Source organism: Castor canadensis, chromosome 8 (genome assembly GCF_047511655.1).
Source record: "Castor canadensis chromosome 8, mCasCan1.hap1v2, whole genome shotgun sequence".
NCBI lineage: Eukaryota > Metazoa > Chordata > Mammalia > Rodentia > Castoridae > Castor > Castor canadensis.
The window spans coordinates 15,633,669-15,705,757 of NC_133393.1; the positions used below are offsets into that span (position 1 = coordinate 15,633,669).

The following is a 72,089-nucleotide window of genomic DNA, read 5'->3' on the forward strand; positions in this document are numbered from 1 at the left end:
TGAGCTACTCCACTACGATATATTAAAAGTAACAGGTCTGAGTAATGAATGAACAGAGGCTCCTTAGAGACAAGAGAGGCATTTGACTAATCTCAATGGACAGATGGTAGCAATGTGGTTGATTAACACCTAGTCCAACCATAATAAAAGATAAGGTGATGAATGTGTTGACACTGGCTGGAAGGAGGTCTCTAGTGGCATTCCACAGGGATCTGTCTTAACCCTGTCCCAGTCAATGCTGTCTTCAGTGACTTGGAGGAGGCATGGAAAGTGTGCTCGTTGACACAATGGAGAACACAAAGCCGGCAAATGTTGGGTCACAGAATCAGTCTTCTAGGTGATCCCAATATTCTGGAAAATTAGGATGAAATAATACCTAAAGAAATGTTTCAGTTCTGCAGTAAGCTAGGAAAAAGGCAGAAATTCCCTAAGGATAGGCTTAACAACAGTGAGTGCAGAAGAGTCTTTGGAAGGAGGCAGTGTCTGTCTTTATATTTCTATATACCACTTATTCCATGATGGATTTTAGGGAGCTTATACAATACATGAAATGGAAAAGTGATAAAACAGTTAAGGGAATTGAGGCAAAAGTAGAAAAATACTAAAAGTACATTTAAAACAATATCCTACACATGCATGGTGCCCAGTCCTGTAGATGTTACAAAAGGTGGCTTGATCTCCCCTGTGGCCAAAGCAGAGGAGAAAACTTGATCTAATTTGAGCTGTGCATAGCCAGTCTCATGAAAGATGAAACATAAAAGAAACAAACCATATATCCAGGAGAAGAATTGCTTTTCTTCATGGTGAAACCCAAAGGAAAGTTCTTTTCTGGGTCTTTATAAAAATGACCTCTTGTGAGGAAGAGGATGAAGTCCTCACGAAGCCGAATATTGAAGCAAATTCAGGGAAAGCTATCTACTTGGAGCCAGAAAACTTATCCAAGGAGCAGTAGAGTGCTGTGTATCTGTCTAGCCTAAAATTTCCCAAGTTTTCTTCCACATCACCCCATCCTATCCTAGATAAATCAAATACCAGTTTAAGTAATAACGACATAAAATAATACAAATATATTCATAAATAAATGTATAAAATATAAATAAATAATATATCTAAATAATAGTATTGTGTTGAGTAGAGTTAAACTTTGGAGGATCACAAAACTCTGAAATACATAAATTTTTTTTCCTTCCCGGAGCCATTTTTCCCCACAGTGGGATCCTTTCATTCCAGACTCCAATGGGGTAGAGGGCCAGATGTCCTTTTTCTGTCTTACCCAGTTCTCCTCAGTAATGGTTGTCAAGGTCCATGCTTTCTGGCAGGTTTTCTTCTCTGTGAGAAGGCCTCCCTGGTGTAACTGGTTTTCTGACCATTCTGACCCCATGGGGTACAGTTAGGAAGTGGTTTCATTTTCCTCTAGTGATATTTTCCAGCTCTCCTGGTACCTTCCTCATCCTTTGTTGTTGTCTTAGCAAACCAGACAGTTTTTTGGTCATCTCATTAGAATCCTTAGGCTTAGTTTGGCTGCCTTAACTCACTTTCAGGCATTGAAAGGCCCAGTGAAATTTCCATCACAACTTCAATTTCATTCCCAACTCCAGTCTTGTTCCTCACTATCCCTCTCAGCTCAAGCCTGAACCTTGGGCCTGCCTTGGGGAGGGGACAAAAGCTGTTTTATTTATTATTTGCTACTCTCCTCCACCTTGCTTCTAGCTTCTGAGCTTCCATTTTGGGTGAAGTCTTCTCAGACCCTTGCAGGAGGGATAAATGATACAGCTGTCACATGGTTCAGACTAACCCAGGGAAGATGTCCTCATGACCTTTCTGCACCTCTGCCATTGCAACTCACCCCAGAAGCTTCCCACATTTCTTTATAGATTCCTAGACAAGAAGCAGAGAACAGCCGCCCTGTTCCAGAACCAGGGGATCAAGGACAAGGGCATTCCCAAGTTCCTGTCCAGAGGGAAGACTCACATCTGTCTACTGGTTTCTGGGGCTCAGTTAGCATCCAACTGGGCACTCAACTCTCTCCTTCCCTCCTTCTTGAAGGCCTGCCACTCCCAGTGGCACTCCTGGCCCTGTGCCTTGCTTGAAAGCTAGGGGAATCATATCCTTCCTGCCTGCATGGGGAAAGAGAAAGGCAATGAACCATCTCAGACTTTCCCATAAGGCCGCCAACTCCCTGTTTTTAGGGATGCTCTGACTTCAATGGACTCTGTACCTTCTAGTATTCTCTTGGGGTGGTGAATTGGATCACCCACCTTTGAATAAATCCTGCATATGTGCTCTGATCACTTCCTTTTTAAGAATATGGGGCACTTTGTCTACTGTCCTCCACTTTGGAGCTCTAGCAGGAACTCTCAGATTGCAGGAAAAGATCCATTTCCTACCCCATTGAGTGTCCAAACTTCCTCTTTGGCTGGGCCCATTTTCTGGGACTTGTCTAACCTTGGCTTAGCACAACTGCCTTCAGTGGTCTCAGGAACCAAATAAATAGCTGGGGCACAGACTGTTCCCTGCTCAGCGGTTGCTCCAGGCCCTGTTTTCCTATAATATGCCAGGAAGCAGCTCTCATCACTCCCTCTCTGCTGCTGGCTATTGAGGTTCGTTTCCTACCTATGCTCTCCATTTTGCTGTGTGTATCATGTTTTTTTAAGAGCAAAAATAATAGAATTCTGGGCCTTTCCTTCTCTAAGGAGAAGCATGGCTTCCTTCGCTGCTCTGCTGGTTGAGATGAGTGAGGAGAGGAAGAAGATGAATGGAGGAATGGAGGAAAAGGCGCTGAGCAAATAGATGGTGAGGTGGGGCTGAGAGGGGCAGGCTGAAGTTGGGGGGAAAGGAGAAGGGATAGCATTGGGGAGGAGAGCAGCCCTCAAAAATGGGAGGCTGCAGGTTATGGAGGGGTAGAGAGGCTTTGGGGAAAAATAACAAGTTTTTTCAATAAAGACATGTTATTTCCTGTGGTTTAGGGAGTCAGGATTTAAAAAAAATTCAACACTGTAAAGCTCTAAAGGTAGAAACAAGAAGATCCAGTGTTTTGGGGGTTATTATTTGTTTTGTTTTCAGTTTTTGGTTAAATTTTCAGTGGTGAGCTAGTCTCAATCTGGCCTTCCTTCCTTCCTTCCTTCCTTTCTTCCTTCCTTCCTTTCTTCCTTTCCTGTTCCTAAGATTTGAACTTGGAGCCTTGAACTTGCTAGGCAGCTCTACCACTTCAATCACACCCTCAGCCCTTCTTTTGTCTTTTTATTTTTAGATAGGGTCGGATGCATTTTCTTGAGGCCTCGTCTTATATAATCCTCCTACTTATGCCTCCTGAATATCTGGGATTACAGGCATGAGTCACTGTGCCTGGCCCAATCTGGCATTTCTGTCATGACATTCACTGTCGGCCACTGAGCTCCATGATGGCCTATGCCAGTTGCTAGGGTCTTGAACCACACTCAGCAGCAGGGCCTCCAGACCTGATCTCCTGGAGTCTGCCAGTCAACATAGCTAATTCTAAGGGGGCCGAAGGTGAGACTATGGCCAAGGAGGGAGGTTTGGGTGAGGCCGACTCGGGGCATCTTTTAGTCTCCATGGGAGGTGTATATTAGTCAGGTAGGCCAGACTTGGCAGTAATAGCAGACAGCTCCTCAAATCTCTCGCCTACAATAGAGATTTATTTCTTGCCTATGCTACATGTCCCCTGAGACTCAGCTGCAGCTCGTGCCATGCTTTCTCTTTCTGCGACCCAAGGCTATTGGACAAGATACTACCTGGACCGTTTCTGCTCGTTGTGGTATTAGGAGAAAGAAATGCCAGACAACCACGTAGTAACTCTGAAAACACATACTCAAAAGTGACAGGTGTGACTTCTGCTCACATTTCATGGGCAAAGCTGTATCAGAGAGGAGGTGCCTATTGCTCTGGAGGGAAGGTCACTAACTATTTGGGACAATAATACAGTCTTGGAGGCTACTTATTCTGCCTAAAATATAACAGTTGCATGCTGCTTGCAAGTCTGACAAACCAGATTGTCAGAAAAGATCTGAAGGAAGCTGCCATGTGGGGAATTGTATTTTTCTCCCTAAAGATTATTTTATGCTTGCTGGATCCATCATGTTCTAAAATTCTTTTACTGTCCTACAAGCATTGATAAGTGGGAACTCTTTAGTCCTGTAGCCATTAGCAACACCACCCCATATCTTTCTGACATACGACTATCAGCTGGCTTTCTTGTCACCCAATTCCTATCTCTTTGTTCCCCTATCCGCCTTTACCTTTTGTCCCCACTTCATTTCTTCGTTTCTTTTCTGGTCTCCAAAAGTCAGATGACCGTGATGCCTCTGTGGTTACCCGAGATTTCCAAACTCCTTCCTTAAAGGCTGATAATTTCTACATGCAGCTAAGTGGGTTCTTAGAAAGACTGTCTAAGGGGCTGAGTTTCCATCATAACTAAGAGATTGGCAGCCTTTTTTATTCTTCATCATTAAAGAGAACTTTAATACAATATTTTACTCAATCATCTGGCCGGGAAAGAAATTACTCCAAACCATAGCTTTAAAGGCACTTTAACAAAATAAACACCTGGGAGCCATTTGGTACTCTTCTCTTTGCTCCTTCCTATTACAGGCCCTGGCTAATTCTCATCTCTGATTTATGCCCAGATTGGAGGTTGGAATGTATGAAGACCCCTGTGGGGGTCAGCACTCTTTGTTGTGGTTCAGGGGCCTCAGACCAGCATTGACCAAAACCTTTCCAGAGGAAGCTTTTGTTCACTTGCAGGGATGTTTCTGGGCCACAGCCATAGGCAGCCCATTCACTATCCTGGCAGGGAGAACTCATGAAAGAGGCTGCTGATTTCATTTTGTTTTTTGCTTCCTATCAACTGGGACAGTTTGTTTTCCCCTCTGCATCTTAGATCCAGATTTTCAGTATGGGAAAGGTGCTCCCTTGCTGTTTCCTTCAAGTGACAAAAACACAAGAGTCTAGCTACCTGGAGGGCATCTTTGAATTTCAGCATGAAGAATATTTATAATTGTCTTTTCCAATCAGACATCTTCCTTCCCAATATATTTGCCTTACTTTGACTTGAGGAGGCCAATTCTTTACCTTTTTTTTTTTAACTGGACTTAGCAGGGTCTTTTGTGAGCTGGTAATTTACTCTGTGGTCTCTTAGCAACCAGGAACTTTTCCAGCTCTCCACTGAATCAGACCTTGGAGTTGTGAAGTTTATAACAGAACCTGCTGAAGGACAGTATCTCTCTCAGAGCCAACAATTTTAAATTAACGTTTGGACAGGAAAATTAACCAGAGTTTCTGGACAAGTACATTCATAAAGGCAACAACTATAAAACATACATCTGGTGCCTTGGAATGGTTCAACCCAGCTGGCTGAGTTCTCTCTGGCTTTCTTTGTCCCCTGCCCCTGTAGAACAAGGCATATCTTTCCTTTGTTAGTGGGCTGATGTAAAGCAAATGGAGCCAGGTAGGAAATGACCTTGCCTTGCTTGGAGGAGGTCCTGGTCCTGCTGCTTCTTCACGGGGTGGGGGTGGGGAGCAGCAGCTGGTCACATGGTCTTTGACACTTTTAGTCCACCCACATTTGTTTCATGCCCACTATGTGCTAGGCACTTGCCTGGGGAAATGCACAGAATACAACCATGCTCCTGTAGAGCTCATAGTCTAGTGGAGAAGACAGACATAGATTAACCGGTTATTAACCAATATGACAAGCCTGCCACGCTTGACAAAAACAAAACACTTAGGAAGAGACAGGAAAGCTTTCCTAGGGAGTAAAAAGCCTATGTGCTTTGTCTGTTCTGGAGGTAGGTTGGGGGCTATGAGGGTGCGAGGAGGCAGAGGTTACTTCTCCACTTTCAGCACTTGTGCTGTGTGTCATAAACTTCTGGCATTGGTCACTAAGGCACAGAGCCCAAGATCCATTATTAGTAGTGTAAGAATTTACCAATTGGTTAGGTTATCTATGGCTACATTAAAAACCATCATATATCTTAGTGGCATAAAATAATGGCTATCTTTTTGTACTCTCTGATTCTGTGGGTCAGGAGTTAGAAAAGGGTGCAGGGGTGGCTCTTATTTGCTCTCAGTGGAAGGTCTCAAATGGCTGGAGGTGCCTTCAACTGGTGGAGGCCTATCTTGGGGCTGCCTTCAACAGCTGGGGATGGAAGTTATACTTTCATTATAGTTCTTACTCATCTGTCTGGCAGTAGGCTGGGCTGCCTACCAGACAGGCTTTTCTGAGACAGTTGTCAGGAGTGTCCACATGTGGCCTACCCAGCATGGAAGCCTGAAAATCACCAGACTTATTCCATAGAGGCTGAAGTCTCTAAGAACAAACAAATGTTCTATGAGAGCCAAGCACAAGTTGCATGGCCTTCCATATCCTTGCTGTGGCAGCTAAACAGCATTACTCCCAAATATCCAGCTAGTAGAAGGAGTTGAGGGTCCATCCAGATGAATAGGAGGGGACATAGACTCACTTTTCCATGGAAGGGGGACATCAAAATATTTGCATGCATGCTTAAAAGCACCACACAGGGAAGAAGAGTATTCTAGGGCCAGGAGTTGTGAATTCTAGTTTGACTCTGTCATTCTGTGAGACCTTGGGTTATCTGCTTCTCCTCTCTGGGCTCTGGCCCCGTTTTCTATAAAATGAAGGGTTCTCCAGGTTAACCGAAGGTTCTTTCTAATGAGAAGCAGCAGAGCAAGTGCTCCATAATTACCTATTGATTAGGAGTGGAACTGAATTTTAACTATAGAAGTGATCTCCAACGGAATCATGTGGACCACTCGGTAAATATGAGTTTTAGAATTTTCTCCTTGAGGAAATTGGAGGAAATATGACCTGGCTCTGAGCTTTTATAGATGAGAAAATTGAGGTCTGGAGAAGTTAAAGGTCTTGGTCAAGGTCCAGGAATGAGATGATCATGGCCATAGAGGAATAGGACAGGGGTCCCTGAACCAGTCATCCTGTGTGCTTTCCACACTTGGAATTACATGTAAAATTTCACTCAAACGTCCACCTCAGGAAGATGTCCCTTACAGAACCTGAAATGCATCTGTGAGAAGCCATCTGGAAGTTTCCCATCGAGTCCAACAGAGAAGGTGGTAAGTGGGCTTGAGGTGTGTTGACCAGATCTGGGCTCACTGGCTGGCTCTTCCAGGGGCCTTGGCCTAGGACTGGAGCAGAATGGCAATGGAGCTACAGGGTGGGATGACAAGAGGTAAGTTTGCTTCTGATTTGGGTCTTAATTTGTTTTGCACCAGTAATATTCAGAAATTGTTCTTGTGCATATATAATACAGTGATTGAGTTAAATAATAAATGACAAGAGAGGCCACAGGAGGTGGAGAAGCAAAAGCTAAGTAGGAGTCCGATTTCAGCTAAAATTGGAAAGGACACTTAGTTACTGAGAGAAGGAGATGGGACAGCAAAGAGGCCAGTGGTAACAGGAACAAATAGAGCTGGCAGAAAGAGCCATGTGGTTCATTACAGTTCCAGAATAGGGAGGAGAGAGAGAAAGAGAGGAAGAGGGAGTGAGGGATGGATGGAGGGAGGGAGGGAGAGAGAGAGAGAGAGAAACTCAGTATGGCAATATAAGCAGGTCATTGGACACTGAAAATGTGGGGATATCCTGAAGTCACACTTAGTGTTGGAGAATAAAGCAAAAAATAGGGCAGACCACAAAGCATTGTCTCCTTATGTTAAGCAGGGTTTTTGGAGCTGGATCGGTTACAGACATGGCCTTAAATTGAGTCCACTGGGTAGAGATGACTTTGCAATGTGGTTTCAACATGGACTGGGATAGGTTGTCATTCAAGATGTTGGGGAGGATGGGGAAAAGAAGCATCAAGCAAGTACCAAAAAAGCTGGGCCTTTTTGGGAGGAGCCTGACTCCCTCATCCCCATTCACCCCATTCTCAGCTCACTCTGACCTTGTCCACCCCCTCTCTAACCCATTGCCTCCTGTCTGGATGTAGTACATGCAGACCTACCTCCATCCTTTCCTCTATTCCATCCTCGTTCCAGTCCATTGCCACCTTTCATCACAGCCATTTCCTTCTCAACTCCTCATTTTTATCTTTTCTTACTTTATTTACCAGTCCCTTTATCTTGGTGTTCAATAGGATGACAGTGTTTGTAGGATTAAACTCTAAAGATGCTAGGCCTTTGGGTTCTAGGAGCTTGACACCTCAGAAGCATTGCTATCCCTTACATAACCTGAAACATTTGTACATTAATGAATACATAGAAAGTGATATTTGTGCATTCCAACCTAGGCCCCACTGGGATACTCCAAGGCCAAGGCTTCTAGGAACAGCTGAAATCCATTCTCAGAACCTGTTTGGGAAACTCTATAGGATTTGTACACACCCAGAGGCACAATTTGTGTTCACTATAGAGTTGTATATTGTTTATTTGCCCTTTGGCTGACTCAATAAATGGCATCAATTCCAATGACATGAAGGGCTCACTCTCGGCTGGTGTCTAAGGTAGAAGGAATGGATGAGGTGGCCATGACACAGTGCATAGCATACTTACTCACTTGCCTTAGTCAGGAAAGTGCAGCCAGATACACTTAGGGGGAAACCATCCCACTAGTTACAGAGCTAGTATCAGTGCTTGGCCTGAAAGAGAGACAAAAGGGAGTTTCCTACAGTTCCTGCTTTTGTGAGCTTTTATTCTATCTAGTAGCAGGGATGAGACAAGCCTGGAGGGCTGTAACAGAAGACTGGAAAGCTGAGAACCATAGAATAGGTACAGCCCCTGGGAGTTGAAAGGAGGCTCAGGACCCATCCAGCTGGGAGAGAGCCATGCCAAACTGAACCAAAATCACACCCTTTCAGATGGACCTGGATTTCCCAGGAATAGGGTGGGGTGGAAGGGCAGAGTTACAAAGTGGATAAAACAATAGACAGGGTGGAGAAAGCCACATGGGATGGGGCTGACTGCAGTGGGACAATGGAGATGATTGTAGAAAAGCAGCCAGGGTGTATAGGGCCTTGATTCCAGGGTATGGAGTTGTATGTGATTAGGAAGTCACTGGGAGACACTTGCCCCAACTCTCCTTCCAGGCTAATGGAAGTCCAGAGTGTTGGCTGTGAGGACAAAGTAGACCAAGGTGGACCTGGAGGGTGTGGATTCTAGTGTGTGCTCACCAAAGTACTGAGAATCCCACTGGAGCATGAGTTCAGAGATGCAGATGAGAGGTGGGGCCCAGGTGAAGAGGGAAGTCTGGAAAGCTGTATGCCAGACCAGAAGGGAAGGGCTTTGCTCAGTGGAAGTGGAAGTGGAAGTGGAAGGACTTGACAAGCATCCTTGAACTGTGGGGACCTAGTCAGAGCCTAGTTTGAAAGGTGTGATAGGTCATAAATAAGGAGGGAATATTTAGGACTGTGAGCCAACTTAGATTCTGCTGAGATCTGAGGAGTGGACTCAGGGGACCACATTTGGGAGTGCTGCCTGGATACCACATGTGGGTCTGGGGAGGCATCCACAGGGACTCCAAGCTTCCCTGCACATTCTTGTTCAGTGTGCTAGGTGTAAGGTGTATCTCTCTTTTGATACTTAGAAGTTCTGTGACTGGTCATCCAGGTCACTAAGCAGGGCAAGCAGTGTGACTACTGTGTCCCTGCTCCTTTCTAGGGAGGAGAGAATGGGATGTTGCAAGCTTTTGGCTGCTTGCTGCTTTTCGGGCCCTTGTTTTTGGGTTTTGTCCTATAAACAATTCACTTTGTGTGCAGGTGCCATAAGTGTTGACTCTGCGTGACTTGAATAAAGGAGAACTGAGGCAAATATTTGTACCATAAGTATAAAGTGTTTTGTCTCTGAAATGGGAATCTTGTGCCTTTCCCCAGCATCTTCCTAAGATGTTAGCTTAATTAGTAGCCTACTAAGGGTCTAAGACCCTTCACTGTTGTTGGCAGTGGGTTGAGTTTGAAGGGGAGAACATGGAACTGTGGACAACAGTTAGGAGTCTGTTGAAGTTAGGATGCTTTCAGCTACAAATAAGAGAATGTGCAACTAAGAATGACTTAAATAAGGATAGCATTTAATGATCTCACATAAACTATGAAGATTGGGAAATTCCACAATTGATTCATTTGGCTGTTCAACATCAGACTCTAGATAACTGTTCTGTGATTCTTTCTACTTTCTCTTCATGGTCCCAAGGTTGCTGCCATAGCACCAAGTAGCACAGCCTCTCATGACAACAGGTCCCCTTCCTCACAAAAAGTATATGTTGGAGAAAGAGCTTTCTCTTAATGTGAGAAAATTCCTTCTTCTTATTAGGGAGGAAGACTTTGTTCCCAGATGTCCTCCTGGAAGACTTTATTTCATGCTTCATTGACCAGAACTGGGCCACAGGTCCATTGAAAACCAATCATTAGAAAATGTGAATGAGATTTCCATGACTAGTTTAGGCTAGTGGTTCTGAAACATGAGTGTTCATTAGAATCACCTGGAGGATATGTAAAAACATGGCTCCCTTGGTCCCCTTCAAAGTTTCCGATTCAATGGATGTGGGTTAGGACCCAGGAATTTTCATTTCTAGCAAGTCCCAGAGATGTTGATGCTGCTGATCCAAGCATCGACTTTCAAAACCCTAGTTTTGGAGCAATGGTCTCAACTATGGTTGTATAGTAGAGATTTTGTATATGTATTTCCAATGAATTCTACCATGTATGTGTATGTGACTATATAGATACACAACCTATATCTAGAGATGTGTTTGTATCTGTCATCTATTTCTATGTCTAAGTGCATGAACCCTATAACTGACCTTCCAAATCAGATTTTCAAATGGTGGTGAGCCTGGGCACTGACGTATTTAAAACCCCCTCAAGTGATTGCAATGTGAAGCCAAAATGGACTCATCCCTGAAGGTGGGCACAACACCACTGAATAACTTTGGGGTTCTCTAAACAAGGAACAGGAGTGGATAATTTTGGTCATCCAGCCAGCAGTGCTCAACACAGGGAATATCACAGAGATTCAAGCAGTAAATGACAGAGCTTGGATGGAACAGGGGCTGGAAATGGCAGGAGAAGCAGCTCTGAACATCTTTGAGGGAATGGGCAACAATCCCTGGTGACTGATTGGATGTGGAAAGAGGAGAGGAGTTGCTGATGGACCTGAAGAGCTGTAGACTTTCCTAGGAGCCAAGGGGAGAATTAGGAAATCCTGGAAAAGCAGGCTTTTTCGGAATGTCATGGTCTCAAGTAGAATGTGGTGGGGTGGAGACATCCCTGGTCCTCCGTGGTGAGGCAGATCTAGCATTCTGTTGAATGGGCTCTAGACTGTGGGTACATGATTAAGAAGTGATGGTTGAAGGTGGGGGAACCTCACCCAAACTTCATAACCAGTTGCATTCAGCAACATGGCCTTCCTGACCTGGACCCTTTCAGTAGAACCCTGCTTGGCTTCCCCCCCTCTCCAGAATCACTTACTTCCAATCATCCATTTTTCATGCAACCTCAGATTATCTTCCTAAGGCAGAACCCTGGTCATCTGACTGTTTCTTAAATCTCTCCCACAATTCCCGATGTGGTGGAAAGGTTCTCGACCTAGCTTCACATTAGAGCCACTGTAGAGAGTATTAACATATTTTGGGAAAAGGACCACCCGTCTCTCCCCATCCAATTTTCTGATATAATTACTCTGGGCTGGGGCTGGGGCCTGGGTATTTTAGAAAGCTCTCTCAGTGATCCCAGAGTGCAGCCAGGTGTAAAGTTCTGCCCCACAGGATGAAGTCCCAGCTCCTTGCATGGCATGAAGGCTCTCCCTGCAAAGTTCTTACTCATCTCGCCGGCCTTATCTACCTCCACTTGCCACATCAAAGCTGAGCTGTTTCCAGAATTTACTGTTCGGGTCTAGGCTTCTGGGACTTCACACCAGCTGCTTCCTCTGCTAGGAAGCCCTCTCCTACAGGCTGGCCTCCTGGATATCTTTATTTTAGGTTCACTAAGCTTAACATCTCTGCCATCTGTGACGTGTCCTTGGCACCTGCCAAGGTGGAGTTGTTCCCTTCCTTCTGGGTGCCCCACCTGACACTGTTCCGACATTATAGTGCCTATCGTTGAGCCGCACAGATGTGGTGACTTTTCCCTGATGAACTTTGGAGCACTGGAGCCTCTCAACCTTGCTCATGTGTTGTGTGACTTCAGGCAAATTGCTTTAGCCCTCTGAACCTCCACCTTAGCTGTAAAAGAAGAGTTTATTGTGTAGACCAACCGAAATAACTTGTGTCACATGTAGGGTATGTATAGAGAGATTGTGGAACCCAGGGCCAGACACACGTGAACCCTCAATAAAGATAGCTGGTGGTAACTGTCTGACTCGGCCTCTATACTAGCATGGCCCGTTAGAAATATCGCAAGAGCCACAAATGGAAGCCACAAGTTTAATTTTAAATTTTCTAGTAGTTCCATTAAAAATAAAAAGTGAAGCTAATTTCACTATATTCTTTTCAGTATGTGTTACTGAACTCCATGCTCCCCAACTATTATCATTTTAACACTTAATAGGAGCATTTTTCTTTACTACCCAATGAACTTTATTAACCTTTGTTTCAAATTTTATTCCCAGGCTTCTTCAGCTTAATTAGCTGCAAAGAATGAATTGTGTATAAGCAAAAATGGAAAAGAGCTGCAATGTCCACGGGGCTTGGGCTTAAAAATATTAGAGATCTAGATTTGATCAGATGTACAAACAAAAGAATTTTAAAAAGCCAGCATAAGATAAAATCACAGCTACCAGTAACTTCTTCAGGTTTTATCTTCGTCAGAAAGTGACTCAATTCCATTTGCCTCATTTTCTTAAAACCTGTTCAGAATTCTCCACAAGATCTACAACTTCACCATCATCCTCTCTAGCAACAAGTGGTGCTTTTTCCATCCCCAGGCTGTGTGGGCAGAGCTTCAGCCAGGATCCGTAGACTAGTCAGAATGTCTGCACCAGGCTGGTTTAAGATGCTGAGGAGCGTTTGTCCGCTGCTTTGTCTCCGCATGGTGTAGCAATGACAGTGTTTGCTGCCAGAGATGCTCTAACCTCAGGGTTTTTAAGGTAGAGCACTATTTCTTGGTTGGTAGACATAGTCACCTCTTCAATCCCAGAGATATTGTTTACCCCAAGTCCAAGGAGAACTGAAGCTTTGTGTTACCCACTGTCACTGTTCTATGAGCCTCTTCTTCCTGCAAGCAGATCCTTTCTCACCAGTGTGTGCTTGTGCCTGGAGTTTCCAAGTTTTTCTTGGTTCATGATTGCTTGTTTTGTTTCTTTCGTCTTGTCAGAGTGGAAATGAGGCCAAGAGTGGGGCTAGGGTTGGTGTTTAGAGTGTTTTAGGCAGACCAGCTGAGATTAGGTGCACACACATGGAGATCCAAGATGGCAACCAGAGCTACTATAGATCTTTTATTTTATTTTTTCTTCTGTCTTTTTGCTAGTTTTAATTAGTATACATTAATGTACAAGGAGGTTTCATTGTGATAATTCCATGATGTATACAGTGTACTTTGGACAGTTCATCCCCTCTGCTGTATTCTTTTCACCCCTCCTTTTCAAACAGTGTTTGATGGGTTTCATTATGCTATCTTCATATACATACACACATACATACATACATACATATATGTATAGATAGATAGATATAGATCCTTTTCACCCCCAGTACTCTTTCCTTTCCCCTCTCACTGATCCTCCCCAGACAGTGCCCCTTTTACACTCATGTCTCATTATTATTATTCTAATATAAACTTTAAAATGAGATATTTTTACTTCTTTAAAAAGTGTGTCTTTGAAATCCACTATCTTACTGTGTCAGCACATCTCATTTCAGACTAGCCACGTTTCAAGTGCTCCATGGTCAGATAAAACCAATAGCTACTGTACTGGTCACTGCAGGGCTCGGTTCAAGAAATTCTGTGAATGTCTTGAGGATGGATGTGGAGTCTGATGTTTGTCTGCATCATTGAATGCATAGCAGTATAGTAGGGTTTAATAAGATTTAAGGTCAGGGTCATGTCACTAAGCAGATTATCAAGGGGAATACTTTATAGACAGCCACCAGTTGCAGTAACAGATCAGGAGGACCAGGCAGTGACTGAACATAAAGGCCTGCCTTACAGTGACAGGGCCAGGATGAAGGAGGAACAGCAAGTTAAAAGCTCAGAATTGGAAAGGCCGAGAGCTTGGCCTTGATGCTGGTGGCTATCATTCTTCAAATTAATCTCTTTTTAAATTAGGGGATAGCAACATTACCCATTGGTGGAATGTGTGGCCTTGTTTTTGGTAGACCACTATGAGAAAATCACTTGACCAGGCTGAGCTCAGTGAGTGTTTATAAAAACATACTGTGTTTGAGTTCTAGTTCTATACCAATGAACTACAAAACCTTGGGAAACTCACTTAAGCTCACTGAAATTCAGCTTTTGCATGTGGGAACTGCAGAGAATAGCAATTGAATCTACCCCATGGGGCTGCCTGGAGGAGACCAGGCATTGTGATCATGTCTTAAGGAGGTCATGTGATTCTGACATTGCTCTCAGTAATTCCTGCCCTCTCATATTCCCCCTACTTCTGTGTTCCCTCCCAGTGGGTATGAGGGAACCTCATTACTTGATTTTAACAAATAGAATATGGCAAAGTGATGGGACATCACTCTTATAAGTAGATTACAAAATACCATGACTTCCATCTTGCTAGCACAGGCTGTCTCTCTCCTGAACTTGAAGTGAGCAGCCATGTTAGGTGATGTTCTGTGAAGAGGCACACATGGTAAGGAACCATGGGATTCTTCATCACAAGCTCATGAGAATTCCAGGAGGAAGCAAAGTCTCAGTTCACCAGTTGTAGAGGAAGTAAATTCTACCGGTTGTTCTGTGAGTGGGTTTGGAAGTGCGTTCTTCCCAGTGGAGATTGGAGATGAGACCACAGCCTTGGGAGAGCCAGAAGACCCAGCCAACCTGTGCCTGGAAACACAGAGGCTGTGCAATAATAGATGCATATTGTTTGAAGCTGTGAAATACTGGGGGCTATTTGTTTGCAGCAGTGGATAACTAATACATGCATATAAGAATTTGAAACAATATAGAAGGTTCTCAGTAAATTGAAATGTTATGTTTGCCAGTGGTACCAGAAAGTTCTGCTATTGGTAAGGGGTCTTGTTCTATACTAGACAAAGACCCTAGGCAGGCTATGCATAGATAGCCCTGACAAGCAGCTAGGATTAAATCAGACTGACTTGAGTAGTATCATATTTCTTAAAAACATTCTAGCTCATTCTTTTGTCCTGGAGTCAGCTTTTGCCTGCTCACCCCTGACTTGGTTTCTGCACCATCCCACCATGTTGTACTTCTAACCAGTACCAATGTATTCACACTGTGAGGTCCCTCGGGCCTGTCCTGGGATGAAGAGTCGATCTGGGTGCCCAGAACAGTGACAGATTTGAGAATAATTATCATCGGCTGATAGGTCAGAGAAAGCTATTTTGTTCCTTTTTTTTTTTTTTCCAGAATGTGGTTGTTCTTGGAGAGAAAAACTAATAGGAAGAATTCATGCATAATGGAGCTAAGCATCTGTGATTGTGAACCATAATCAATTGTGAAATCCAATCGATTATAATGTGCCTTATCTGGGAAACAAATGTATTAACCAAAGCGGGGTGGTCTAGGCATTGTCTGGAAGAAGGGAACCCCCAAGGAGGAGTGATTTGTCAGTGTTGTTCCAGTGCTGTCCAGAGCAAGGGGCCTGTCTGGCTGTCAGGGATATCTGCTCTGCTTGACAGGTGGGCTTAAGAGGAGAGGAAGCGCTAGGCAATCATAGCTCACTGACAGGCGTGGATAAGATCATCCTGTAGTGCTCTGGCACTGAAGTCCTTACCACAAGAGCAATAATCCCTTTCCCATGCACATGGCCTCCCACCAATGAACCTGAGCTCTGATTTGTTCAGAAGTCACAGTTCTCCCTGAAACAAATGAACTGATTGGTTTTCTGGGTCATTCATCAGTTACTTGAGAGTTTGTATGGCCGGGGTCAGTCTTTGACCTCTAGAGTACTGGTCAAATAGAGCTGCTGCCTTTCATGGTGGGAAGCCCCAGACCTCACCACCTCCTTTTCACCCTCTTGCTCTTCGTCTTTCCCTCCCTGCCTCTTTCTATTTCTCCTTTTTCCACATTCCATCCCACCCACTTATACACACAATCATACATACACACTCAATGCCTCTTGTAGGACTCATGGTACAGCATTTTGGTTAAAATAGTGGATTCTGGGGCTGAAGGGTGTGAATCCTGCTTCTCTCACTTAGTAGCTATGGTCTCTTGGGAAAGTTATTTTAAGCTCTCAGTGATGCATTTGTAAAATGAGGATAAGAACACTGGCCTCATAAGGCTGATATAGGATTAAATAGCTTGGGACAGTGTGTGGTGCTGTCACTGTTCATTCAGTGCTAGTTAAACAAGTCTTGAGTGCTTGTCACAGGCTAGGGCCATCCTAGGGCTGGTGATGGATGGCCTAGAGCTACAGGGCAAGTTAGCAAGAGAGGGAGTCAGAGACACCCACACCCATCTCAAAGCATGTCCCAACAAGATGTGGGCTTACTGCAAGAGTTGGTGTCCTCTGGGGTCATGGGTCTCAGTGCTTTGTATTTTCTCACTGACATGGAAGTCACTGACATGAAGGTGCAGCATGAGGACCCAGGGATCTTGGTGTACAAAGGGCCCAACAGGGGGACAAACTACGAGGAAGAGTGAGGGGCATGGGGTGAGTTTTGCTGGTGTTTCTGGGCTTGCCTTCCTTGGGCTGTAAGTGGGGACTTCACATTCTGTGCTGGTCAGTGGATAATTATGCTCTGTGAGGAGGCCTTCTTTCCTGGTTTCTGCTCATGATGTCCTCCCAAGTAAACAGGTGGCTGTGTTGGTGGGATGTGAATGCCACATGACACTGATGAATCTGTGTAGGCTTTGGGACTGACAGGGGTCTGACCACGAGGCTGGCACTGCCCAGAGAGACCCTGATGCCATTACCAAGAAAGAACGTGAAAATAAGATTGCTTGCTTAGAGTTATGGGAAGGGAGCTATAAATCTCACCACCCCACTCTCCTGGGACTCCTATTCCCGGTGCCTCGAGTCTCCTCTCAGCAAACTTTGGTATGCTGCCTGAATCTGTCCTCCTGAGAACGATGTCATATTTTATAGTTCTGTTTTGTCAAACACATGAATTCCATGTCTTTGCTAATGGGTAGTATATTTTTAAGCAATTAAAAAAATTAATTTCTTTTGGAATAGTTGATGTGTTGGCATGCATAAAATTCAGAGAATGTTAAAGGACAAGCCCTAAATGTCTCTCCCATCCTTCTCCCTTTCCACCTAATTTCTCTTCTCAGCAGCAATAGCATTACTGGTTTTTCATGCGATAGTAGGATTTTTAGATAAAGGGACCAGGAATTATAAGATTTATATTGATTCAACAGTTATTTGTTAGGTACCAATCATGTTTTGGGGGTGAGGTATGAAGACCAATTGGGAGTGGTCTCAGCCCTTTGAGACCCACAGCTCGGTGGGGGCAAGGGGGCGTCTCCAGGTCAGACAACAATTATGATAACCTAGAGCTTTTGACTAGAAGTGCATGTGAGCTATAGGGGTGGAGACAGAAAAATCACCTAGCAATGGAGGCAGAAAACGGTCAGACTTCACCTTCAGGACTTCCAACCAGGATGAGCTGTTATAAAATTCAGGGTCTGAGAGCTGGGGCATGGCTCAAGTGGTAGAGTGCTTGCCTAGAAAGTGCAAGGCTCTGAGTTCAAACCCCAGTACCATCAAAAAAAAGTTTAGGGGATGAAGATGTAACTCAGTGTGAGAATACTTGTCTAGCATGCACAAGGCCCTGGGTTCAGTCCCTAGAAGCACAAAATAAAAAAATACAATATAATTCAATTCACTTTTGGTTGGTGAATTTTTTTTTATTCTTTCTTTGGTCTTACACAGTTGAAGTCTACTTTGGACCATCTGTCAGATTTTTAAAAAACAGCTTGATTAAGAGAGATAATTCATTTACCACACAACTTACTATCTAAGAGCATACAACCAAATGGTTTTTAGTATAGTCATAGAGTTGTACAATCATCACTACAAACAATTTTAGGACATTTTTATTACCCCAAAAGAAACCACATACCTGTTAACCATTATCCATCAATCTTTCGACCCACCCAGCCCTAGGCAACCACTAATCTGCCTTCTGTCTCTATGGACTTGCCTATTCTGGAAGTTTCACATAAATATAACCATACAATATGTGGTCTTTTGTGTTCAACATCTTTCACTTAGTATACTGCTTTTCAAGGTACATTCATGTTCTAGCTTGTATCAGTATTCACTTCTTTTTATGATTGAATAATATTCCATTGCATGGATATACACATTTTATTTACTCGTTTATCAGTTAATGAACAGTGGGTAGTTCCTAGGTTTTGGCTGTTGTGACTTCAGTTGTCACAAGCATTCATGTGTAACTTTTTTTCTTTTGGCAGTACTGGGATTTGAACTCAGGTCCTTTTTTTGCCTTAGTTATTTTTCTTATAGGGTCTACCAGGCAGCCCTGCCAGCTTTTCCCTCTACTGCTCCCCTGGTACTTGAATGAGCAAAAGACACAGCACAGCAACAACAGAATGTCCAATTATGTTTGCATCACAGAGAAATAATAGATAATTTTGAAGAACAAGAATGTCCAAATAGTTTTGAAGTGTAAGGATGCCCCAGATTTGGGACATAGTTTTCTCTGAAATTCAATGTAACCCATGCTGTCGAATCCTGCTCTCTAATCCAAGCTTTGAGGCCACAGACTCACCGAGTTCTAGGCAGATGGATGCTTCATGATTTAAACCATACTATGGAATTTTGAAATTTTAAATATGTCTTTTCTACTGGTCCTCTCCCTGCCCCTCCCATCATGCATCTCTGTTTGGTCCCCTTTAAAAGAGCATTTACAGTTGGTCTATTCTGGGTCTCTTTAGGAAGAGCCGGCCTGAGCTTTCCAGTTAATGCTCTTCAAGATCCTGTGATCTGTTTTTTCAGGCTTTACCAACATGTCAGACCCCTTGCCCTCTGGCTCCCAGGAGCTCAAGAGGTGGTTTTGCGTGTAAGGAGGGATGTTGGCCATTATTGCAGCTTCTGGGACTCCAGGTCTTTTATCATAACAGGTCAAACATTTTGGCCAACATTTCCTTCAGAGCTCTTGGGTGGATGCCATCTGGTCAGCAGGATTTATTTACATCTAATTTGTCATTTAGGTCTAGGACATCTCATTTGTTCCCCACCATTTCAGCTAATATCCATGCCTTATCTGCTTCAGTAGACACTTTGAGAGATCAGAAACTTTCTTCTGTCCTCACAGATGGTTATCAATGATGGTTACAGGCTAGGCCTGTGTTAACTGCCATGGAGCAAAGCAAAGTTATAGAAGATGTGACTCCTACCACCAAAGAGCTCATACTATGTCAAGAGAGGTGGTTAGTTAAGGAGGCTTTCATCTGCAAGTAAAAAAACTAACTCAAAGCAGATTAAAAAAATAAGAGTTCATATACAATTAATAGTCTGGGATGGATGAACCAGGCCCCATAGGACCATTTTAAATAATTAGCTTCTCACCTTTGTGCTTGCCAAATGATCACAAAGTGGCTGTTGCAGCTTCAAGCCAAGTTTTGAGTCACAAACAAAAAGGAAAGGTTGGTTACCAGTTGTTTCTTTTGTTGGGAAAAGTCAGTTTTTCCAAAAGCACCATCTTCTCCCATAAGACTCTGGCTATACTGACAGCAAAGGAAGGTGGGAAGATGAGTATGCAGGTGTCCTCACCTCTTTGGTGGCAGTAGATGGGCTGGGAATGAGTGTTGGGTTAGAATGTGCCTCAGAAGAGAAGCCATAAACAGGCAAAAGTCACCGATAACCTAAGGCAGATTCAACGCCAAAGTTGAAGCATGGGTTCAGGTTCAGTAGGTCCTTTATTCCCCTCGTTTCCTTCTTTCCTGAGGTTCAGTAGGAAGAAAGTTCCTCACAAACTGGTAGTAAGCAAGGGACAAGGAAGGTTGGATGAGAATTAGGTATCACTGGGCCAAGAGAATGCAAGGCTTTGGGCATGATGGTTAGATGACTCTAAGTGGGGACATGTAGCTGTCTTGCAGTGCTACAGCCTGAATGTCTGTATATGCATTAAACCCCCCAAATACATGCATTGAAACTAACCATCATGATGATACCTAAAGGCAGAGCATTTGGGAGGTGATTAGGTGATGGCGGGGTGAAGTCTTCATGAATGAGCTTAGTGCCATTGTGAAAGGAACTTGGTGGAGCCTATTTGCCTCTTCTGTCATACAAAGATGCAGGAAGAAGATGCTACCTGTATGTGACAAGACCTCACTAGACACTGAATCTGCAGATGCCTTGGATCTAGGACTTTCCAGCTTCCAGAGCTATGAGCAATAAATTTCTGTTGTTTACAAGTTATCCAGCCTAAGGTGTTTTATTGTTGTTGTCCCATTAGCACAAGGTAGTGAGCATGGACTGGTGGGTTCATGTGGAGGAGAAATGGATCCAAAGCACTACTTTCAGGTCAGTTTTCTAGCAGTTGCATTTTTGCCTTTGTCAGAAGCTGCAGCTTGCCTTACATACTAGAAGAAGAGTTATCCCTGTGTGGGGAGCAAGTGCCCAGGGAGACTGGCTTTAGACACATTGTGCTGCCCAGCACCAGGTTCCTGGGCTCTTCCAATCTTCTCAGGCATGCTTTTGACCTGCTCATGTGAAGGGCCATTTGGGTACCAACTCTAGATTCCATCTACTTGGTGCTTGTTTCAGGAGCCCTCTCTTCTGCCTTTCATCAATCTCTTCTTTCCACTTTTAGAGTGATTCCATTGCCATGATCCACTTTGGGTTGTTGTTCTTTAAGTTCAAGTGTTGACAATGACATTCCTTCCTAGACTTGACAAAATTGCTCATTAACCACCTTGTTCATGCTCGGCTGGCTCTTGACAACTGGTATACTTAAGTTCCTAATCTTGGTTACCACCTTGGTCCCACCCTCTAATTGAACTTGGCCAAGCCACTCCCATTTGTTCAGTCCTTAGCTAAAGATTTGAAGGTCAAGCAAAACATCTGTTTTTTTTTTTTTTTTAATTCAGGGCCTTGTGTATGTTAGACAAGTGCCCCCAAACATCTGTACTTTATCTTAGTAGATATAAAGTAGTCATTGAAAGCAGTGGTTAGAAGAGTCCAGGTGAGGAGAAAGAGTCATCTTTTAAAGCTCTCTTTGACAGTGGTATTTAGAAGGAATTGGGGAGGCCGAGAGGAGCAGACTAGCCAGGTGACTGCTGCAGTGGCCTACCCAGATTTGGGCAGGCAGAAGGTCCTGGTGTAAGAAGAATAAGAAAGTGTGTATCAGTAGTACTTGCAACGTGATCAGTTTTCTTTGGGAAGAGAGAAAGCAGCTTAAAAGGAAGCCAGTGTTTCTAGAAGAACCGTCATCAGGAAGAGCAGGCCAAGCTCCCTTGGACTAAGTTTTACTTGTTTGTCTGCTTTGTTTTTGAGACCATGTACTTGGATTTGGCAAGCCTCCTTTGGGAGTGGGCTTCTAAGGGATAAGCCTGACGGGCAATGGAGCCATGGCCTGGGAGGTGAGGAAAGGTCCTGCAGAGATGAAGGTTTGAAGGTAAGAACTGGAACAGGGAGAAAGGGAGGCTGGGAAGGAGCAAGTGCTGTGTGGAGTTGGCAGAGAAAGGAAGCTGGAGAAGGAACTGCCTGCAAGCTGGACAGGGGAGTGGGTGAGAACGGAGTTTCAAACAGGAGGCAAGACCAGCCATGGCAAGCCCCAGGCATCTTTCTCTGCAGGGTGAAGCAGTCCATCCTTTTGCTGGGTCCTTGTCATTTCTAAGGACATCGTTTCCATTTCTGGCACATACAAAAATATTTTTGATTAGTTTTTTTAATACTATTCTACTATCTGAGTCTGTAGCAGGACAAGTTTAAGGTAGAAAGACTGGGTTTAAAAGCCTATCATTCAACTGCATTCCACGGATGTACTAGTTTTTATTATAAAGAGAAGTGTTTGTGCAGAATGTTCTTCTCACCAGTTTTCCCCCTTAGGGTGCTTATTCTTATTTTTGGAATCAGATCCTTGCAAAATGCTTCTCCAGTAAATTTTGACCTAAGCTGTCTCTGATTTTCATCTGCCTGTCATATCAAGTGAGCTCCCCATCCTCTCTTGACTGTTTCTCAGTTATGGAAAGACTTTCTTTTTAAAACGAAATGAAGACAGAGCATTGTGTGAGGCTTGTTAGCCAGGCAGCGCTGTTAACATCTGGTTGTCTTGTACATCTTTTTTTTTTTTTTTACTTCTTGTTATGCATTTTCCCTGGGCTTCCTGAAATGCTAGTGAACACCTACCTCTTCAGTATTCTTATGGACTTTTTTTTTTTTTTTTTTTACATCTTTCTATTCTTAGCTCATTCTTATATTTTCCTAGTTCTTATGTCAAAGCCTCAGTTACCTTATTATGGATTTCTTTTCTTTCCTCTCAGATTGTTGGAGTTAATTTTGTGTTATAATGTTAACAACAGCTAACATTTGTACAATGCCTTACAATTTACGAAGCCTGACACCTACACTTTCTTATTTTATCTTCCTGGCAATTTTGTGGAGCCATTTAGGTACAATTGTCCTTATTTTACCAATAAGGCTGTTGAAGACTCAGCTGGTAATAGAGGAGCCTGGGTGACTTAAGAGTTTCTACTACTGTCTATTTTTTTTTTAATAGTAAAATTCTTTTTTTTCCTCCAAAAAAAAAAAGGAAGAAGGCCATACAGGATCTTTTAAGGAAGCTACAGGAAAGAATAAAGAAGGAAATGTAAGCAACTGCTCATTCCACTTTCAGTAACTACAACCATGAGCAGTTGGCGATATTTCTTTCCATATTTCTATAAATTGTAGGTATTTTATATAATTAGAAAGTAAGTACATCTTGATGTTGGGCCCTGAGTTTTTAGTGTAGCATTATCGCGAGCGTTTCCTCATGCTATTCAACTGTACATATGTGCCATTTAGGGAAGGGGATATGCTCTGAGAAATGTGTCGCCAGGTGAGTTCGAGTTCATCCTGTGTGAACAATGTCACATTGCACCTGCGCAGACTAAGATAGCCTTGACATCACGAGGCCGTATAGTCTTACGGGACCACATTGGATGGGCTGTCCCCTGTTGACTGCAATGTTGTTATGCTGTGCACGACCGTATTCCAGATTCTTTTCCCACAGATCAGTATATCAGAATTTATGTGACCACTCCCCTCTCCATGGATATTTAAGTTGTTTCTTCTTCTGGCTTATATAAAACACTTTGATTACTATCTTTATACCATAAGCATTTGTTAGAATCTGTGTCCTAGTTATCCTATTCTTATAAGGATGAGGATGAGGTATATATATATTTCATTAATATACCAGCTTTTATTCTAACAAGAAGTATTTCTGTCTATCATTACACACCCCTGTCACTACTGAATATTCTGTTTTGACTAATTGCTAATATTATAGATGAAAAACAAAATTCCCTTGTTTTCTTTTGTATATTTCATTGCTTGTGAGACAGAACTTTGCCCCTTTTTTGTTCATTTGTATTTCTTCCAATAATCTTACTTTTGTGTTCTTTGCTTGATAGTCTATGGTACTTTCAGTTTTGTTACTGATTTTTAAAAAAGAATTTTATTGTACTTTTGAATTGGTATACATTTATAAGATGAGGGGGTTTCATTATGATAATTTCATACATGTATACAGTCTGCTTTGAACAAGTTCACTCCCTCTGTTATATTTCCATTCCCCCCTTTTAAAACAGTATTTGGTGGGTTTCATTGCTACTGATTTTTAAGGTTGTAAATGAGTTAAATGCGTCCCAAGTCCACATGCACCCCCATGCATTTATGCTGCCCACCCTACTATGAAAATCACCCCTGGAAGGGGTTTCAGCCCACTATTGCAGGAGAAACAATTACCTGAATCAACTTATTCAAAAGTATAAGTGGCTTATCCTTCATCTCTCCCCCACTAGTCCTCCTAGAGCCTAATACCTGGCACATGATAAGTAGAGTTATACATGGGTACTGATATGTTATAGATACTTGTTGAATGAATAAATCCCCGTGGTTCCAAGAGATTAAATAGGATTAGGATGGGGATAGAGACAGGAAGCGCTGGTGAGATAGATTTCAAATCAATACCATCTCTGCAATAGACAGTCGCTCAAAGACAGAATGAGCTACAACAAGCAGTACTGAGTTCCCAGCACAGGGATATTCTGGTTTTAGAGGAATTCTACCTCATTTTAGGGACTGAGATTACTTCACTTTCCTTTCTGCCCATGAACTTGACTTCAAATGTTTCACAAAGTTCTTTCTTGGGTACATTGCCCTGGGTTGGGAATGGCAAGCGTATTTTATTACAGGTGCCACTTCCTGTGTGTTTATGGTGGTTGCCTAAAGGCTGGCTGAGTAATGTGCACTGCTGTATCTCCTGGTTTAGCAGAGAAGCACACACACAACAGGGTAGCCATGTTTTTCACTGGTGCTGAAGTAGAGAGGTCAGTATCTTTGTTGTTTTTGTCTTAGGGAATCCCTAAGACAATCTTGCTGATTGCTGATTCTTCCTGAATCTGCTTGCTCATCTTATGACCCTTGATCTTGGATTTTGAGTCAAATTCTTATTCTCTACCCCCTTAGATTTGAAAGTTGCAAATCATTCTTGCAACATGCTGAGTTCCTGACTGGCTCTACTTCCTGGGACCCTATCAAGAAACAGCTTGCACAAGAATGCGTGTGGACCTGGGTGATTTGGGGAACCCCCCCAGCTTCATTGAGATACAATTCACATGCCATAAAATTCATCATATAAAGTGTACAGTTCAGTATTTAAAAATAGATTCACAGTTGTACAACCATGGCCATAGCATTCACTGCCTTTCTCCCAGACTGGTCCCTTTTCCCCTTAGTCGAGCCTCAGCAACACACATCTACTTTGTCTCTAGAGAGTTGCCTCTTTTGGAATGGAATTATATAACATGTGGCCTTTTGTGACTGGCTTCTCCACTTTGCATGTTTTCAAGTGTTTCATGTTATAGCAAGTACTCCATTCCTTCTTATTGCTGAATGATGACATTCCATTTTATTGCACTTATGTTTTACTTATCATTTCATCCATTGGTGAACATTTGGGCTCTTTCTAATTTCTAGCTGTTAAGAATAATGTGGTGTGACCATTCTCATATGGGCATGTGTTTCCTTTTCTCTTGGGTAGTAATTCTATGTTCAACTTTTTGAACTTGGGTAGTATTTTCATGTTTAACTCTCTGGAGAATTACCATACTGTTTTTCAAAGAGCTGCATTGCTTTTCAGCATTTTGTGAGGGTTCCAATTTCTCCGCCTCTTCTCTGATACTCGTTATTATTTGTCTTTCTGATTACAGTCGTCAGTAGGTGTGAAGTGCTTTCTCTTTGGGGTTCTGATTTGTGTGTCCCCGATATCTAATGACGCTCAGCATCTTTCCAGGAGTTTGTATATCTTTTATATATTCATTTATTTTTGAGAAAATGTCTATTTAGATATTTTCCCCCATTTTAAAATTGGGTTATTTGTCTTTTTATTTTTGCGTTATAAGACAGTTAAAAATATTCTGGATAAAATATTTATCAAATAATATGAGTTCCAGAACTTTTTTCCTGTGGTTTAAATTTTTTTTTTTCAGGGCTGCAGATTGAATGCAGAGCCTTATTCTACCACTTGAGCCATGCTTTGACCACCATGTTTTTTTTTTTTTTTTCCTCCTCTTTGTTTCTTGATACTATCCTAAAGGATAAAGGCACAAATTTAAAAAAAATTTTTAAGATGTTTAATATAATATTCACATTTTCTTTGCCTTTGGTATCCTGTCTAGGAAATTATTGCCTTGTTCCAGGTCATAAAGATTTATATCTGTGTTTTCTTTTAGGATTTTAATATTTTTAACACTTACCCTTAGATCTTTGATCCATTTGAGCTAGTTTTTGTACACAGTGTGAGGTAGTGTTTTCAATTCATACTTTGTGCTTGGTTATCCGGTTATCCCAGACCAATTTGGTAAAAAGGCTTGTCTTTTTCTCACTGAATTGTCTCAGCCCCCTTGTTAAAAATCAAGTGATATAGTGAGGATTTATTTCTGGACCCTCAATATTTTAACTTTATTCCCACATTCTTTTTTTCTTTCTTTCTTTTTTTTTTTTTTGATGGTACCAGGGCTTGATCTCAGGGCCTTCACCTTGATCCACTCTACCAGCCCTATTGTTGTGAAGGGTGTTTCAAAATAGGGTCTGTGAACTATTTGCCCGGGCTGGCATTGAACGGTGATCCTCCTGATCTCTGCCTCCTGAGTAGCTAGGATTACAGGTGTGAGCCACCAGTGCCTGGCTATCCCCATATCTTTGAATTCTTGAGTTTTCTTCACAGAACCCTATTGGGCCACCTTAGAGAATGTGTTATTTAATGTATCTTTAAGGTTTGTTCTACCCAAACCTGGATGGAGTTCATAGTAGACAGATGGATGCTTACCTGATAAAGCTTTGGAATGCTTTTGTCTGCAAGTAATAGAACTCTGGAATAAAATTAGGCGAAGAAATATGTAAACTTAATCATTTTTTATATTAGGAAATCTGGATACTTGTAGCTCTATACCCCAGTTTTGTTGGTCTGGAGTTCGTTCTTTAGAAACTGTGTTGATTGGACTTCAGTCAGTATCTCTGGACTTTTCCTTGTGTTGCAAGATGACTGCCATCGCTCCAGGAATCAAGGCCTCATACAATAGCACCCCAGGCAAGCAGGAAGGACATCCTCCCAGATTTCTATTTTAGTAAGATGGAAATTATTCCAATGGGTCATCCTCCTACCTTACATGGTCTGTATTGGGAGACACAGTTAACTCTTAACCATAGAAAGTTTGGAAAAGTAAAATATCAAGCATTGTACACTTTAAGAAATTAGACAAGGATGGGGAGCAAAGAAAGGATGGGAAAGACAACTTCTGTTTCCCCCTCCCCTGTGTCTTGGTGGGGGCTGAAGGAGTTGGTGTGTATGCTGGGAGGAAGTGAGTGGAGAGATTCTACAGGGATGAGAGCTGGTCCTCCTTAGAGTCAATTATATATATATACATATATTCTAAATAAATGGGAAAGGTTAGTGATGTATGGAAAGAAATTGTACTAAACCAGAGGGCATGGAAGAAAACTTGGTAAGAACACAAAATCTGGGTGGTTCAGAGGTGGGGGGAGAAGTGAATAGACTCAGGGTATTGAAACCTGAGAACCAAGAGCAAAACCTGGTGAAACTCAACTGGCATTGAGGCCAGGTTTCCTGAGTTGGTGGGCAGAGGGCATGAGGAGATGGGCCTGACTTAAGGACCCAGGATTAAAGCACACCATTTGTTTGTGGCACAGTGTCAGGCAGCTGGCACAGATACCTGGGGCTGTCTTCTGCTTTGTCCCAAGATCTCACCATTTATCCCAGGAGCATGGTTGACACCTGTGAAAGAGAGAGGATAGTTCTGAGCCAGACAGATGGGTTCTCAGTGCAGCACAAGGTCATGCCCTGCCTCACAGATCTGAGACAGGGGAAGCTAAGGTCCTCTCCAGGGGTAATGCTCATCATTGTCATAATCATACCTGTAATGTTTATTCTTGTCAGAACCACCAACAATTATTGAGCACTTCCTATGTGCCAGGCACAATTCTGATGTTTCCTCCCATGTTATTCAAGCTTTTGACAACTTAGTTGAGAAGACACCTTCATTATCATCCTCATTTCACACCTGATAAAGTGGAGTTGCTGAGAGGTCAATGAACTTGCTCAAGGTCTCCCACAGAAAGGACATGGGGGCCAGGCATTCAAACTCAGATGTCTGATGCCGAAGTTCAGGGCTGTGCAGTACTGTGTTCAAACTTCCAGCACTTTTTGTCTGTGAAGATTTTTGTCTGTGAAGATTTTTGTCTATTTGTCTGAGCAGGTGGGATGTGTTGATGCCAGAGAGGTGTGCTGACCCTATGCTCCGTGGTCTTGCCCCCCATGTGCCTCAGTTCCACATACATGGACTGAGATGGTCACCTGATATTCTGTAGGTCCTACTGGCCTGGAGATGCATGAACAGTTAGTTGTCTGGAAGGCAGAACAGCCATGGCTGATACTTGGTAGAAGTTAAACTCTCTCTGGCTCTTAAATCTTGGCTTTGCTGAATTTTCACAGATACAGTGACAAAGAGCATCCAATAAAAGCTCTGAGACATCTCAAATACTGTTGACAGGAGCACAGAGGAATCCCTGTGGGAGGACCGGAAAAGAGGAAGGGTCAGGATGTGATGGAACTGGAACCAACATGTATCTCTTCCGATTCCTCCTCCTCAGGAGAGGGGGTGTGAGCAGACCAGTCCATTATACCTGTATTGACTGCATTGATTTCTGCTGCTTTGATGAGGAAGACCTTCCGCAGGAGATGCAAATTGTCTTGGGACCTGCAAATCCTGCCAGCTCAGCCCTGGCATTCAGAGTAGAGCAACTGGTGTTGCTTTAGGTTTTAGAGTGAAGAAGAAAAAAATCCCAGGGCTGTGGGGTGGGAAGACCTGCCCTTGTGATCTTGACTTTGGGAATTTTTCACTAGTATGGACCTCAGCTTCCAGTCTGTGGGGACGGGGTGTCACAAAAGCCCCCTCTAGGACCATGCTGCTGCGAATCAGGCTGCTAGCTCTACCACTAACCTCTGCAAGTTACTTAACTTCTGTAGCCTCAGCTTCCATCTCTGAGAAATGGAGCTAATGGTAGTGCTTAACTCCTGAAAACCCTGTGAGGAGTAAATGAGTGTCTCAACACACCATAGGTAGCATAGCACCTGGTTCATGGCGAATGCTATAAAAATGTCACCTCGCTGATGTTTCCTTACAGACTGTAAGCTTCCTAAAGGCAGGATCTTGACTACCTGCTATCACAGAGTGCCCACAAGGTGTGGTCTGTACTGGAGCCTCAACATATGTTTATCAAATAAATACTGAGTAAATGAGAGTTTGCAAGCTAGTAAGTGCAGCAAGGAATCGGGCAGTGATATTATTTATTTCTAGTCTTCACCCTGTTTCTCCTGGGCTTCTCCTGTGACTCAGAAATTGGAGGGTCCAGGTCACTGGAACTCTGGTCCATTGGTTTGCTCTTCCTTGATTCTCCAGGGTCTCAGGATCTCAGGGACCTAGCTGCTAGTAGTCACCAGGCAGGGCCTTGAAGACACAGCTCAATTGAGAAGGTAGAGTCAGAAGCTCAGAGGTGGAGACTTACTGCAGACCTTTATCCAAAAAAACTCATTTAACCAAGCAGGTGTCTGAACTCAGACTCTCATGGGACCAGAGAGGCAACTCAGCAGAGTGCAACTGGGGGCTGCACCTGGGCTCAAATGTGGAAACAGGCACTTAACATACAAAACTCCTAGGATTATTTTTCACTAGCACTGAGAATTCCACCCACTCACATCACCTCTCACTGCACCATCCTAGTGACACAGACACCAATGCAAAAAAAAAAGCATTAGGAAAACAAGGGAACAGGCATGAGGAGAAGTGACAGGTGGGGACAATAGCAAACGGGAAGGAGAGCATGGCCACCTTTCAGCTACAGCCAATTCATGTTGGTCAATGCTGCACAAAACCATGGGACCGACATTGCAGCAACTTCAATCTTCCAAGAGAAGAGAAAAACCTGAAGAAAACCTGGACTCTCAGGTTCTTCTCACAACAGATGAAAAAGAAAGTTTCTAACACTCGGTGAGTCATCAAAGTACCTGTGTGCTCTCATTCAGCCTGAAGCCTCCAGTTTTTGATGCTGGCAGAAGGTGGGGAGGTAGTTCAAGTTCACATGAGATAGCTACTCCAGAGGGACCAGCCATGGTATCCCCACTTGTAAAGCTGTTTTGCTTTAAGCAGCTGAAATGGCTTTTGTATGCTATTCCTCATACTTTCTGTTGTGGAGGTAGAATAAGAAAACTGACCCTTAGAAAAACTGAGGGGCTACCTGGAGGCCACAAAGCTGCTTAGGAGGAGCGGCACTAAGACTCAAACCCAGGTCTCTGAGCCTGACATTTTGCTTTCACAGATTCCCTGGGCCTCAGAAAGTCTGGTGTGTTTGTGTGATGGGAGGCTGGTTAACAGACCTGGGTCTTGAATTCTGGCTCTGCCCCCTGCAGGAGGAAGAGGAGCTTGGACATGCTGTTTTCCTGGGAGCCATGTTTATGTATCTAGGTAATGGGAACAGCAAAACAAAACAAAACACTTCCTAGGGTGGCTGTAAAAATTGTGTGAGGTAATGAGAGAAAGGGACTTAGCTCAGAACATATCTAGAAGAAGTTGTTCAAGCTCCCATCACCTTGTAGCTCCTAGTGCTGTAGACTGTACACCAACCTTGTGCAGAGACCTTACATGGCGGTTGGGGGACGGAGCACCCCTGCCTTCCCCTAACAAATACCTGCTGAGGGTCTGCTGTGTCTAGGCACAGCACCAGGCACTCAGGAGACTGTGGGGTGCAAACAGGGCTCATTTGTGCCTTGTAGGACTTAAAATCTTGCGAAAGAAGCAACTGTTTAAGGAGTACTCCACAGAAAAGTTATTGTGACATAAAAGAGACATCCTGTCAGTGTGTAGCAAGGTCTGAGGACAAATTCTAGGGTGCTTACAGAAAGAGGATCAGGTGGGTCTGAGTCTTTCTTGAGATTGTGTGTTTTTCTTTCTTCTCTAGGGAATATATTATTATTTAAATTTTGGGACATGAAGAAGGAAGACCCACAAGCTGTACACAGAGGATTAGGAGCTTTGTTTTGGCTGTGTAAAGTTTGAGATGTCCTGTATCCTCCAGTCAGGGTGGCAGGCGCGTGGCTGACTGACAAGGAAGCTCTACAGAGAGTTACTAGCTGGAATGGAAAGGTGGGGGCCATCATCACACAGTGGGATTTAACTCACAGGACAGGGTAAGTCCACACTAGGAGGGAAGAACTAGAAGGAAGAAGGTCAGATAAAAGAAATGGGGGACCCAGCCCCCCCACCACTGTGAGGAACTGTAGAGCAGTGGGAGAGGACCCTGTGGAAAATGGCTAGAAGCAAGCTGGAAATAGGGAAGCTGGAAAGTGAGGAGACACTTGGAATGTAGGAGGTTGAGGAAGAGTGGAGAAGGGCATGAGTGTCAGGCGGGGTCAATCAGGAGATGAGGCCCAGCACTGGCCTGACACTGAAGGCCAGACCCAAGACTTCTGTGTCCCCCCAGCAACAGCATCCTCAGGCTTTCTGTCCCTGAAAAGGATTCCTGATGGCAAACAAGTCACCATAAGAGCAGATATTTGTGTAGAAGCTGAGTGCTCTCTGTGTTTGTGTGCACATCTCATTTACTTAAAACAAACAAGTTTTGAAAAGCTCACTTCACACCCTTTGGTGTCTAAATGGTGGTGCTATGTGTTGATGCAGTGAAGGCTCGAAGTGCGACTAATGTGAAAATGTTAATATATCCTGCAGGTGCTTTTCTGTTAAATACATTCCCCAACCCCTTCTCAGTGCATTGGGTTTTAATTTTTGGAAACCTCCTGAGCCTGTTTCAAATGTTTGTTTTTAGGTCAATGCCAGAGTTATTTTAATGAAAAAATGATTTGCAAAGCAAACTCTGAAGGACCATGGTTTTCACTGGCATTGAGGACTATTATAAGTGGTCTTTTATCCTTTTATTTGGCCCACATGCGCTAAGCACCTACTATGTAGGGAAGGAAATGTTCCAGATGAGCTAGAAGGAAAAGATTCAGGGCAGTTGGGGTGGGTTAAGAGAAGGTGTTATAGTCCAGGGAGGGAAGAATAGAAGAGTGTGTGGATCAACCATCTATACAGAAGAGAGGTAAGTGCCAGAGGGAGTGGAAGAGCTACACTGCTTTCCACTGCAGATTACAGAACAAATAAGAGTGGAATAAACCAGGTTTAGTTTAGTAAAAGGCTGGAGGAAGGCTATCTTGGGGTTGGTTCATCTAGGGTCCTGCTTTAGTCCTTCCCTTCTGCTCTGCCATTCTGCTTGTGTCTGTGATGCCTCATGGCCTTGATATGGGTGCTATATCATGTCATTGTAAGACAGCATTTTGAGGAGAAAGGAAAGGAGGAAGATTTCTGCTTAAGGCACTCTCCTTCCCCTCTCTTTTACTCTCAAATGGTAACCTAGGGGCCCAGTTCACCATGCTCCCATCTATCACCCCATGAGTATAGCCCACCTTCCTCTAAATTCTGATAATATTTGGTTGGTCCCTCCTCAGCATAGTGCTTTGTATTGTAACTATTTGTACTTATAATCAGGTCTTGAAATCCAGGGAGCAATGTTCTCTGGCAAATGAAAGATCTTAGAATGACTCTAGAATTTCCACCATTTTGGAAACCCATTCTCAAGATCAGGCCCTAGAGGTTTGAAGGGCCAAAGATGAGAAAGTGTTGCAGCTAAAAATCTAGAGAGTTTCTGAATAGGAACAACCTTTCCTTTTCTCCATGAGGAGATTTGGAGGTTTTTCCAAAGACAGCCAGCTGTCTGAGGGCCAAGGCCACAGCACATCGTGTGTATTTTCATTAAAAAATTTAATCGCATTTCCCAGAAATTTTCTTAAAATTGACCTGGTTTTCTCAAATTAAATTGGGTGGAAAAGTTACTAATAAAAATGTCTTGATAGATCGCAAGTGATAATTAGCATGTTATTTTCCTCAGTTGCTTGTGAATTAGCTTTGTTTGATCACATAGGTTCTTTGAGACCTGTCTTCTCTCATAGTAACTTGTGACTTGCCAGGCACACAGTACATGCTCAGTAAAGAGCTGCTGAATTAAATTGTACTCACACCCACATGCACATCTCCTTCTTTAAATTCTTCACTAATGAACTGTGGTGGCATGCTTTAATTAAAAGACTGGTATTAAAAATGGAGTCCTGATGAGTAAACATGGTAATATATAATGGAGGGGATGATTCACGAGCTTACAGCCACCAAAGTTTAATCAATGCTCCTGTAAGGCCATTAAATGTTTCTTGGATTTAATGGTTTAAATGTTATTGGATACTAATCATGAAGGAAAGTAAGTGTCTGCAGGGAATGGAAAGAAAGATAAGAACACTCAGCCTTCAAAGATCTCATTCGCTTAGGGTCAAAAAGGGACATTCTCCCTTCAACTGCTTCCTTAGTCGGATAGCTACTCACTGAGTACTTTGGTCAAGCTTTTTCTCCAAAGGCATCTTTGAATGCATGACTAGCACCACACTTTCCCCTTCTCACAAAAGCTGCTTTATTTTCTTCATTCTTTATCCATTAGTGTGTCATCTCCATCTGTCTATCCATTATATTCACCAGCCCATACACTCATCCATCCACTCATCCATCCAACCATCCATCCATCCATCATCCCATCTACCTATCCAGTATGTTTAGAGTCCCTTTATTGTGGCAGGCAGTGTTTAAAGGTAAATTGCTACACAATCTGTCCCTTACCTCATCTAACACTTCCTCTTTCACTCTAATGAATGTCACACCAGTCTCTTTATATCCCAGGGCCTTTGCATTGATGCGCTGTCTGACTGAATGCTCTTCCACCAGATTCTTACCATGGCTTACTCCTACATTTTATTCAGGATTTTGCCCAAATATCCCTAGGAATGCCCCACTTCCACTGTATTACCCCTCTAACCCTGCTTTGTTTATCTCAAGGATATTCTCTATCTCTGGTGCTGTATCCCTAGCACCTTAAAGAGGATGTGGCACATATTATGTATTCAATAAATATTTGTTGAATGGTTTAATGATGATAGCCTTAATCTTGCTCTCAAACAACTTAGAGTATACTTGGAGAGACAGACACGAAATTTATGAAGATAAATAACTGAGGTGGCCCATGGAAAAGCCAGATAAATGGATCCTGACCATCAGAGGGCAGGGTGATGGTGTTTGCTTGGAGGGGGGGCCTTGGGGACTGGAAACACCTAGATAAGGGTGCTCTGCTACATCCTCTTGGCTTGTATCCAGGTTCACCTAAATCTACCATCAACAGTGACTGGGCTTGCTACTCACAGGCTCAGGTTTTTGGCTCTCTGGGGTTTTCTGGTTCTGTAGGAGATTGCTTAGGCTAGGGGCAGAGTGACATGAGGGGCTAGAAATTAAAGGGCTTCCTGCTCAGAATTGAGACAATGTAGAAAATGTTCTCTACAGTCTCTTGAGGTAGGAGTGAGCCCAGGTGTGCAGAGAAGTCACCCCCTCATGATGAAGCTTAGATTGGCTGCCCCCCTTCTCATCCCTCACTTGGGTGCCTTGGGGTCACCTTTCACACAAAGCACCACCACCTGATCTTGTCTCCGGGTCTGCTTTCAGGAAACTCAAAGCAAGACAAGAAGGGTGGGATACTCTAGACATCCTGGAAAAAGTCAATGACCCAGAGTGGTCTCTGTGGCCCCGAGTTCAGCAATCCAAGGACCTTCTACCCCTGCTGGTGTCACAGCCTGTCTGCTCAAGTGAGAAAGGAGCTTTACATGCCTGGTGGCAAACATGGAGCAGAACATAGGGAAATGGTCAGGGGCTGGGCATCAAGAGTCCTGAACTCCCTCTCAGCTCTGCCACCAACATGCTGTGTCCCCAGGGGCAAGTCTCTTGCCCTTTCTGGGCCTTCATCTTATCACTAACTTCTGAGCTTCCTTCTTGTCCTGGGATTTTAAAAGGGTATTGCGGTTTACTTTTCTTTATCTTGCTCCTCTCCTAATCTGATCATCTGAATTGCCTATTTCTGCAAACTTCACATCCTGGACCCAGTTTTGGGGGGCTGGCTGGTGAAATAATTCCTCTGGTGAGCATAGGTGAGTTTTAATCCACACAGTGCTTTTTTAGGATCCTGGGAAAAACTATTTTCTTTATGCCTAAGGTGTCATTATTGTTAATAATAATGACATCAATCTACCTCATCAGAACCTGTTAGTTCTGATGAGGTAGATTAGCTTAACTAAGAAAAATGCTTTTGTCACTGTTAGTAAACATAAAGTGTGCCTACTCAATCAGCATGACACCCCCAGACGAGTGACTCCACTCCCTTCTCCATCTCCCGATTGCTCATTTGCAATCCCACTCTTCTTCCAATGACAGTGTTTATCCTTTATTGATGTTTCAGCACTTTGACAAATACATTTTTCCAAGAAGAGAAACACAATTAACTTAAGTCATTTATATTAATCACAAGGGGGGAAAATCATGCAAAACGGGGGTAATTTTGTACTGAACAAGGCACGTTATCTAATGAATATAGATGATGCTGATTTATGTGTTTATCCAAAAAGCATCAGTGAGAAAAAAAAAGCCAACACTGAACTCCCCCCAGGTACCCCCCCCAAAAAAAAAGCTGGAAAAAAATACCTCAAGGCCTATTTTATGATGCTTCCTGGCTTGGTGGCATCCTGCCCATAGATGGAAAAATAAAATGACTTTTCAAGTGTTTGCAGAGCCTGAACAGTGCTAGAGATTCCTTCCCCCAGAGTGGGATTCCCGGGAAGCTGAAATTTCTGGTTTCTGCAAGGACTGGGCTGGTGTGGCTGATATAGATGTGGACTGGTGGAGACTGCTTTCCACCCAGCTTTCTGAGCTGGGTCATGGCAGGGGTGGACAGCAGGGGCCAGGCCCCGGTAGCTTGAATTCCCCAGGTACATTGACCAAGGGAGGCCAATCCTTTTGGCATAAAGTTGGAAGAGCTCTCCACTGTCAACAAATGCACTAACGTCTCATATTTGTATAGGTCACTGTACACCCCCCCCCCACGTGAGTAAAGCAGTTGGCAAGGCTCACAGATAGAGGGAAGAAAGGCGTAGGTGAGTGGGAGGACATAAGGAAGCATCCTAGGAGTGCCATTAAACCACAGAATGTTCAAGCCAGAAGTCAGAAGTCTTCTGAACCCACCCCCTCCTTTTCCCATTAAGGGAACTGAAAACCAGAGAATTATAGCAGTTGACCTTTTGGGGTGCCCACTCTGAGTCAGGCACTTTTCTCAGTGGTCTTCAAGTTTTAATCCTTGTGATGGATTCTATTATTATCCCATTTTACAGATGAGAATACTAAGGCTCAGAGAAAGGAAGGTGCTTCTGCAAACCCCCATCTCCTGCAAGTGATTGACTGAACCAGACTTCAGACAGTGGCCTTTCTAAACTCCTCATCCAGGTGGTGAGAGAAACAGGTCCCCTGTCTGTAAATTGCTCCTGGGGAGCCTCTGTGCAAGGTTTTAGGACTCTGTCAGGGCTCTGTATTGTTTCTTTTCTGCCTGTTTTAGGTGGTCTGTTCTCTTTGCTGCAATACACAGATAAATAGGACTACAAAAATCTCAGAGGACTGATAGCTGGCCTCAGGGACCCAGAAGGGACAGCTTAATGAGCTAAGAGATGGTACTCTGGGAGAATCCGAGCTGGAATGATGAGGTGGAGGCAGGGAATGAATGTACAAGAGCAGAGGAACCAGAGCCTGGGCTTCCTTAAAGAACACAGAGACGTAGTCCCGGGGCTGGGCCCCTGGAACCGTGTAATACAGTCACTGTTCATTTTGCAGGTGGAGAAACGGAGGTGGGGCAACCTGTTTCCATCCCTGGGCAGTTAATGGTGAGCCTGGCCTGGGTTCAAATCCTTTTTCCTCATCCTGTCCCTGACTGTCCTGTCCTGGACTGATCATGATCGCGCCTTCCTCTCAGACCCTTAAATAATAGTACTAATGGGCACTGGTCCCTGAAATCAGACTACTTGAATTGGAACTCTGCCTGTGCCACTTACTGTGTGGTGTGACCTTGGAGGAGGCCGCTAGCCTCTTGGGTCTTGGTTCCTGTAGTTCGGTCCTGGAATGGCCAAGGATTAAAGGATTCGTGCGAGCCAAGCACTTACTACAGTAGTACAGCGCTGTACCAGCTATTATTATGATGGTCGTTGCTATTATTGTTGAAGGTCACCCAAAACCCAGAGCACCGGTCTCCTTGTCAAAGACCACGCCCATGTCCTCAGCGGACCCCAGATCTCTAGGCAGGTGCAGGGTAAGAGAAGCCGCGGGGAGGGGGGGTCGGGGGAGGGGCCTGATAAGGCGGCAGCAGCATCTGCCGCGCAGGCGCACTGCGCCTCCTGCTCCCTGACCAGGCTGCAATTTGTCTTCTTCCTGGTCCATCGCTCCCCGAGCAGGCTGGCTTAGCGGGTGCCAGCGCCCCATCCATCCTCCTCTGCCTGGACGGCGGCGCCAGAGAGCGCATCTGTCACTGTCTCGGGTGGCATGGATGACTGGTGTGTCATCTTTGACAGATGTTTGTGCTGGAGAGCTCTGCGCGGCTGTGGGTACTTACAGACGCCGAAAACTCACAAACAGACGGGCAGCTTCACACGCCAGAGAACACAAATGAGGACCAGGGCGTCCAAGGACTGGAGAAAGGGAGGGGAGGCGACAGAGCATGGGAGTGGACTCTGAAGACCTGGGCCTCTGGCTCTCCATGAAACTTTGGGCAAACCTCTTTCTCTCCCCGCTGAGCTCTGTCCTTAGTGGTTTATAGGAATCGGTCATTTTAATCCATTGTCAGTAATAGCTGTTAATCCTTATCAGACACCTGCTTTGGCTCAGGTATTTTGTGCTGTCACACACTAGCTCACCTAATTCCCACAACAAGCCCATTTTGCAGACGAGGAGGCAGACTTAGAGAAGCAACTTGTCTGGGATCACAATGGCGGAGCCATTTTCGGACACAGGCACTGCATGCTGTAAGTGGGAGTGAGGAAGGTGGTGGTAGGGGGCAAACCTTATCTGCCAAGGACCAGAAAAGCAATGCTTTCTATTTTGCAAGCCATATGGTCTCTGTTGCATCCATGCAACCCTGCCATTTGAAAGCTAGACAATAAATAACTGGCTGTGATTGTGCTTCAGTGCAACTTGGTTTACAAAAACAGTTGGCCAGCTGGATTTGGCTCTTGGGCTCTCTAGCCATGGTTTACTGATCCTGCTCTGGGTTTTCCGACTAAAATAGAAGATTATGAGAAAGGGCTGTATCAGAGGGTCAGTAGCTTTTATGGTTTATATTATGGACTTGGGAGCCAGCCTGCCAATGTTCCAACCCTGTCCAAGCCACTTACTGGTTGTGTGACCCTGGGCAAGTGACTTAATAGTTCTGTGCCTCAATTTCCCATCTGTAAAATGGAAATAATAGTACTATTTGCTTCAAATGGTTGTTGTAAGGGCTAAAGAGCTTAGAGTCATGCCTAGCATATCATAGGCATTGGGTAAATGGCACCTGTTGTCATATGCCAGGGAACACTATCAGCAACACCTGAGAATCTGACACCCATGTAAAGGGGGACTGGGCAGGAGCTTGTGGCTTAGCTCTCCTGGTTCCACCTTTCTTCTCCCCTCTGGCCAACAATGCAAAGCCTCATGGGTGGGGGAGTGCTCATTTCCATTCATTCAGTAGCTCAGTGGCAGTCCTAGCCACTGGGACAGGGAGCAACCTGCTCAAGGTCACACAGATTTACTTCTTCTGTCAGTGCCTTTTTCCAAAGCCTTCTCTCAGACCCGTTCTCTTGACTTGGTAAAATGAAGGAATCTTACTGTAGGTGAAACAGGAGGAATCCAGAAGGGCATAGCTGTCTGCTGCCCGAGGCTGGCAGACACAGGTGCAAAGGATAGCCACTCAGGCCACACACAAGCCAGGGTGGCCCCTCTGAATATGTAGACTCTGTTTTCTTCACTGGCTGCTGAGAAGTCTCCCTTCTCTGACTTCTTGAACCTTCTTTGAGGAGCAACTGCAGGTTAACACCCGGATAAAGTGGGGTGGACATCATGTAGAACACACAAGTCAGGGAGCACTTGAGTTCTCCAGGCATTGGAGCCTACTATTGTATATTGAGAACACCACAAACAAAACAAAAACAAAGGACAACAGTCCAGACGGCTGGCCTAATTACCAGTAGGCCCTAGTGGTTCCTATTGAACAGAGACAACTTCACACAATAGCAAATCAGACACGTTCTCATGGTGACCGTAATGGAATGCAAGAAACACAGGATATTATGAAACCACACAAATGAATGAGCAGCCTTCTCTCCCAACTAACATGAGCATCTCCTGTTTCTTTACCAGCGATAACTCCAGTTTTGTCTCATTCCACTTGCCTCTTAGAGGCAAAACATCCCCACTTCTCCCCCATTACTCAGCAGGAGTCCAAACCCAATGAGGAGTCCACCCTAACTTCTCACTGTCACTGCGTGGCTCCCCACATGTGCCATTGCTGCAACAAATCAGCAAACTTCATTTTGTTTGGCTGTGAGGGTGTTCCCAGTGGTCTTTGGGCATTGGGTTTTATCAACATATTTATCAGGATTGAAACATAGAATAGTAAGATGGAGATGAAGTGTCAAATGGTGAAACATTTGGGTGGAGACTCATAAAAGGCCAATCTCCAAGGGCCTCCAGAGATTCAGCTGCTTTAAAGATACTAAGTGGCTCTGATGAGATGGATCCTGCCATAAGCATTATTTCATTCTCTCCTCTTAATAACCTTGGTGGAGTATTAACATTTGTTTCATAGACTAAACCCCTGAGGCTCAGCAGGCTTGAGGAAATTGTCTGCATTTCTCCACTGGTGGATCCAAAAGCCAGGAATCTTTTGATATCATGCCCAGAGTTGATAACCGTCTATTTATGGAGCAGGAAGATCCTATGCACTGGTTTTCACTGTTGACATTACCAACCACTTTAAAATGAGTGGTCTTCTCTAGAATATGCCATGGTCATGGTCAGAGTCAATGAAGGGATTTGGGTAACTAGTCTCCATTTTCAGAGCAGACACTAGCCCCTAAGAACCAACCCAGTGGGTCTGAAGCAGGTGGCCTTTCTATGGGGACTGTGCTAGCAGATGGTGGGCAGAGAAGAGCCCCTGACTTATACCCTTATTGCTCATTTTTGCTTCCAGCACTCTAGTGCCTTCATATGCTATTACTTCTATAGACAGAAGGGGACCACCTAACCTCACCAAAAGGTGTCCGTAGAGTGGTAAGACATACCTGTCCTCATGAAACTCTTCTCCCCAGCTTTGAAGAGGCACTTTTCCCACGAAGTTTAACTGACCTGTGCTCACACAGAAGAGAGATCATCTGTGGGGGTCACAGTGTAGAAAACTGAAAAGACACAAGGAAAGAAAGGGAGGGACCTTTATAAGGGTCTAGTCTATGCCAGCCAGGCACCATGTTAGGTGTTTTCCATTGGTATGGAATCCCACCAGAGCTGAATTTTCTTTTAGCAGGAGAACTATCATGTGGAAGCAGATGACAGTCTAAAGATTTTGGAAGTTGAAAGATGCGTTCATCTTTAGAGCCAGCTTTCCTTGTTTTAGGAACACTGCCAGGCTGGGCTTTTGGGAACAGAACTGTAGACCAAGTACTCAGCCATTTTTCTTGGAGAATATGGTGATGTCACCCCAAGTCTGCCCACCCACTCTTCCAATAGACAATGAGAGTGTGTTCTATCTAGCCATGGCATTTTTGGTTGATTTCGCCAGTCTATGCCCTTGAAGAATTAGCACATGTCCTCCCCCTGATTACACAGACCTTTGGAGTCCCTGGCATACTGTAGTGTGATTTCCAACTGAATAACCAGATTGTAGAAGATGGAGCTAGAGCTGTTGTAATGGCTTTGTCTGGCCTTGGGAGTCAGACCAGCTTTCTGGGTTCAGGTTTTGGGGTTCTCTGGAAGAATGACATCTCATTTTTTTGACCATCGTCAGGTTGATAGGGAGCTGACCTTGGGAGAGGAGAGGGAGGATTGCCTCTTCTCACTGGAGCTGAATGTTCTGTTGGGGCCTAGACTCAGGGGAGGGAGGGGCTTAGTGATTCTTATGCAAGCTGGCTTGCCACATGGTGCCTGTCAAGGGTGGGCAGAATCTCTGAGCTGAGAGCAGGGCCTGAGAGTCCTGGGTAACATGTCACTTTCTGTGTTGTACCTGCTATTCCATAAGTGTTCAATGAAACTTTGCTCCACACTCTTAGTATAGTTGCTGTAACCAAATAAGTACTATTTATCAGCTCATGGAACACAGGCCTCCTTGAGCTGTTCTTTAGAATATATGACCTGTCCTGGGGTCTTTACACTGCTGTCCCTCTGTCTGGAATGATCCTCATACACGTATGGCTGTCCCCTCTCTTTTTTCAAGTGCCACTTCTTAGGAACACTTTCACTGACCACCCTGTCTAAATTCTGGCTTCTTGTCCCCTGCTATGATTTTTTTCCCTTGTCCTTGGTCCTTAACATTATGTGTTCTTTCCTCGTGCATCTTCTCACAGGGTAGGGGATTTTGTCTGTTTTGGTCACTGCTACAGTCCTAAAGGTTTAGAACCTGTTTTAATGCAGAGTAGATACTCAATACATTTTTATTATTGTTGAAAGAATGAATTTCTTACATATCATTTATTATATGACCACGTTTTTTCCCTTGAATTTGTTGATGCAATGAATTACATTAATTGATTTCTTATTATAAATCTGTGTGTTCCTAGGATAAATCCCACTGGATTATGACATTTTGCCAGATTTCATTTGCTAGTGTTTTATTTCAGATCTTTATATTTCAGCATGATTGGTTTACATTTGCCTTTTCCTAAGTGATCTGTATCAGGTTTTTGGTTCTAAGGCAATGTGGGTTTCATAAAGTGAATTACAGCATTTTATCTTTTTTCTATGATCTGGAAGAGTTTAATTAACATTGGAATTATTTGTTCTTTAAAGGTTACATAGAACTCAGCTGTGAAACCATCTGTTCCTGGTGCCTTTTGTAATGGTAGGTCTTTAATCACCTTGCTAGTTTCTCCTGCTGTAATTGGCCTTCTCTTTTTCTACTTCTCCTTGGGTCAATTTAGGTAATTTATATTTTGCTAGGTAAACATTCATTTTTTCTGAATTTTCCATTATGTTGCCACAGAATTCCTCTGTGATCTTTTAGTCTCCAGTGCATCTATGATTATATCTCTTTTACCATTTCTCATTCTGATTTTGTTCTCTTCCTTTTCCTTTAATCGGGCTCCAGACAAATTTTCCTAATGTCGCCACTTTGGAGAAACAGAGAGGCCTGTGCTCACACCTGGAACCCACTGGTTTATGGAGCGATAGCAGCCAGTAGGAGTGCAGAAGTTCAAGATGGCACTGGTAGGAGGAGCAACATAGGTGAGCTAGGGAAGTGGATGGAGCTGATGGCTGGGCTTTGATGCCTGGCTCTACCACTTACTGGTTTTGTGACCTTTGCAAAAACCCTTTGCTTCTCTGAAATTTTATTTCTTAATACAGGATGGCAGTGGTAGTACTCATCTCTTTTGGGTGGAAGGTAGATGGTATTGCTTAAGTACAAAGTGTTTGGTACAATATCTGGCAAAGAATAAATGCACAATGAACATCGACCATCATTATGGAGAAAACATGGTGGAGGAGCAAGAAACCATAGGCTTCCTAGAAAACACTGGGAATCCTGTAGAAGAATGGACTTTGAGCTCCTATCCTGCAGATATTTGGCAGGAATTATGATTCAGACTTTCAGGGAATGTGACCTTCTGTGGTCCCTAGTTAAGTATGAGGCTTTAGCAGTGACATGTATTCTCTGACCAAATCTTTCCTAGGACCTAACAAGGTATTAGGTGGGAACCTGTGAGACTGTCCATATTCAACAATGCTTAACCTACAAGAAGGTGTTTTCCTGTGCTTCAACCTAATGTTGTTATTATCGTCTTCATTTTTCAGATGACAAGTTAGGACAGGGTTAGCTCTTCTAAAGTCACATAGCTTGTTAGTGGGTGGGGAGTACTTTAGTCAACTCAGGGCCATAGACTCCCAAAGCCTATGTGAGAGCTCAGCATAGTTAGAAAGCAAAACCCCATAAAAGTCATTGTAAAGATATGCTTCAAGTCCAACTTGAATGAACTGGCTGGCAGTGAGGGCTGAGAAGTAGTTTGAGCATTGAGGAAGACAAAGAACAGCAGGGGAAGAGTAGGACTTGATGGAGAAAGATTGAAGGGTCTGAAGACCCAGTTCTCAGTGCTCTGACCCACAAGTGGCAGCCACTGTATTTTACATTCTGCTCAGGGAACTATTGCTGTAAATATCCTATGAAAGAACAGGTATTCGTTTGCAAGACTAGGGAACTCTTGAAAGATGGGGGCTCTTCTTATGTACCTTAGAACTACCTTACAAATAACAGTTTCCTGACAAGTTATCATAAGTTTTTAGCTTGTTACACAGGTAACTGTTTAACCAGACAGAATTTTAGAGAGGGAGGGATATGGGTGCTGCCCACCCAATTAGGGCAAGAGAAAATTGACTTTCATAGTCATGTAGGGTTGATCCATCAGGCTCTATGAATGACAGTTCCTAGGGTGAGCCCTTTAATTGAGGACTTTATAAATATAATGAAGGATTGGTTGATGAGAATGGATTTTCATGGGAATGCATACAGATGTGCAGTATACACACACATATGGGAAACTGATGAAGATGTAGAGAACTGTGATTCTATCAATAGGTTTCCAGTGATGAGGAACTAGGGGTAATCCTTACCCATAGAACTGGGATGTTGACTCCATGGGTTGGTCTGAAATTCTGTGCTAGAACTTCCCCTTCCTATTCTGGGACTCTACTCCCTGAGTTTTGGCCACTGCTTACACACTTAAACACTCAATGAGAGCTCTGAGAACTGGGTCTCTCAGTAGATTTCCAGGGGACAGTTGCCTCTCCCCAACACGCTGAAAACTTTTTGAACATTGGTTGGGGATTGCCACAGCTCTTGTCTCTAATCAGAAGACAGCAAAGTTACCTTTCCTCTGTTGGAACCAGTGAGATTTTTCCCTGGCTTTTAAAATTTCTGCCCATAAGAATGTAGAGTCATCTCATTCCTGTTTTCTAGGATGAAGATGATACTTCACATCCAAAGCAAAAATAAAGTGTCCACTTGTTGAGGCCAGGAAGTTCTTGCTACATGCATCAGGCTTGATGCTGTGTCCTACCAATCCTTCTTGACATTCTGGTTTCAGCAGACTTTTGCAAGCATCTGCTGCTCTCTGTTGGAGGGCTTTTTCTAGGCAAAGGAGAGTGGTCAGCTCAAATAACAAACAGATTGGAAATTCTGGGAAGTTAATGTCTAAGGGAAGAGCCCTCTACCAATGATAAAGGAGAATTAAGGGAGAAGTGTTACAGTTTCCTGGTCCCTTAGTGGACGAGGCTGACATGTTCTACATGACCTTACAGCATCCTTGGTGGAACAGAGTGTAGTTGCTTGCAGTGGTAACAGGTCATTAACACATTCATTTCCTGTTTTATTCCCCCTCTTTCCTACTGGGGCTTCTTGAGCTCAGTTCCCAGATCCATTCTGAGTGTCTGCTTCTCAAAATCCCAACTACAACATCCTCCTCATAACCCAGCAGTCTGCACATGCTTGGTGGTAGATGAGGGACACTCTTTGAATACTAGCAGGTAGCTCCTTGCTGAGCTAGTCTGTACTCTGTAGTCAGGATGTTGGGGTTTATGGATCCAGAGAATATTAGTTAATCTTGTGTATCCTGTTGCCCAAGCAAGGCTTAGGCAAACCCATCTCATTTGCTGCTCAGTGTCTTCCCCAGTAAGCTCCAAAATTTCTCCAAAAATGGATAAACCTGGGGAAGAGTTTAACCTTCCCTGTGTTTGGACACAGCGGGCTTGAGTCGAATGCCAGCGCTCCACTGTGCCAGCTTGCTAGGGCTGCTAAGGATCCTTGGTGCAGTTTTGTCCACAGACCACATGGAACTTCTTCAAAACCAGCCCAATAGTTCATAGCTCATGGGACTGAGTACCTGGAACTTCTTTCACTCTTCAGTTAGAAGCAGTGTGGTCTAGGAATCTTTGGGCTCAAGGTCTGGCTCTGCCCCAGTCACCTGGACTCTAAGCTCCTGATCCCTGTATCCACTGCCTCCTCTTAACCTTCACCAGGATGTCCAGGGGTGTCCCAGACAGCATGCTCAAATGCAGATCCCTCTCCTGTAGTCTCCTCCATCATAGCTTAGTGGCAATTCCTTCCTTCTAGGAATATGGCACAAAAACCTTGAAGTCATTTTGACTCCTCTCTTCCTTTTTCATCTAGAAACTCAATTCTTAGGAAAGACCATGGATACCTCCATAAACTGGCCAAACTCTGTACTTACATCTCCCTACCTCCACTGTTGCCTCCAGTGCAATTTGCCACCATTTCTTGCCTTTGCATTAGCAGAATCTCCTGCACTGGGTTCCCTGACCTCACCCTTGTTTGCCCTTCTGTCTACCTATAACATGGCAGTCAGACAACCTAAGGCGGAGCAGGTCCCTTCTCTGCTCAGAGCCCTGAAATGGCTCTTATCCCACTGAAGTAAAGGTCAAGTCCTTCCAGTGGCCTACAAGTCTCCATAAGAGCTGCTTCTCCCTCTCCTCTCTTTTCGCCTCTGTCTTCATCTCAAGACACCCCTCCTGGTGAATTCCCTCCAGCCACACCACCCTCTTTGCTTTTCTTCATATGCTGTCTTGGGGCTTTGCATTCTCTCTCCCCTTTGCCTGGAACTCTCTTTCCCCAAAAAGGCTTCTTCACCTCCTTTAGGTTTTCACTCAAATGGTACCCTACTTCAAACTGCCTCTACCTCCAAAGCCCTCTCTCCCTTCTCTGATTTATTTTTCTTTCTAGCACTAATTGCTACCTGATAGTCCACATACTGGTCATCTTGGCTGTAATTAACCAGAGTGTGAGTTTCTTGAGGGTAGGGACTATGCTGCTCACTGTGGCATCACCGTTATTGGAACAGGCTTGGAGAGTGGGAGGTATCCAACTGGTGTTTGTTGGAAGGGTGAATGGATACATACATGTGTAATAAGCCATAATATAGAGTCAATCATTCTCTTTTCTGGGCCTCAGGATCAGGGAATCAGAACATTGAATTGATTCCTCTCTTGCTGTCTAGTGACATGATGAAACCCACTCTAAAAAGCCAACTCTATAAGAAGACAGGGATTTCCCCAGCATGGGTCAGCAGCATTAGGACTGAGCTTCTGCTGTTTTAGCTAGCAGATGGTTTTGGTAGGAGAGAGTAAGAGATCAATATCATAGGTGTGTTTACCCTGTTCATCTCCAGGTGATCAGAAGGAGCCGGGATTCCTGAATCTACCACTGGGGGCATCCAAGGTTCGTGACTACTGGCCTCTGCTTAATTTGCTCTAATTTTGTGTTCCAGACTGGTGTGTCTTTGTGTGTGTGTGTGTGTGTGTGTGTGTGTGTGTGTGTGTGTAAAGGTGCCCAACAACCTAATAAGTGACTCAACAACATGAGCCAGTGATGGCAACACAAATGCAAACCCCGGTTACCTAGCCTCCTAGAACCTCAACTTAGCCTTTTCTGGCATCCCAAGCCTGGGGCCTACTATGTGTGCTCCTGTATCTCTGACACTGTCCCAGCTGCTGCCTGGGGGTCAGGGTGGAAACTGCCGCCCCACCAGTCATGGAAGGGGCTGGGCTGGGGTTAAGAGGCTGTTGTGAGATAGACTGCAACTCTGATCACATCACGGGAGGGCATGTCTGGGACACGGTGGGCTGTCTGCCTCTCCCCTTCTAGTTGTGTTGGCTGTGCTCCTTCTTTCTGAGATGAGTTCTCACTGGCCACCCACCTAACCCTTCCTCCACATGGAAGCCAGAGGGACATTTGTAGAGAATAAATTCAATAATGGAACTCTTCTGCTTAAAACAATGTTTTCATTGATTTGGAAAAATCCAGTCTTTATAGCATCAGCTTGATACATAACTTTGCTACCTTCCCATCTATACTGGGGTGGCATTAGGCTATCTCTTCATGTGTACATGAGGCCCTATTGGCTTGTAATAGCATTGTTCATACTACATTGCAACCACCTGCTTCCCTTTGGACCCTGAGCTCCTCAAAGGGAGAGGGTGGTCATTTTTAAAATCTTTGACATTGGTATAACAACTGGGCTGTGGTACAGTTCAGTGTGTGTGTGTGTGTGTGTGTGTGTGTGCACATGCATGCACTGCATTTTCATGAAATGAATAAATGAAGCCCTGCCTCCCAGAGTCCAGGATATAAAACTATGTTTTCTCTCTTCACTTTTGGCCTCCTGTGGGTGGAAATGGCTGAGCAGACCCATCATCCCTTCTCCTGCTACTACTCTGGCACCACAGATTGCCACAGGCTACTTCTTATCTCTACATACCTGTCCACTATAATCCCATCAAATCTCCCATCCTTCCTACTTCCCAGCTTCAGAGAGCTGGTGTCTTTCCTTTCTCGTGCTCCATCCACCCATGAGCACAATGGCCTCTTTTCTGCACAGCTCTTAGTAGGTACAGTTGGTTCTCTGCCACCAGCTGATCATGTGGCCTTTAGCAAGTCACTTACTCTCTGAGTTTCAACCTCAGAGTGTAAGGAGGCCATACAGGCTGTTGGACTTGCACTGTGCAGCACTACAGACCATGCTGACTATCAAGTGTGGCTCCTGGATGAAGGACTGCAGCAAGCCAGATCGGTTTTCTCTCAGCAAAGTTGTAATACTTGTGTGTAGGACACAAGTTTAGCAACATTTGTAAGACTCTTAGAACATGGAGTGCCTAGCAACTGAGCACATAATAAGCACTCAGTTAGGTGGCAGTCCTTAACGTTGTGTTATAATCATTATTATTACCATTATTACATAAAGAACGTTAGTCTCCCTCTCTTCTGACCCATTGGATATGGTTGTAGCTTCCCTGTGGGGTGGTGGGAGGTCAAGGACTTCAGTCTTGCTTGCCTTTCTCCACTGGGTGGTCATATCAGCATGGATTGCTCTCTCACATGGTAGATGTCTCTATTGTTTGCCTCTGATAGACACTGTAGAATGTTCCTCATTTCTTGCTGCTTCCAAGGATGAAATGAAATGCATAAACCTGTGTACATACTTACAATAGAGCCATTTGACCTTTACTTGAGGTCTTTAGGGATAAATTCAAACACACAGGGTTATCTGAGTGGTTGGATAATTCAGTATTGTGCCCATGAACCCAGTAGACTTGTCCCCTTCCACCATCCAAGAGAAGACCTGGATGCCCATTCTTTTGGAATGGTCCATGATAAATAATTCCCTAGATTTCCAGAGTGTCCCATAAATATATCCCCTTCTTTCCTCATGTGACTCACTTCTCCATTCTCAGCCTCTCAGGTTTCAGAACTGTCTTCTCCAAACAGAATTCCCTCCTGTATTGACTCTGTGTTTGCACCCTGGATACCTTGCTTGCTTCACACTTGTCTTGGTCTGTCTTGTAAATTTCCACCACCTCTGGTCTGGTTTTGTGAATCAAAGCTGTTTTCTCACTTGACAATTCTTAGGCAACACCTGGTTTCTTTCCAGACAAAGGATGTGATAAAAGAATGTGGAGCCAAAAAAAAAGTGTGTCTAAGCTTGGGCCATTATAACAAAATACAAGAGACTGAACACTTAAACAACAAGCATGTATTTCTCACTCTTCTGGAGGCTGAGAAATCCAAGGTCAAGGCCCAGCAGAGCTTCCTAGTTTCAGACCGCTTTTGTCTCATGTCCTCATATATTGGATAGAAAAGGAAGGGGACAAAAACTCTCTGGTGTCTGTTCTTACGAGGACAGTAATGCCCCTCACATGAGCTCTGCGTTCATGACCCAATCACTTTCCAAAGGTCCTGCCTTACGGGTCAGAATCTCAACACACGAATTCTGGAGGGACACAGACATTTGGGCTTTCACAGAGGGAAAGGACCTCCTTCTAGTGATGTTTCACACAGGGCTACAGCTGGACTTTTCCATCTTCTTGTCCCCAAGGGTCTAAACACATGTAGACCATCTTGCACCACAAGGGCTGATTTCCCTGTCAAAACCTTATCAGACCTACACTGAACAGTCACATCTCCCTGTCACCATCCCTCTGACCTTAAGAATGAATGTGAATCAGAATTATAGATCACTGGGCTCCATTCTTCTGCATTTCTGGGTCAGTAGCTCTTGACAGGTCTTAGGCACAATAATTTATTTGCATTTTACATTTTGATTATACTGCAGGTCCAGGCATATTGAGATCCATTGAGCTAAAGAAACCTTTGGTCCCTCCCCCTAGTTTTGGGTGAAATAACAAAGTCCTCTTCTATGAACTCAAAGGCAGAATTGCCTTGGCTGAGAAATGTATGCTGTTGTTGGTGGTAGTGGTGGGGGAAGTGGAGAAGGATAGTTTTCCTACATTCTTGTGGTTATAATTGGACCACAAAAAATGGTATTCATTTATGAGCCCTGTTACAAACAAGGTATTGTGTGCAAATATGACTAGGATGAGATTTCTGCATTCAATAAAGTGTGAAAACACCATGCATTATTGGCACAATGCTTTGTGGCTCATAAGGTTCTGCCATGTATATTTGCTAATTTGCTCCCTGGAGAGATCCTGTGAGGTAAGCAAGGATGTATCATTGCCCCATTTTACACAAGGGGGATTAACCTTTTTGCTTTTCTGCTGTGTGCCAGGCACATTAGATATGGTGGCTCATTTATTCCTCACAACAACCCCCTTGGAAATGTGTATTATTACTTATTGTGTAAATCAGGCAGCTAGAGGCTGAGAATTGAGTGATGTGTCAAAGGCTATGCATGTAATTAGTAGCAGAGACAGATCTAAAGTCAATTTCTCCTGACACCATTCAGGGCTATTCCTAAGACACTGTGTTTTTTTTTTTTTAATGTGTTACTGGGATAACATTTGTATTTACTGCTATTGTCATAGCTGAAGAGAATCTTGTTCTTTTAGATCCTGCCTTGACCCTCCCCCCAGAGTACAGTTTTTAAAATATCATTTGTAGATCTTGTGTGAAGCAGAATCAAGATCTTGGGGAGAAAGTTGGAACCAGAGAGGAAAAGCTGAATTACAGTAAGAAAGAGGAGGGTGTGTTGAGGACATAGTTGGGAATGCCTTCGGGCTGAGCATTGAAAGTTTCTTGAGTTTTTTTCTTTTGTAGTACTGGTGATTGAACTCAGGGTCTCCAACTTGCTAGGCAAGTGCTCTACCACTTAATCTCTGTCCTCAGTCATTTTGCTTTTAGTTTATTTTTCAGATAGGGTCTCACATTTCTTCCTGGGCTGGCCTTGGATCACAATCCTCCTACCTGCTCATCCTGAGTAGCTGGGAAAATAGGTGTGTGCTACCAGACTCAACTAGTGTTGTGAGTTTGGTAAAGCAAAGTGCTCCAGAGTAGGGACACTGGGAGGAGAAATGGAGGAATTTCACAGAGTTTATCTGTGGTTATTAAATCAGATCCCTATTAATGTTCTTTAAAAGCTGCAAGAAAATTGAAATAAATGTAAAATTTCTTTTGCCTACTGGCTGTTGCTCATTTGTATGTGATGCCATGTGAAGAATGGGTCACATGGGACCCTAACTTATATTAAAGCTACATATACATATATTTGAAGGAGATATTTAAATGTGAGAGATAAGGAGTAAAAAAATGGCTCAGTGACAGAAATATTAAGACTGAGAAAGAGATAAGAGATGAGAGAGAGGAGAGAGAGAGAGGAGAGGAGAGGGGAGAGAGAGAGAGAGAGAGAGAGTGCCAGCTGGGTATGTCTACCTGTAGCTGGGTATACATATAAAGAGGTGTCAGGAAAATAGAAACCAAGTTAAGACAGTTTGTCTTCTGTCTGTGTTCAAGGCTCTCTACTCCTGTGTCTCTCAAACTTTTTGAATTGTGATTATCTGTTAGGAATGTGCTTTCCATTGCTACATACATACAACCAAAGAAACATTTTTAAAGGAAATCATGCTTACTCATGTGACCCCCATGAGCCACACCTTGCTGTAGTCATGCCTTAGGTGGTCCATTCCCACCTTGACTATGGGCTCCACCAGATGGCTGCTTCAACCAGGGATACATTAGCAAGGAGATGCAAATGTAGGATAGATAAGCTCATGCACATTGGGACTTGTCCTCTTGGAAGGGTGACTCTTGGGATGCTTCCTCTGGGAATTAAGCTGCCATATTGTGGGACACCCAGTTGAGTCATAATGAAAGACCACTTAGAGAAGCAGAGGCTCCAAGGTGAGTTCTCAACTGGTAGCACCAACTTGTCAGTCATGTGGTGAGCATCTCTCAGAGGTGAATTCTCCTGTCCTGGTGAAGCCACTCAACCTGGTGCCATGAAGCAGAGATGAGGTGTCCTCACTGACCCCTGGAAAATTGCAGAATTCTGAGTAAATAAGTGTTGTTTTAGGCTCACTAAGTTTTGAGTTGTTTTGTTCTGCAGCAACAGATAACCAAACATCTTTATTATAGGAAATGCTCCATGATGTTCTCTATTCTATTCACTTCTATTTCATTTTTTAAAATGCCAAATTGGTTTCATGACCCACTAATGAGTCATGATCCAGTTTGAAAAGTGCTGCTCTAATCAATGGCAGATGTGTTGGAGAGAATCTGTCTTCCAGTCTCACTCTCTATTCTGTTGCTCTTAGAATCATGATGTATAAGAAATTAAAGTAATCTCAGATGTCCCCCAGTCAAGGACGCTGTCCCAGGAAAGGACAGCAATTTGGGTTAACAGAGAGTCACTTCTATTCAGCAGACATTTTACTTCAGGGAGGTATTTAGCTCTTTCCCATACCTGACTCTGAATCCTATAAGTACAATTTATAACCAAGCATGGTCTACTAGCAGTACTGAATTTGTGCCCCTAAATGGGAGGGAAGTTATTACCCCAGATACCCACTCCTCTGTCCTCAATTTTTCCAGTTGCTGTGTGAAGAGGAAACAAGTATCTTTTGGTGTCACTCAAGCTTCCTAGAACACATTCTTATCAAATACAGGGCTTCTTTCTCTGTTACAGCTGTTTCTGAATCATGTTCTATACTCTAACTTGGTCAGAACTACCTATAGAGCAGAGTCCCAGGCCTGACTAGGAGGTGTGGCTTCAAAATGCTCTGGAGAACAGAGACAAGGAATCTGCATTTCAAACACTCACCAGCTAGTTCTGCTACACATTGACTTTCAGGTTCAACTACTCTAAGGGCTTATTGTCTGCAGTAGTGTATTTTGACATTTCTGACCTCAAGTTGTATAGTAAGAAATACAGTGGCATTTGTTCCCATGCCTGTGCGCATACATGTAAAAGAAATAGAAGTTTCATTATGCCTCAAAATATGTGCTGTGTTGTGACATTTTCTACCCTGCTTTGCTTTATTTATTTATTTATTTCAAATGCTGGTTGTGACTCATTTAGCTGATCTTATTATTCACTGATAGGTCTCTCTGAACAGTTAAAACCAAACTGACCCGAGCAAACAATGCCTAGGTGCTGTGCAGGAGGCACAGCTGATTCTCATGTATTTTCCTATAATGACGGTCATTTGCAATTGCAAGTGAAGCCTGCCTTTCCCCAGCTGCCCTTTGATTCGAATGCTACTACTGCTTACGTTCATGTAGCACTTAGCGGCCTCATCAGTCAGTACAGTGTTCCTTACATTAACCCTGGGAAGTATGGGTTTTTCTGTAGCTGGGTCTCCCCTGGAGTCCAGTCTAGGCTCTGGGTATAGCTGGTTGTGGACTTGGGGGCCCCTCCAGGGAGAAGGAGGTAGGATGGAACAGGACATCACTGGTTTCCTCCCACTACGATTGTTTCTGGGTCCTGAGGGAACCAGAGCTGGCGTCTGGTGTCCAAAAGCGGGATCTGTGAAGGACCAAGTGAGCTTCCCTGCAAAGTTGGAGCTTCTCCAGTGTCTAGCTGCTCCTGAGCACTGATGGAACAGTGCTGGGGACACAAAGAAACAAACTGGAGGGACTATGGTGCAGAATGTTGAGTGTCTGAACCTTTGTTATGCAATAACTAATGTAAATTTCTATTTCACCTTGTGTCACTTCTTGGACTGAGCAGCTCCCTAGGTTTACTCTGTTGTGTTACTAGGATTTGCCTGTGCATAGCCTGCCTCTTTCAGAGGCAAGTGGACAGCCATGATAGGCAACTGTGACTGGGAAGCAAGGGAACATTAATTCCTATTTTCCTCTCTGGGCCTTTAACATGCTTCTCTGTTTTCTCCCTGTAGTTTGAAGAGACCTCATCTTCTCTGTCTGTCCTCAGATTCTAGCCATTCCAGCCCCTCCATCATCTTGACACCTAAGACAGTCACAGAAATCAAACAAATTCAAAAATGTGCCATTTACGATGTCCAAGAAAGCTACACAGATCTCCCATGATGGATTTAGTGGTTGCAGCTGGGCGTGGATGCAGACAGACAGCTAATGAGGTGATTTTTCTAAATGCAAAGTGTAAACAAGATAACAGCTCCCTCCCTCTTGGCTTTCAGCTTCGATGGTTTTTTTTTTTTTCAGATTCACTACTACCTTGCATTTTGACACTGTGTACAGTGTCAAATACAGCCTTCTTGTATTCTGCCCCCCAATGATATTTTGGGGTCCTGACTTCCAGTATCTCAGAATACTACCTTAGTTTGAGACAGGGTCTGTACAGAGGTAATAAAATGAGGTCATTGGGGGTGAGCCCCAATCCAATATGACTAGTGCCTTTATGAAAAGGGGAAATTTTAGTTATGGAGCAGGACATGCACAGAATCAAGAAGAGAGGCCTAGAACAGATTCTCCCACAGAGCCCTGAAAGGAACCAACCCTACCAACACCTTGATCTCAGCATCCAAGTCTGTGGGGCAAAACATTTTGTGGAGGAGAGAGATTGGATGATGGCTGAAGGTGATGTACTGTGAAGCCAATGTGTCTTGGGCTTCAGGGCCCTCAGCTGCACTGGTCCATCCACAGCCACAACAGAGGCCTGATGAGGTGTCATATGCTTGTGTAAATTGGCAAATGGTATCTGAACTGCAATCAGTTAGGACAGCTGACTTCTTGCTGCAGCTTTCCTTCCAGCCCTTTGGGTGGCCTTCAAGTACCCAGACAATATTCTCTGAGTTGGGAAAGCACATAGTTGGGGTTCATGGGCTATATGTATGGCCTATGGTCTCTTCCATTTTGCTGCTTCTCCCAATGTAAGAACAGCATCTGGGATGCTTCTACGGTTCTCTGTGTCTATTCATCTGGCAAGGTGACACAGAGATGTTGGCCAAAGTCATATATGAACAAAACCCACGGCACCCAGCACTAGAAGCATGCGTGTGGAGGAGAAGGCGTATGTCATAATGCCAGAAGCTAGTCTGTAGAAATTCTTCTAGTCATCAAGCATGCACAATTCTAGGCTTAAAAGAGGGGTGTGACAAGCAGTTAATAAATACAAATATCATGTTATTTTTCCATACTGTATTTACATTTGTGGTATTTGTCAGCTTTTTAGAATTTGTAATTTTTCTGTTTTGGCAGCTGGGGTTTGAACTCAGGGCTTCATGCTTGCTAGGCAGGCACTCTTACTGCTTGAGCCACTCCACCATGATTTTTCTTATTTGAGGTATTTACTTTTGTACCTCAGTTTGTGTTCATAATCTCACAGTATTTCCCCTGAAGGGCTTCCTAAGATTGTATAAGCTTTGGGTCCCATTCATTTAGATCTGGCCCTGGGTGTGAGAAACAAAGAGAGGAAAGGAACCAAAGAGGCCAGGCAGGGAACGATGAGGAAGAGAAGAATTGGGAGATGCTGTGAAGAGGGGTCCAAGGGCCAGAAATGAGGGGGATGATGAACAGGGCTTTAGTCCTGGGCTGGGAGTCCGCAGGACACCACTTGGTCTTTCCTGATAGCACTCATCACCACATCGTGATAATGGATTATGTCTCTTTTGTGTCTGGGTGCAACTTCTGGGTGCTTTATGAAATACAAGCTACATGAGTAGAAACTGTGTTTTGTTCTCTGTGATCACCCTAGCTTATAGGACAGAACCTGGCAGGTAAAAGACACTCAGTAAATGCTGAATGGAGAAAGAGGAGCGAGGAAGGAAAGGGATTTGCTAGAACTTTAGAATCACAGACCTATCAGTGCTGGAAGACACGAGAAGGTATTGTATGGTGCTTCTCAGTGAGTTTACTCCTGGCATTTTGGGTGGGATAATTCTTTCATCTTATGGCATTGATCCATGCTTTGTAAGACGTTAGGATCTCAGATGGTTAATCTTGATTGTCAGCTTGATTGGGCTGAGAAGTGTCTGGGAAATTAGTAAAGCACACCTCTGAATGTGTCTGTGAGGGTGTTTCCAGAGAGGATTAACTAAGCAGGGAAAGACAAGCCCTGAAAGTGGGTGGCATCATCCCATGGGTTATGGACCAAGATGGAATCAAAGGGGAAAAAGAAAGCCCATTGGCACAGGAATTCTCTCTGTTTCCTGGCCACCATGAGGCAAGTAACTTTGTTCTACCACATGCTCTCCACCATGACGCTCTGCCTCACCACAGCTTAAAATCAATGAAGTCATTCCAGCCTGGACTGAAACCCTGAACCAAAATCTGTCCTCCTTTAAGTTGTTTCTTTCAGGATTTTGTTACAGTGATGAAAAGTCAGTGCCAGCAGCACTCCAAGTTGTAGGGGTTCCCTTAGGTCAGCTCCTAGTTAGGAACTACAAATCTAGTGGAGGTGTGTCATGACATAGAGGAGGGAAGCAAAGTATGAAGAGGTGGAACTGTTTGCCCAAAGATACAGAGAAAGTTTGAATGAGTTCAGTTTATGAACTCCAGTTTATGGTCTTTTTGGTTTTTGTTTGGTTGTTTTTACTATAGTTTCACCATCTCGCTTTTAAGGAAAGTCTTCCTGTGGGACTCCCTGGTTCCCAGGGAGGACTTGCCACCAGAAGGTGTCAAGAGTTCTCCTGTCCCCACTGCAAGTTTGCCATCAGAGCGCTCAGAATGTAAGTTACACCAGAGACAATACCTGCCTCTGCTTCTCCTCTCTGGCCCTAGGGCTACATAAGGGAGGCGAGTTTCTGTGCAGCCATGACAAAGTAACCTGACTGAGAGTCATCCCTTAGCCCTGCTCAGACTATTCAACAAGGGAAATGGATTGAAATTGAGCTCACACCAGTACAGCTTTGGACAATCACTTTTTTTGTGTGTGGTATGGGGGCTTGAACTCAGGGCCTTCACTTGAGCCACTCCACCAGCCACCCCCCTTCTTTTTCTTGATAGGTATTTTCGAGATAAGATCTTGTGAAATATTTGCCCAGACTGGCTTTGAACCATGATCCTCCTGATCTCTGCTTCCTGAGTAGCTAGGATTACATGCATGAGCCATTGGCACCAGGCTGGAAAATCACTTTTATTGACCAATATTGATTTTATTTCTCAAAGTTACATACTGATGCCATAAGTTCTCCTACTGAGCAAGGGTGTTGGGGCAAGGTGGAAGTAATAACCCTGGTTGTGCTCCTCAGGTAGGACTCCAGAGGAGGACCACAGTCTGGTTTCTCTAGAAAGTTCATTAGCCTCTCTGCAGGGGCTGTGGAAGTGGTACCTGGAGAATCTCCATCATCTGTGAGCTAGAGGGAGGCAGATGTCCTTGTGCCTCTGGGTCCACCGGAGTCTGTCCCCGAGAGTGAGGAAGCTAAGCCAGCCAATCCTGGCCAAACACTTCCTCCCCTTCTGGTAGCTTGGCACTGGAGCCCTGCCAGTACTTTGCTGCACAGTGGTGGTTTGGTAGGAGACATCTGGCTGGGTCCACTGACCACGGAGACTTGGAGACCTTTGTATTTTTCTTTTGGTGGGACTGGGGTTTGAACTCAGGGCTTCACCCTTGCAGAGCAGGTGCTCCACCACTTGAACCACACCTCCAGTCCATTTTGCTCTGGTTGTTTTGGAGATGGGGTCTCATGAACTATTTGCCAAGGCTGGCCTTGATCACAATCCTTCTGGTCTCAGTATCTCATGTAGCTAGGATCACAGGCATGAGCAGCTGTGCCTGACCAGACCTTCATTTTTAGGGGGAAAGGAGGGAAAGAGAAGGAAGGTGGGGAGGGAAGGAATGAGGGTGAAGGGAGGGAGAGGGAGAAGAGAGAGAGAGAGAGTAAGTGCAGGGATGATTCAGAAATAGGGCTGTGCAGTGGGGATGATAGATTTCACGTAAAATCCCTGACACATAGTAGGTAGGAATGCAATATAAATGTAGTTTGTGTCAAAACACTGAATTATGGAGCTCTGGCTCCTTTTTGTGAGACTGTATTGATTCAGGATATGGGAGGAGGGATGTGTGAGGTATGGGTGGGTGCAGACAGGACCTCACTAAATGTTCATGGCCAGGCCATTGGTCCATCCAGAGCCCCCAGAAGCCTCAGGGAGTTTAGGGCTGCAGGTGAAGGGCAGGGTGGCTTCTCATCCAAAATGTCAGGCATGTGATACTCTAGTTCTAGAAGCTACCCATTTATTCAACAGATATATTCACTGACTACCTACTGTGTGTAAGATTGATGGGAACCTGTGCCCATGTTGGTGATGGGGAAACTGAGTTTTAGAGGGGCAAGGAAGCCTGAGAAGGTTAACAAGAGCAGGACCAGGGGTAGAAAGGGCAAGTGGAAACTGGGCATTTGGAGTTTGGGACCCTCCTAACACTCTCACCTGAACAGCTTCACCTCCCTTTCTTGAGTTCAGTTTCCTCACTTGAAAAACAAGGAGGATGAATGAGGTGCTCCTCAAGGCCCAATCCAGCTCTGACATTTTAAAGAGTCTGTGATTCCTGAACTGCTTCATTGATGTGACTTCTCCACGAAGCAACAGGATGGCTCTTGCTCTCCTCTAGGAGGAATGCCATATTGACAGCTCTGCTTAGGAGTCTCCAGGGAAATTGGAAATCCACCACTTCCAAAAGGAATGGATTGTCATTGAGTCACCTGCTGCCTTATGCTGGAGATAACACCTGCCTCTGCTTCATCACGCTGGCCCTAGGGGTACATAAGGCATCCCAGAGAGGCGAGTTTCTGTGAGGCCATAACAAAGCACCCTGACTGAGAGTCATCCCTCAACTCTTATCAGACCATTCAACCAGAAACAAGTTCATTGGGGACCATGAGGACATGACACAGGGACCCTGCCTTCCACTAACTGCTCAAGTTGAGGACACCTTAAAGTGCAACAGAGTGCTGTAATGGGCAGAGGAAATGAGCAGAAGGAGACTCTGGAGTGGCTTGTGAGAGAGACTCCCTGGGCAATACCATCTAGCTCTGTGTTATTTTTTCTTTCAGTACTGGGGATTAAGCTCAGGGCCTCACGCTTTTTAGGCAGGCACTCTATCACTTGAGCTGCTCCACCAGTCCATTTTTTTTAGTGTTGTGTGTTTTTAAGATAGGGTCTCACAAACTATTTGCCCGGGCTGGCCTTGAACTGCCATCCTCCTGATCTCTGCTTTCTGAGTAGCTTGGATTACACACATGAGCCATCAGTACCTGACCTGTTCATTGTTCTTTTGTTTTGTTTTCTTGTGGTGCTAAACCTAGGCCTTGCATATACTAGACAAGTGCTCTACTACTAAGCTACATCTCAAGTTCATAATTTTTTTTTGTTTTTTTTGGCGTTAGTGAGGTTCATGAGGTTTGAACTCAGGGCTTCGTGCTTGTTAGGGAGGTGCTCTAGCACTTGAGCCACACCTCCACCCCCAAGTTTTTGAATGTAGAAATGTTTGTGTGAGTCCCTGTCTTTCCCCTGATATGTTTCTGCGCAGACCTGTGCTCTGCAACACACATTCATGCATGTGTGTTTGTCAGATAGATAAATATTGAGTGCCTACATATACCAGGCACTGGGGTCCAGTAGTGAGCTCAGCAGATGAGAGGTTATAGTCTAGTCAGGAGGCCAAGCTTGCCAACCCCACAAAGCAACTGTCTTTTGTACCTTTGCTAAAGTGCTCTGTTTCCCTTGGGAGAAAACATGGTCAGAAAACGTGGTTATTTCAGGAGGAAATGACATTTTCTTAAATGACTTTGTGACAACCACTGCATATGTGACAGATGAGCAGAGTGAAACAAAACTGAGTTTAAGTTTGGGCACTGGATGGTCTACTGGGTTCTCTTTCTAGCTACATCACTCATAGCCTCACAGCAGACACTGGCATCTACCTTAAGCAAAACTGCAAATGACACCCAGGCAAATGATTTGACCACTGTCCTTGCTCATGCCCAGGTGCCCAGTGTCAATGGGAACATCAGAACAGAACAGACCAGCCAGAAATGGCTTCCTTGTTCACTCCACCATTAAGTATGTGGGTCTTATGTGAAGGACTGACAGATCCCAATTTGTGCAGTGAGTTTGACCTTTTGTCAAGTTCAGGGTTGCCATGTTTTCTGGCTTCCAGCAACCAGAAGAATTTTGCAGTGGAAGGAAAATCTTTGAGACAGGGAGAATAGGAAGAATGAGCTGAAAGTTGAAACTAGCAAGTCTAGCAGGGATAATTAGCTGAGGGATTTGGCTAATGCCAATAAGTCATGGTGGGAAGTAAAAAGTTGGGATGGTGGAAAGCAGGAAGCAGGAGATGGTTAGTGAAAGGCTTTCCTTTTGAAAGTGGGTCTTATTCTGTGGGTCATAGGGAGCGATTGAATGTTCTTGAGCCACAGGAAGCAAAATGAACAAAGGAGTGTTTGATAACAATACATTTGTGAACCAGGGGCAGGAAAAACTTGGAAGTGGGTCTTTTACAGAAGATCCTGCTCCTGTGGTAAGACTGGGGAGAGGTCTTGGAGTATAGGAACAGGACTGAAGTTAGGTTTTCTGTTCACTATGGCAGACTGGAGAGGCCAGAGCCAAAATTCCACTGGGGGAGGGAAATATGTAAGTCAGGGTGTAAGAACAGGAGAAGAGGGAGGCTGGAGAAAGGCGAGGGTTCAACTCAGTACATTGTGAGATCTCCAGGCGGGGAGTAAACAGCAATCAGGGCCTGGGGCCACTCTGGCCTGACGCAGCATCATGCAATCAACCTCTTGTTAGAACACCCAGACTGGAGTGGCCTGGCTGTGATTGTGTGTTTTTACACTAATTAATTTCTTCTCATCAGAGGAGGGAACGCAAGTGCTCAGCCATCCCATTCCCTCAGAGAGTGGGGACGAGGAACAGATGAACCCCAGGCCAAACTTCCCAAACTTCTGTGGTGTACAGGGAGGAAGATGCTGGGCTTATTTCTTGTTGTGAATCATGGCTGTGTCTTCAGCAGGTACCCCGTACAGAAAGGCTGGAAATCAGAGATATATTTTGTGACTGCTTTGTAACAACCTGTGTGTGCAAAGTTCCTTCTTTGTTTTATGCTTCTCCGAAGAAAAACTTCTGAACCATGACGGCTTCCCAAATAGCAGCCCCAGCTGCAAATCAAGACTGTCTTGCACCTGCAGGGCACAGGTGGCCAGAGGTGGCTTTGGATGAGCATTTGTCTTTCTTCACGATACATTGGGGTCTCCAAGTCAGCAGCAGCCACCTGTCTTTGTGTCAGTTTTGCTACAAAGGCAAAATATAGCCATCTCAGTAAAGTCAGCCTCACTTGTGCCCTCTGTTGCTTTTCTGTCCACCCAGTTGGCACCCAGTTCTGGCATCTCTCACTGACCAAATCTTCCACCCTGGGGCCCCAGAGACCTGGTCCTCCTCTTATTCCTTGATGGCTAAACTCGCTTGGCATTTAGCTTATGACTTCCTGGCTCTTTTCTTATGGTTTCATTTTCCAGGTTTGAGGCTATTGTGAGACTCTTCCAATAAATTCATCCTTTGTAGGGAAGGACTGTGTCTTATACTTAGGGTGACATCTAATCTTTCATCTAAACCAAGACACTTCCAAGAGTGGTAGAGTCTGCTGACGCCTGCTCATATTTTCTTGCCCCTCACTGTTCTTATATGTTCTGACACTTGCTTACTGCAAGCCTCAGGCTTTTCTGTTCACTACAGCAGTCTGCCAGGAGCAGCCCCACACCAGAGATGGACAGCTGCTGGTGGATGGACACTCAACTTCTGCAGCTGGGATAGCTCTGCATGGAGTACTCTTCACAGTCATCCAGAGGTTTTCAGTGAGACTGAACCAGTGCTACCCAGGACTGGCTCCTTCCTTTCCTGTGTCATTTCCCCTCCTCCTTCAACTTCCCCTCCCCAAAATTCTTTTGCATTCAAATATTTGTCTCAGGGACAATCTGGGCCACTGAAGAGGTCTGGCGACCCTACATAAAGAAATTCTCACCTGGCACTGCCTGGCATGGGGCCAGTCAGAGCACTCACATTCTGCAAAGAGACTGCATGAGTAGATAGAAAATGATTCATGGTGCCCAGCTAGGACATGAGAACCAGAGAAACTAAGCTGGCAGAGTGGCTCAAGTGGTAGAGCACCTGCCTAGCAAGCTTGAAGACCTGAGTTCAGTACTGCCAAGAAGAGAAATTGACTAGTGGGGACACTGGAAATAAGGAGACCAGAGAAAAGGTTGCTGTGGTTAACTGAGGAGTGCTATCTAGAACTTGTGTTGTCTCTTGTTCTGAAATAGCAACACTAGCAGCCTTCTTCCAATATGAGCCTCAGTCCTGCCCTCTTTTTAAGTTCTTTTCAGTCCAGAAAAATAGAGACCCTTTTCCAGACTTCATCTGACTAAAGCCCCTACCCAGGAGTCACATCTTTCATAATAGCACAGGGGCTCCAGATCATTTTTGCCCCAAAAGGCAAAAGCTACAGGATGGGGAGTGGAAGAAAGATGCCAGATTCGAAAACATTCATTGCCTGCATTTATTCTGATGGTAGAAAGTCCTCTAGGAAGGGATAATGTTGTTCTTTGTCCAGGACAAGCTCAAGAAGTCAAGGACTGAAATAGATTCTTCCCTGAGAGAGTATGATCAGAGCAGAGGAGGGAGAAGGCATTAGATACTGAAATAAGTCAGGGACCCAGAAGGTGGAGTAGGATACCAAATTCTGTCCAGTTCATGATTGAGGTGTTGGTATGGGACAAGGGGTCAACCAATATTGATGGATTGGTTGATCAATTGCCCTGAAAGATCCCAGTTTGTCAGAAACAAGGTCTGACTCAAATTCTGACTATCTGCTTGATTTGAGATTTTAGTGATTATGATTTTCAAGCTGGAGCTGCATGAAGACCCTTATTAAGCCAGAGCGTTTGTTTGCAAGAAACTATCGCAGCCTTTAGTGGTTGCTTTGGTCATCATAAAGAAGCTTATGGTGGCTTTGCTGGCTGTGAATCTCAGTGCGTACTTCCATTGGAGGTGTTGATTGCTATGTCAAGATTCACCAGTGAGCACCACACCTGCCTCTTCTGCGAGATCTCAATTAACAACTCCACAGGCAACTCAGTGGAGGGAGGGCTGAATGGACTTGGTGGTGGCCAGGGCCTGAGTGGGACCTTTTCTGTAAAGGCAGGGATCTAGTGCAAACCACTGGCTTCACAGGAGGGAAGTGGAGTCTCAGGAGTAAGAGATTTTCCCAAGGAAAGGGAAATAGTTAGGGGCAGAAACCCATGTGTTTTTTTTTCAGGATATCACTGGGCCTGGCTTTACTGCATTTTTGGACAAAAATGGATGTGTATGTGTCCAGATTCCCAAAAGCTCAACATAGAAGACATGGTCTGGATCTTTGTATTATTATGAAAGGTGTGACTTCTGGGTAGGGGCTTTAGTCAGGTGAAGTCTGGAAAAGGGTCTCTATTTTTCTGGACTGAAAAGAACTTAAAAAGAGGGACAGGACTGGGGCTCATATTGGAAGAAGGCTGCTAGTGTGGCTATTTCAGGACAAGAGACAACACAAGTTCTAGATAGCACTCCTCAGTTAACTACAGCAACCTTTTCTCTGGTCTCCTTATTTCCAGTGTCCCCATTAGTCAATTTCTCTTCTTGTCAGTACTGGGATTTTGAACTCAGGTCTTCAAGCTTGCTAGGCAGTTGCTCTACCACTTGAGCCACTCTGCTAGCTCAGTGTCTCTTCTTCAAGGATCTTTACCTTCTTCCCAGACTCCATGTGACCTCCCAGGCCCAGACTGTCTGGCTGGAGCCTCACTTTCCAGCCTTACTCCCTTACCTCCACACAAAGTCTACCCACCCAGGACTAGTCCTAGCTCCCGAATGTGCATCCTGTTTGCTCTTCTGGCCTCTTCACACTGCCCCTGTTCCTTGGAAGGCCTGGCTTCTCCTTTGCTGACTGCAGAAATCAGACACATCCTTCCATATCCAGCTCTGATGTCTGCTCTCAGGTACAGCCCTGGGCAGAGATGGCAGCTTGCTCATAACCATCCCTGTGGCAGCTGCCACCACTGCTAATGCTGGTTGTTTAGCTCTGTGTCCTTGACTTGAGTATGAACATCACCCAAAGCAGGCACTGTTTGCCCCTTGTCCCTTTTCATCTTCCTCTTCTCAATACTGGTACCTGATAGGTATTTGATGTTTTCTAAATTTTATTTTTAAAATCCTGTGGTGTTGGTTACAAGATTGCAATTGTTAATGAGTAGGCAGTGATAATAGACTTGGTTGGCTTGTCCTTCTTTCCTGAAATCACTTATTATCTCAAGGGTCATAAACTTGGATTCACAAAATAAACTCCACAAAGGATGAGGGGAGAGAGATGCAGCTTAGCAGTTATGTGAGGCCCTAGGGTGGGTGGGTGGGGGGAAGAGAGTCCCTTTTTTTGTGGTACTGATAGGCAGTACCACTTAAACACTCTACCAGTCCTTTTTGTGTTGGTTATTTTTGAGATGGGGGTCTTGCTTTATGCCTGAGCTGGCCTGGACCACTGCCCTCCTACTTGTACCTATCCCCTGTAGGGATGACATGCAGCCCATTGGTTAAGCCCAGCCATTGGTTAAGATGGGGTCTTGAGAACTTTTTTGCCCGAGTTGACCTCCAACTGTGATTCTCCCAATCTCTGCCTCCCACATAGCTGGAATGATAGGTGTGAGCCACTGTACTCAGCCAGAAAGTCCTTTCTGAGTAAACGCTCAGAAGTAACTACTTCTGAGCAAATGCCAAGGCAGTGCTGGGATGTCATGGTGGAAGAGGAGTGTCTGGAATAAGATGCTGATTCTATTCCCTCATTAGGTCACTACTGAGAGTTGCTGTGTTCTGAGCCTCGCACTACAAGAGGAAGGAAAACAGACTGACTAGAGACCTTGAGGAGGGATGGCCTCCAGGAGAGGAAGGGATTGGAGTCTACCTCCCGAGAGGAACGAGGCAGATATTGCTAGGTGTGTTAACTTTCCATCACTTAACACATGCCTGAGATGATCAACTTATAAAGGGAAAAGGATTATTTTAGCCCAGAGTTTTAGAGGCTTCTATCCAGGGTGGCCTTGGTGCTTTCTGGTCTGATGTGTTGGTGAGACAACACATCATAGCAGAGAGCAAAATTGTTTGCCTTGTGGCTGAACACAAAAGAAAGGAAGAGGAAAGGGCCAGCACCCCACTGTCCCCATTTGACAGCATGCCTCACAATGACCAGACAGCCTCCCCCTAGGTTCCATATCTTAAAGTTTCTATCACTTCCCAATAATGCCACAGGCTGGGGGCCAAGCCTTTATCATATGGGCCTTTGGGGTACACTTTTTCAAGCTTTAGCTATTTATCCTGGAGTCCAGAAGAAACAGACAGGGTGTGAAACTGTCTTCAAATATTGTATGCACAGGGCTGTCTTTTGGGATTAAGAGCAGAATCATTTTGTATCATTCTTGGTACAGCCAGGATTGATGGGAAGAATTTATAAAGCAATAGATTTCCATCTAATAGAGGAAGAAAATTTAAATATCCCGAACATTAGAAGGTGGTTTGATTGCTTTGAGGAGTGAGGATCTCCTCATGAGTGAAATACTTGTGTGGTGGTGAGGTGACCAGTTGGCCAACTGATGATTGAGGGTTTAGAGGACCCTTAAGGTCTTTTCCCAAGCTGATATTTCACCAGTTTGTGACTTTAGGTCAGATGGACACAGCTGAGAGACCAAAGTCTTAAAACATTTTTGAGTCTTATTAAATAAAAGTTATTCTCTGATGAACAAGACCATGGCTCTTGGCCCTGCACTGCCCACCCCTCAAGATCTGACTTCACTGAAGCAATTCTGTATGTAGCTAGAGGCCCAGAAAAAATGTGCTGTGCTTCTCACTTCCAATGATCTTTTCCTCCTTCTTGAATCTTCTCTCACTACTCACATGGCCAGACTCTAGATCAATGGTCCTCACTCTTTCACGCACACCACAATAATATGGTCGGCTTCTTAAAGACACAGATTCCTGGGCTCCAAGAGTGAGCATATCATCTCCGCCTAAGTCACTCAGCATACTATTCTCATATGGTCCCAGTAATTGGTAAGAGGATTGTCAGAGCTGACAAGATCCCATGAGATACTTTAGGGCATAGGGTGGTACTCTTCTCTATTGACTGAGAAGTCATTAGGAATGAAGCTGCTACCAGGAGGAGACTAGACACAAAGCCAAAATGTACGAAGATGGAGCTCAGAGATTGGAAAAAACCTTATTCAAATGATACAATTTGAGTTCTCAATCCAAAAATACTAGAAGCCAGACTATTCCTGGGCTTTATGGTTGTCTGAACTTTTGCCTAAGCCAATTTGAATTAGATTTTCTGTCACCTGAAAGCTCCTAATGGTACAGACCCAAATACCATTCTTTGTCTACAGATTTGCTTGGGTTGGGCTGGTTAAAAGAAGTGTGCTTAGTCTGTACAATGTGTACTTTGCAAGAGTGTGTGACTGCTGTCCCAGCCCTGGTGGTCCAGCCTCTATTTATTGTGGACTTAAGTCCCAGTAGGTGCTAAGCAGTCTGCCTCCTGCTGCAAGCAATAAACAGAAGTAGGATATTTGGTCCCCACTCTCCTTAAAGAGTTTGTACTCTGCTAGATGCAAGATAAGACCTATGAGGTCAAGGTCACTTGAATGAAGTGGAGGGTAGGAACTTGGGGGAGCCATTGTGTACTGGATTGTTCAAGGAACACATCATGGAAAGAAGGCTTTAATAGGGCTTTCAAGAGTGTATGAGTGAAAGAATGGAACGAGGTTCTATTGAAAGGCAGAACACCATTTCCAAGCTTATTATATAAACTGTGAGCAGTATATAAACCACAGAGTGAAAATGAAGAGTTAAAGAAAAATCCACAGAATGTACCAATATTATGGTTTGGATGATGTCATTATATGGATGTGTCTGGGCAGTAGGATGAAAAAAACTAAGTGTCTAGGAAGTAGAGACCTTTGAGGTTACTAATACACTAAGCTATGTGGTTACAGTGGCACAAAATGCTTAATTGGATAAATTACATGATTTGGAAATTGTCAGGTCATATGTGTTTCTGTGCATTCACAGGTTACTTGCTCTGTTAATTCTTGAACAGGGCTTGCCTCCTCTAACACTGATGGTAGGTGTAAGCCCCATAGCATCTCACTTACTTTCCTACAGAAATGGGTGGCGTGAACCCTGGACCGTGCTCTGTGCTCATTTCTCTTTTCAGAACGATGTTCACAAGGTTCCCATCCACCGGGGCCTGCTTACCTGCTTCTACAACCTGAGATGTGTCCTTATTCTTGTCTGGGTCGATACCTGTAACTGGCCCTTTCTAGCATTTAGTCCATTGCTGTGGAGTCTTATTGCCAACTTGTTCCACAGTCATTCTAAATAGAACACTTGAATCCCCTTGCTTTACTTGTTCTGTTTGATCTGTACAGCTAGTTCCTAAGGTCCTTGAAGAATGGGGGCATGTTTTTTGTAAAGCTAATGCCTGTACACAGTAGGGAGACAATAAGAAGTGTGTTAAATATATGGATATGTCACTATCATTCTGCCATTAGAGTTTGGAAATTCATCCTAGTTCTTGACTGATGAGAATTACTCCAGGAGGGCTGGCAGAATGGCTCAAGCAGTAAGAGCACCTGCCTGGCAAACATGAAGCCCTGAGTCCAAACCCCAGTGCTGCCAAAAATAAATAATAAATAAAATCAAATTTTTTTTAAAGAATTACTCCAGGGGACTGGATCATGACAAACCAGGTCTTTACCCTTCCCCTGTGTCACTTTCATCTCTGGGATGGGCACCTTGAAACCCCTCCTTCCTTGGGGTCTCTCTTTGGTGCTCATCCCCTCGGGATCTGTATTTCATTTGCTACAGCTCCTTGAGCATACAATAGCAAGTTATTTCTCCTGGTTATCATCATGTCTTTGAGAGAGGTGATCCTGAAAGACTCACAAGACAGTCTTGCTCATATGTCATGCCAATGGGCTAAAAGATATATTCCCACCAGGTGAGGTTAGGGAGGTGCACAGTGGTGAAGGGCAGACCCATCCATATCCTGTCTCAGAAAATAAGTGCAAACCAAGTAAAAGGGTGGTTTCTGGGGGCTATGCAGTGGCCTTCCACAGCAAGTGGCCACCCCTGCAATAGCCTGTTTCTGATGCCAGGATTTCATCTTTGGGGATTAAAGCACTGTCTCATGTTAAACTAAAGACCCCTTTCATCCATCACATTAAACTCTCTTCTTGTATTATATCTTAGTGTGAATGAGTTTGTACAGGATTTGCAGGAATGCAGATGCGGGGGAGAGCAAATTAGGACACATTGTTGGAGCAGGTATCCCAGAGATTCTGGGTCGAGTTAAGAGCACAGGGGGCCCTGGAGGTCATGGGAGGAGGAGGTGTGGGTAGGGGATGTGGAGAAGCATTCTCAGTAACAGAACTGAGTCTGAAGTGAGGGGACAACTAAGCCATGGAACCTGTACCAACAGCGCATTCATGCTCTCCTTCATTTAGTCAGTGCACAGGCAAGTGGGGAATATGAGGGTGGATTATCTGTCAGTCAGATTGGGGCACTTCTTAGGGTGAAGATGGGTACTACAATTATCTATGCCAAGACAAGAGGCAAACCTAGATGGATAGTCACCTTGGTAACTTCTGTATAGCTCCATGAAGGATGAAGATAAATACTCCAGACACCTTCCAACAAGATGCAGAACAACGACACTAGGATAACCATAAAAGCAAACATGGAGCAAGCATCGTTTTACGTCCCAGGCACTTTGCTAAGTACTTACTGTGTTTCATGCAATCTTTCCCGTAGTTACTGATAATAATGTAACTGATATAATGTAATCATGTATTATTAGTGTGATACATTCATATCACACATATAACTGACATAATATAATAATATGCCGAGAATCTCATTACATAGATTTGAGAACTTGTCCTGTACCACACAGCTGTATAGACGTGGAGCCAGAATTTCCCAGCAGACAGACTGGCTCTGGGCCAAGCTCTTACACACCAAGGGGAGAAGAGATGCATTGCTGCCCAGGGGGTTCCAAGAAGGAGGCAGCCTTCTAGCTGGGAAATGAGGGAGGGTTTTCTGGCAAAGAAAGCATTTAGTCTGCCTTGGGAAGGAGGTAAAAAGAGAAGATAGATGGTGTACAGGCATTAAAACAGAAAAACATGGGTATATTTGGAAACAGAAAGGATTGGGTTCGGGCCAGAGTGTTTTGGAATTAATAATAGCTAGCAATTATTGTGGGCTTTCTTGGGATTGTGTCTTAGAACACCACTGCAACCTTGTGAAGTAGTAACTACTTTCACTCCCATTTCCCAGATGAGGAGCCTAAGGCTTGGAAGGTTGAAATGATTGGTTGCAGCCAGTCAGCTGGTGAGAGACAGGGCTGGAATCCCCTTCTGGCAGACTGACCCCAGAGGGCACACTTTTCAGCGGCACTTTTCACACTTACACTGCCTTCTGTGGTGTGGGTGACATGGGGCACTGGAAAGGGGATCTGCCCAGATTGAGGAAGGCTTAACTTTTCATGGACACAGAGTAACGCATAGGGGAGAAAGGGGTGAAGGACCATATTTTTGGCCTACATGCTGGGTGAGGAGACTCAGGAAAGTTCATTTTCATGGGGCTGTGTTGGTTTGTAATTTCTGAAGGACGGAGTATCCATTGTGAGTGTCCTGCTCCAAACATAACTTATGAACTCTCGTAACTAAGCCTTCTGGAGGGCTTTAATTTTCCCTTTATGTAAACAAGTGAGACTCCTGCAGAAAAGGATGCAAGATATTAGAATACTAAGTAACTTGGCTCTGCAGAAGAGTTGGGGAGCGAGATGGATGCAGATCATTAGGGTCTTCAAAGGGCCTGGGAATCCTCTGCCACCCACTCCCATGGAAGATTATAGTTTCCTCAAAAACTTCTGAAGAGAAGCTAAGAAAAGTAAAGGGGAAAATGTCCTTGATGTCTTGAACTAGTTGAGAAGGACTTCCTTCAAGATGCTACATCTCTTCATCAAGGTTTCCACAGCCAGAGGGAGGCTGTGGTCAGTCCTCCATGAGGCAGCAATTAAAAGGCTATTGGAAAACTGGAGTTGTGGTGTATGCCTAAAAACCCAGCTACTCAGGAGGTGGAGGCAGGAAGATCATGGTCCAAGTGTGAGACCCTACCTGAAAAATAAGCTAAAAAGCAAAAGGACTTGGGGGTATGGCTCAAATGATAGAGAGCTTGCTTAGTAAGCATGAGGTCCTTGAGTTCAATCTCCAGTACTGCCAAAATAAACAAACAAATAAATAAATAAAAAATGCTCTTGGCTAGCCTTTCTGAGGGGAGTGAGCTCAGATTTAGCAAGCACTGGTTTCCCCCAAGGTTCATACTGCAACCAAAAACTTGGCTGGAGGATGTCAATTTGACATCTGCAGGCACTTTCCATGGGCACCATGCCTGTGAGATGGGGTGGTGCTTACCTGGCTTAAAAGGCTAAGATCTTCAGAGGGGTTATCAGTTCTAATAGCACATGATTATAAGCTATTATTCCTCTTTTGCAGAAATCAATGCATGGGTAAAAATACCGTCTATTCACTAGTATTCATGATAGATCTGTGAGCTGTGAATTTGTAGAGAACACAAATTCTAAGTGCAACTGATAGTTTCTACCAACTATTACCAGTCACTGCTGAGTTCTACACTGGCTGTCAATTCTGCTTTAAAAAGAGGCTTGACCCTCCCTTTATTTATCCCACCAATAATTAATAAATGCTTCCTGTGTCAGGAACCAGCTTGCTTGTGGGATGGATGGTGGATAGGAAGAAGCCATCCCTGCCTTTAGGGAGCTTGCAGTCTGGAGGGGTACAGTAAGTCATGAAGTTGACAAGCCCACAAGAACAAACTAGAATTGGGATAAAGCCCCTGAGAGGAAGCTAGAAGCATAAGGAATCCAAGCCTCCTGGCTTACGTACATTGTCTGAGAAAACATGCTACCTACGTCTTTTCTCCACAAAACTCCAGGCTCCATGCCATTGTACCTGAAAGCCCACTTCTAGTGCTATCATAACTCTCAGTGGTTGCAGCAAATCTTTTCACTGGGTTAACTTATTTGCCTCAAATGGACGATAAATTCCAGCATGACTTCTAGAGCATTTCAAGTTGCTTTGTGATGAGTAAGCTTGAGAACCCACTTTTCCCAGCCTGCTGCTTAAGCAGCTGTGAACGGTAGGAAGGAGTCCCCCTCTAGCAGCTGCTAAATGATCTCCCAGAGACTGAGCTGTGGTGGAGTCAGTTAGAGAAGACCAATGTGTCTGCATCTCCTCCCTAGAAATTGAGCCTAATTAGGAAGGGACAGGTCTTTCTGTCCTTTAATATTAATTTTGGTTAATTAATTTTTAATTTAATATTAAAAGGTCACCATATTGGGTAATAATATAAGGCCCCAAACTTCAGTTTCCTGGGCCTAGGTCATGGATGCTTTGCTGCCCTCCCTTACCAGGTTCTGAGCGAACCCATCTGAACTCATGGGATTAGAATTCTGCTACTTCTGACAGTTGTAAGCTTTTACCCCCGAGTCAGGGTGTCACTGACTTCCATGATATGGGCACTGCATAGAGACTCAACAAAAGGGGAGCAAGTTACTAACCCACCACCACTGTGCACTGGGGACATGAAGTATTGGGGCAAAGGCCTTACCTTATTTTTTTAGCTACCTTCCTTTGTAGAACTGAAGGAGTGAAGGAGCAACTCGCTTCTCACTTATCTATCCTGAGTCTGACTGATGTACAAGGTTATCGTTGCTGGTCCAGCAAATCAGAAGCAGGCTTCTAGGTGCCATTGTTTGCCTTCCCACATCACGTGGTGAGTGGTCCAGGTGCTCTGTGGTCAGAATTTGTTGAGTTCCTAACCCACAGCGGGTGCCGTCCCAGGTGCTCAGGATGCACAGGTAGCAGGCCCCAGACTGTCCTCAAAGTGCTTATAGTGCAGTGATGACTACTGGGGATGTGTTTTAGAGACTGTGTGTGATTTCTGAAGTTTGGCAGGTGGGTTAGGAAAGGTAGATGAAGGTCTAGCAGCTCACTTGTCAGAATTTCTACAAGTGAAGCCTGAGGATAAACTATAGGATGGGGCAGTATAGAACATAGTGAAGGACTGGTGAGTTGCTCACTTGGCATTGTGGCCAGATAGGTGCAAGTACTAACAGACATGAGATAACCAAAGGCAGCCTAAACTGCTCCTGGACTTTGTGTGGCCAGGACTCTAGTCAGTGTAGTGATGTAGTAAGGAGGCCCTGACCCTAGGGAAAAGTGTCAGGGATCAAGTGACCAGTGTGGTTCTGAGCAGATTATCAGGGCTATAGAAGCTGGGTGACTTTGAAAGGAGCCCTGGGGTGGTGTCTGGTGATGTTAGGTGAGACAGTTTCCATGGTGTGACATAGTGACTTACTAGCTTCAGGCTCCCTGGACTTCCCCTGGGCACATGGATTCTGATGGTAGCTGGCAGTTAGGCTAAGGCTGGCATTCCAGCCTGGCCAGTTTGGGCTTAGGAACTAGGATAGACCCTAGATCTCATATATGTGTTCTGAGGGGCATCTATGAACCCAGCTTTGGGGATCTGTGGGAGACAAAGGCAGAGGAAACAAGGCTTTATCTCAGGGTCTGTGGACTCTTCCTGGGCAGCACCAGTGTTCGATACATCCAGAGGATATAGACACCAGCCATATACACCAGCCCCAGTGTTATGCCACCTCTCTCCTTTCCCATTTGCTGCTAAAGGCACACCATACTTCATCTACTCAGACAGTGCGGGGGGCA

The 72,089-nt window shown here is 44.3% G+C and overlaps 1 long non-coding RNA gene and 1 pseudogene across 1 annotated transcript; one reads left to right on the forward strand and one right to left on the reverse strand.

The window, feature by feature from the left end:
- Positions 1-12,810: 12,810 nt before the first annotated feature.
- LOC109697675 (transcription factor BTF3 pseudogene) lies at positions 12,811-15,461 on the reverse strand (annotated as a pseudogene).
- Positions 15,462-30,513: 15,052 nt separating this feature from the next.
- Positions 30,514-46,370, forward strand: LOC141425443 (uncharacterized). Its single transcript, XR_012450464.1, has 4 exons — positions 30,514-31,051; positions 41,850-41,901; positions 42,148-42,284; positions 46,235-46,370. It is a non-coding gene; the product is annotated as an uncharacterized lncRNA (long non-coding RNA).
- Positions 46,371-72,089: the final 25,719 nt, after the last annotated feature.